At 34.5% G+C, this 70,205-nt stretch overlaps 8 protein-coding genes, 2 long non-coding RNA genes and 1 pseudogene across 13 annotated transcripts in view; 10 read left to right on the top strand and 1 right to left on the bottom strand.

Annotated features, from left to right (window-relative positions):
* The window catches only part of LOC131603468 (uncharacterized), a 4,317-nt gene extending 3,337 nt beyond the window's left edge, over positions 1-980 (top strand). Inside the window, exon 5 of the mRNA XM_058875781.1 lies at positions 25-980. Within this exon, the coding sequence (XP_058731764.1) occupies positions 25-689 (665 nt within the window). The 3' untranslated portion in view covers positions 690-980. The remainder of the gene's footprint in view (positions 1-24) is intronic.
* A 2,721-nt stretch (positions 981-3,701) lies between these two features.
* On the top strand, positions 3,702-6,184 carry LOC131607941 (uncharacterized). Its single transcript, XM_058879889.1, has 2 exons — positions 3,702-5,135; positions 5,639-6,184. Exons 1-2 carry the CDS (start codon positions 4,003-4,005, stop codon positions 5,649-5,651), a joined length of 1,146 nt encoding a protein of 381 aa, XP_058735872.1. The 5' UTR covers positions 3,702-4,002; the 3' UTR covers positions 5,652-6,184.
* A 3,760-nt stretch (positions 6,185-9,944) lies between these two features.
* LOC131607943 (70 kDa peptidyl-prolyl isomerase-like) lies at positions 9,945-13,078 on the top strand. The gene is made up of 12 exons (XM_058879890.1): positions 9,945-10,279; positions 10,372-10,458; positions 10,546-10,806; positions 10,906-10,980; positions 11,061-11,141; positions 11,230-11,424; positions 11,518-11,607; positions 11,701-11,876; positions 11,951-12,073; positions 12,185-12,331; positions 12,443-12,570; positions 12,714-13,078. The coding sequence occupies exons 1-12, from the start codon at positions 10,099-10,101 to the stop codon at positions 12,880-12,882; spliced, it is 1,713 nt and encodes a 570-aa protein (XP_058735873.1). The 5' UTR covers positions 9,945-10,098; the 3' UTR covers positions 12,883-13,078.
* Positions 13,079-13,319: 241 nt separating this feature from the next.
* Positions 13,320-19,655, bottom strand: LOC131603470 (pentatricopeptide repeat-containing protein At5g27270-like). 2 transcript variants are annotated; one of them, XR_009284402.1, is made up of 9 exons: positions 18,966-19,655; positions 16,510-17,923; positions 16,112-16,423; positions 15,709-15,813; positions 15,538-15,625; positions 15,323-15,444; positions 15,014-15,078; positions 13,787-14,796; positions 13,320-13,640 (listed from the first exon to the last, which is right to left on the bottom strand). XR_009284402.1 is itself a non-coding variant. In XM_058875782.1 (8 exons), the coding sequence occupies exons 1-8, from the start codon at positions 19,521-19,523 to the stop codon at positions 14,245-14,247; spliced, it is 3,216 nt and encodes a 1,071-aa protein (XP_058731765.1). In that variant the 5' UTR covers positions 19,524-19,655; the 3' UTR covers positions 13,775-14,244. The 2 variants fall into 2 exon arrangements, 1 of the variants encoding a protein (XP_058731765.1); XM_058875782.1 differs by lacking the exon at positions 13,320-13,640 and having other exon boundaries at positions 13,775-14,796.
* A 669-nt stretch (positions 19,656-20,324) lies between these two features.
* Positions 20,325-20,847, top strand: LOC131607944 (uncharacterized). Its single transcript, XR_009285453.1, has 3 exons — positions 20,325-20,492; positions 20,574-20,681; positions 20,797-20,847. It is a non-coding gene; the product is annotated as an uncharacterized LOC131607944 (long non-coding RNA).
* Positions 20,848-21,567: 720 nt separating this feature from the next.
* On the top strand, positions 21,568-22,715 carry LOC131607945 (uncharacterized). The gene is made up of 3 exons (XR_009285454.1): positions 21,568-22,188; positions 22,284-22,364; positions 22,588-22,715. It is a non-coding gene; the product is annotated as an uncharacterized LOC131607945 (long non-coding RNA).
* A 16,128-nt stretch (positions 22,716-38,843) lies between these two features.
* Positions 38,844-39,463, top strand: LOC131607946 (cysteine proteinase inhibitor 4-like). The gene has a single exon (XM_058879892.1). The coding sequence runs from the start codon at positions 38,930-38,932 to the stop codon at positions 39,329-39,331; it is 402 nt and encodes a 133-aa protein (XP_058735875.1). The 5' UTR covers positions 38,844-38,929; the 3' UTR covers positions 39,332-39,463.
* A 16,119-nt stretch (positions 39,464-55,582) lies between these two features.
* LOC131603472 (kinesin-like protein KIN-12B) lies at positions 55,583-62,695 on the top strand. Of its 3 annotated transcripts, none has more exons than XM_058875786.1 (16): positions 55,583-55,943; positions 56,020-56,157; positions 56,255-56,338; positions 56,430-56,558; positions 56,660-56,719; positions 56,813-56,866; positions 56,951-57,043; positions 58,070-58,165; positions 58,386-58,531; positions 59,030-59,179; positions 59,264-59,393; positions 59,484-60,290; positions 60,374-60,472; positions 60,555-60,713; positions 60,797-61,630; positions 62,027-62,695. In XM_058875786.1, the coding sequence occupies exons 1-16, from the start codon at positions 55,743-55,745 to the stop codon at positions 62,321-62,323; spliced, it is 3,477 nt and encodes a 1,158-aa protein (XP_058731769.1). In that variant the 5' UTR covers positions 55,583-55,742; the 3' UTR covers positions 62,324-62,695. The 3 variants fall into 3 exon arrangements, with proteins under 3 accessions (XP_058731769.1, XP_058731767.1, XP_058731770.1); XM_058875784.1 differs by having other exon boundaries at positions 60,555-60,707; positions 60,785-61,630; positions 62,027-62,692; XM_058875787.1 differs by having other exon boundaries at positions 60,555-60,707; positions 62,027-62,691.
* Positions 62,696-62,838: 143 nt separating this feature from the next.
* LOC131603473 (probable amidase At4g34880) lies at positions 62,839-65,089 on the top strand. The gene is made up of 5 exons (XM_058875788.1): positions 62,839-63,442; positions 63,575-63,786; positions 63,916-64,152; positions 64,240-64,432; positions 64,513-65,089. The coding sequence occupies exons 1-5, from the start codon at positions 62,897-62,899 to the stop codon at positions 64,864-64,866; spliced, it is 1,542 nt and encodes a 513-aa protein (XP_058731771.1). The 5' UTR covers positions 62,839-62,896; the 3' UTR covers positions 64,867-65,089.
* Positions 65,090-67,474: 2,385 nt separating this feature from the next.
* LOC131603474 (probable amidase At4g34880) lies at positions 67,475-69,663 on the top strand. Its single transcript, XM_058875789.1, has 5 exons — positions 67,475-68,100; positions 68,190-68,401; positions 68,484-68,720; positions 68,908-69,100; positions 69,179-69,663. The coding sequence occupies exons 1-5, from the start codon at positions 67,543-67,545 to the stop codon at positions 69,539-69,541; spliced, it is 1,563 nt and encodes a 520-aa protein (XP_058731772.1). The 5' UTR covers positions 67,475-67,542; the 3' UTR covers positions 69,542-69,663.
* A 107-nt stretch (positions 69,664-69,770) lies between these two features.
* The window catches only part of LOC131605840 (probable amidase At4g34880), a 3,177-nt pseudogene continuing 2,742 nt past the window's right edge, over positions 69,771-70,205 (top strand).

The raw sequence follows: 70,205 nt of genomic DNA on the forward strand, positions 1-70,205 counted from the left end.
TTTTTTTCACGGTTCTTTAAACAGTTATCTCAATGATATCTGATGCACCAACTGTTATTGAGGCCGAAACTTTACCTCCAATTGGTTCGCTGGCTGCATCAGAAGAAGGCAAATCTGACTTGAACACCTTACAGGCTGCACCTGCTGATAGACAGCTATCTGGAAAATCAGCAACATTTGAACTGCCATCTTTCACAACATTGGTTGAGCCTAACCATGCGGCTGCTAGTCCTGAAGGTGCTGCTTCTGAAATCCCGAATCCTCAACCGTTAAGTTCCACCTTGCCAGCCGGTTGGTTTCCAACTCTAAATCAGGTTATCAATGATTCTGAAGGGAGAAAGAAGAATGAAGAAACAATTGCCAAAATAACAAACCGGAGCAGCAGTAATAAAGAGCACACACCTCTGAAGAGTCTCTTGGACGAGGTTACTCATAGCAGCAAAAAGCCGAAATCGCCAAAAGTTGAAGAAACTAATAATGTGTCTGGATTGACAACTGTTAACTCAATTCTTGGTCCCGAGTCCCCTTCGGCGGCCCAAGTGGCGAAAGAAAAGGCTGCAGATGAATGGAACTCTCCAGCAAGATATCCTGCAAATATCAAGAGAGAGAAAAAGAAATTGAAGAGCAGACCATTGTGGTTACAGTTTGTTTGTTGCTCAACAGCAGTGGATCATCCTCAACGAAGGTAGAAGAAAAACTAGAAGATTGCTTTTAGCTCTATCCTCTCATTAGTCATTCTGGTTATTATTCGCCCTCTATTGTTTTTTTAGTTTATCTATCATAGATTTTAGATACATATTTTAACGTGTCCTATATTGTTCTTGCAAGTTTATTAGGAGTTGCGTTGTATATGTTGACCATCTTCAGCTTTTATTTTTATCAGAGATCTTACTACTCATACTGTGTAATGTGTACTTAGTTTGGTCTTAGGGAATAATTTGCTCCATACTCTCATCTCATGTGCTGATGTATTCTGGTTATTATTTGTTCTCTATTGCTTTTTAGTTTAATTATCACAGATTTTTCTTGCCTATTTTAATTTGTGGAAATAATGGACACTATGGTTATGGTTAGAGGGAAGATCAATTTCATTAGGGAAGATCAATTTCATGAGTCTGCAAGAAATTAATTGGATAGGTGAAAAGGCGAAAGAATTAGACAACTCGGAATTTAAACTTGGGTACACCAAAAAAGTTTGATCAAGAAATGGGGTGAGAATTATTGTAGACAAGAATGGAAGAAGGATATTGTGGATGTCAAAAGAATAGGAGATCAAATCTAGTTTTTAAATTTGTAGTGGAACAAGACAGTTTTAATGGAATTAGTGCTTACAACACCTTAGGCTGGGTTTTTAAAGTAAAATTTTGAGAGGATTTAGTAGGTTTACATCAGGATATATTTGAAGGAGAAAAGCTTTTTCTAGGAGGGGATCACAATATACATGTAAGGAGCGCAAGAAGAGGTTTTGAGAGTTTGCATTAGAGGTACGGTAAATGCATAGGATAAATCCATCTTAGAATTTTTGTTAAATATATAAGATAAATCCATCTTAGAATTTTTGTTGACTTTTGGTCTTACTATAGCTAATACTTGATTTAGGGTGTGTTTGGTTCGAAGTAGATGGAGGGGAGGGTAGGGGAAAATTTTAATTAAATATGTTTGGTTCAAATTTAAGGAGGGGAAGGGAGGGGAGGGGAGGGGAGGGGAGGGGAGCAAAATCCCTCCAAACTTCACTTTTTGCGTTCCTCCGAATTGGGGGGATTTGGAGGGGAGGGGAGGGAATCTGAATTTTAAAACGTAAAAAATTATTATATTTACTAAAATATCCTCAGTTTAATTTTAATATTTCAATTTTTTTTTCGTGTTAATACTTCTCTTCTATGTGAATTTTCTCGATTATTTCCATCAACTTATTATAACTATTATCCACCTTCAAATTTTTTTAACTTAATACAAATCATAATCATTACATTATTTTTATAATTTTTTAAATATTTATTTATGTTATTTTTTCTTCTAGTTTTGTTATTTATCCTATTACATTTTCTTTATATCAAATTTTAAATCATTTACTTTATTTTATTTTTTTGTTTATTCATTTTATTAGAAATTTAAATTATTAGTTTTAATAATAACTTATTTTATGTATTTGTTTTGTTAGATGATTCATCACTATTTAAAAATTATTATTAGCATATAGTTTCATTTGTGTCAGAGAGTTATAATATGAATCAAGTGTACTCAGTTTATTAACGTTATGGTAAATTATAACGTTTTAGTCCGTCAATATTAAAAAAAATATTACCAAAATAACATTTATGAAATTTTCATATTTGAATATTATATCACTTATATAAGATCATAAGGGTAAATATGTAATTTATTTATAAAACCCCTCCCCTCCTGAACCAAACATATTTTTAATTAAAACCCCTCCCTTCACCTCCCCTCTCTTATTTTGAACCAAACACTTATTTGATTAAAAAAAATCCCTCACCTCCCTTCCCCTCCCCTTCCCTCCTTTAAATCCCCTCCCCCTCATTTGAACCAAACACACCCTTAGGAAAAGAGATGAGCAATATTATCTCATATAAGAATGGAGTGACATGTTTTTAGATAAAGTATTGTAAAGTTGTTCGGAAGAGAGCTTCACTATCCAACATAGAGTATGATTATGGATGTAAGAATCAAGAGGATAGTAAAGAGAAAAAGTCACATGAGACTGTCACGAATCAAGTGGTGACATTTGAATGGTGAAAAACATGGAAGTTTCCAGCTAATGATCTTGGAGGGAGGATGTAGACAACTACAAAAAAGTGCTAATGCTATGTGGAATAAGATGGCCAAAGAGATTAGAAAAGTAGTTAAGAAGATGTTAGGGGAATAAAGAAGTTTAGTTTTGGACGGAATAAAAAATCATGGTGGTGGAATAAAAGTGTTCAGAATAAAATTAGCAACTAATTATTATTTTAAAGAATGGTCTAGGTATAAAAATGCAGAAATTTTTAAAAAAAAATACAAGAAACTAAGAACGAGACTAAGAGAAGACGGTGAGTGAATTAAGAACCTAGGTTTTGGACATACTATACCAATCTTTGGGATCACCAAAGAGGGAGAAAAATCTATACATATGTTTGCTAAGTGAAGATAAATGATAGGTGGAAGATGTATTTTTACAATTTATTTAATGAAAGATATGATATTTCACTGAACTCTAGCAGACTCCACATTTAAGACGAAAATCAAAACTATAATTACTACTACCGACTTTAGAAATAATAGGTAAAAGAAGTGTTGAAAAAGATCAATAACAATAATACATATTTAAATGAGAAGTTGGGGACTTGAATATGAATTTTAGAAATGCGTAACTTTCGCCTAAGCAGAAGTAAAACGGAGTATATCAGAAGTAAGACGGAGTATATAAGTGTTTGAATAAAAAACACAAGAATGTACATGTGTCATTAATTTAAGCTGGAAGAGATCCTTGCCATCTCACCCAAGTGCTCTTATTAATTTATCTAAATAATTAAAAAAATATAAATAATTAAAAAAATATAATAATGTGTAGGGTTTTGTAACATAATTCAGTTTTATTTACTTATTTTTGACAAAATAATTCAGTTTTATTTGATTTGATTAAACTTACAAAATACAAACCTCAGACTAAACTAAAACGGATCGTTTTATTATTAGAAAATAATTCAAACCTTGACATTGCAAATACTGTCCTTCCTTCAACCTTGACATTCCCTGGATTCATCCTTCTGTTATTGATTCAAAACCCACAGAATCTATTTTGTGTTCTATTCTATCACTCATTTTTTATTTTCATGGTTTTAAACCTAAAATAAATTAACCCTTATGTCATGTCTTACTATTCATGCACGCAACATGTTTGTTAAATTGCACAAACCAGTCCTAACACAAAACCTCTTGTTTTCATCTCTTATTTATCATCCATGCACGCAACGCGTTTGTTAAATTGAACACCCTAATGCAATGCAATCTCTCAAGTTACGCTCTCTTCTTTTTTATCCTCCTTTCTCTTCTAGCTTACTTCAATCCTTTCTCCTTTCATTTTCTACTGCTTCTTCGTCATCCCCAAAAACCCAATACTCAAAAGAAGCCACTTCTCTATTTGACTTCCTTAACTCCAGCTTCAAATTATCTAAATCTCAATCCATTTTTATCTCTAAACGACTTTCACGAACCACCCTCCCTCAAAACCCCATGTCTGTGATCAACTTTTTCAAACAAATTGGGTTTTCTCAAACTCAGATTCAAACCATCATTCGTCAGAGAAGTCAAGTACTGTTTTCAGATGTTGATAAAACTCTCAGACCTAAAGTTGATCTCTTTCAACAATTGGGTTTTCAGGGTTCTGATTTAAGCGGCTTTATTTCTATGTATCCAACCCTTTTGACTGCTAGTTTGAAAAAACAGTTGGTTCCCTCGGTGGAAGCTGTTAAGAAAATTGTACACAATGAGAAAGATCTTATTCAAGTTTTGTACAAATGTGGTCGGTTACTCCCAATGTACCAACTATTTGTTTCCAACATTGCTTTCTTAGAGAGCTGTGGCATTGTTGGGGACCAGGTTTTGATTCTACTCAAACGACAATCGAGACTTTTGAGTTTACCACAATCTGCTGTTAGAAACCATGTTTTGCAAGCTGTAGAATTGGGATTCCATCAAAATTCAAGAATGTTGATTCACGGGCTTCATACGATAAGCAGTTTGAGCCATAAAACATTTGAGAGAAAGTTGGATTTAATTCAGAGTTTTGGGTTTTCTAAAGATGAGACCTTGCAAATGTTCAAAAAGGCTCCAACTTTGCTTAGGGTATCGGACAAAAAATTAAAGGCTGGAATTGAATTCTTCTTACATACAGTTATGCTGCCAAAGTCCGTACTGGCTAACCGGCCCATGATTTTGATGTATAGCATTGAGGATCGAGTGTTTCCTCGATATAGAGTTTTTCAGCTTTTGAAATCACAAAATCTTTGTAAGGTTCCCAGTTTTGTTTATGTGTTATGCTTGCCCGAGGAGATGTTCTTGAACAAGTATATATCAAAGTTTAAAGAAAATACCGAGGCATTATTAATAGCTTACAAGGGGCATCATATAGCTGGGTAAAGATCTCTTGATGCTCTATTTTGCACTCATCTTTGCCTGAAGTTTAGGCAAATTAGCGATTACAACTTTGTTGGTGCTTATAGTTTACCTCCTTTCCAATTGATATGAGATATATAAATTATGATGATAGCATTTCCTTCCTACCTTGCTCTCTTCTATATATCCATGTTGTTCTATGCATCATCAGAGTCTGCAAACCATTAAGCCGTTATCAAATTTAGTTAAAAACTAGGTTACTTGTTTCTGCAACAAAAACATGTAGGAGGTGCATTTTAGAGTTTAGACACTACTTAAATCACCATTTTCTAATTGCACTTTTTCCACAAAAGGCAAAATTTAAGTACTTTTGAGTTGTCCTTATCATATTATATGTTGAAGCTGCTATGATCTAAATTCTATTGCATTCTGTTTCATTTACAAGCCACCCCATCCCGGTTTGTGAATATTCCTACACTCTCGCTGTGTATTTGAATCTAATTTGTGGTTATGTTTTTTACAGTGGCACGATGTAACGAAAGGAAGGATTGGGGTGCTCGGATTAGGACGAAGCATTGAGGCTGCATTTGAACAGTGTTGAAAGCTTTCATTAGCAGATTTTAACCAATTAATGTCTGTTGATTTTTAATAGTTCCATTGCTGCCTTCTGTATAATTTTGTTTATTTTGGGGATAACAGTGCTTTTAAGATGTTGGATGGAGTTTATAAGAGCAACAATTCTGCAGGCCCAAAAAGTATGTTTTTTTCGAATGTGTATTATATATGTTAATTTGAAAACGACATGGGTGCTGGAAATGTTCCACACTACTTTTTGCTAAAGACAGCTTCAAGAAACTAATAGTAGAGATTGTGTATTTAGAGGCTCTAAAAAAATTTCATCATTTGTTACATGCGAGAAAAAAAAGAAATGCAAAAAAAGACTTCCCCAGCAATCTGAAGTTGAATGATTTTTGGATGGGTCTTTTGAATGATAAAAATAAAATCTCTGGTCCTCGAGATCTAACTCGCCCGACTTAGTGATGTAGTGGTCGGTACTCTGGTCAAAATGGTCCTTAGTCTAGTGAAGATGAAATTTCGAAACCATCTCCATCTTCTCACTCTCATCTCATCCTCCTTGAGACACATGCGCCCCTCTTCATCTGTCTTAACCCTCAGTTCGAATATCGAGTCCTTGGCCGCTCGGCTCATAGTTTTTATCAAGTAGTAGCTGTCTTTGAAGGCACGAACTGAGTCAGTGAAAGCTTTAAACCACTTCTTTGGCTGCTTGAGAGAAACCTAGTTGTGGCGGCTGTTTGGGGATTGTTGCTGAAGATGGAAACAACGAAAGAACAATGGGATGGTGGCGCCAATCTCGAGGTAGCGACACACCATCTCATAAGCCCTTATAAAGGCAATCGAATTCGAATGCAGTTAGGAAAGCGCCAGAGCGCAATGCTCGAAGACCCCACTCTAGAAATCACTGAAGGAAAATCGAAGTTTCAACTCTTTGAAGACAAACTCATACATGGGAAAGCGATTCCCAGGAAAATATGAGCAGATTTGCTGTTCTTGCGTAGGCTGGTAAATTGCCCAATTTTCCCGAAAGCCCAACTCGCATGCGCCTATTTTGACGATTGAGTGCAAGTCATCCGTGCGATCAACAAAACACGAGGCTATTCCTCAGGGTTCCTCCCCAACCCAATCCAGACCGGAATCAGTGATGGTAACGACCAGATGAATACCCTTGGTACTGCAAGCCATTGAAACCTGAAAAGTAGAGGATAATAGTGAATTCGACGATCAAATCAAATCCACCTTTCCATCGCAAATTAAGTGAAAGAGCGAGAACAGGGAGGAGGACGCTGTCCCGACCAAGGTAGTCAAGCACGGGATCTTAAGTAAGATCGGACAACCGATGAAAGATCGTAAAAGTAGGATTGTAGCACGACACTTAAGATCTTACCAAAGGGCAAAATGGTAAATTCACATAGACAAAAACATGAAAATTATAATACATGAACAAGATACCCTATAAATCATAACATTCATGTAATTTAATTAATAATTCATAATCATCAATCCCTAATTTAATAAGCTCAAAAGATCAAGTTCAAAATAAGTAGCTCAAAATGGGGATGATAACAGAGGACAGTTGATGAAGCACTTTCAGCAGTTGATGAAGCGTTTTGTGATCCTTTATTTGAAGTCATTACAGAGGGCAGAATCGTGAGAGGAAGAAGATGAACACGAAATGGGGATGATAATAGAGGGAGAAGAACAAAGATGATAACAGGGGGAGAAGAATGGCGAAGATGATGGTGAAAAGTTTCTGTTTTTCGTGGAAGGGGGAAAGTATCGTATGAGGAAGATTTTGTTTTGCGTTTTTAATTTTAGGGTTAGTAAAGACAGAACTTAAGGAGGACAAAAAAACCGGGTTCACTTAAAAAATCCAACTCGGTTAGAAAGCCCAACAAAACAGGGCCCAGCACTATGGTTTTTACGATCTTACTTAAAAGATCTCGATCTTGACTACAAAAGCACACGAAAAAAGATTTCTGCAAGATCTTAGCACTAAGAGGCAATAAAAGATCGTAAGATCTTACGATCCTACGACCCAGATCTCGATCTTGACTACCTTGGTCCCAACCAAAGCCCTTACTCAATGACAAGCAAGGAACACGAAGAACTTATCCTCGACTAACAATTTCATCATAAGTTTATAAGTTTCACGGGTAAGACCCTCCCCGACCCATGAATTTCATCATAAATTCATTAGTTTCAAGGGGAGAATGCTCCCTGACACATGAGTTTCATCATAATTTTATGAGCTTCACGGGGAGAATGCTCTTTGACACATGAGTTTCATCACAAATTCATGAGTTTCACGGAGAGAATGCTCCCCGACACATGAACTTCACCATAAATCCATGAATTTTGCGGGGAGAAAGATCCTCAACGCATGAACTTAATCAAGAGCTGGATCAAAAACTCAAGAATTCCACCGGTGCAAAGTCTACTCAGTGTCGTAACGGCGACTCCGATTCAATATCACACAAATTTCTAAGGTCTCTACTCGAATTCCTAGTCGGCGTTTGAAAATGGAGAAACCACTGCCAAACACCAACATTCGCCGGAGTTCAACATGCAAAACTAGTCGATGCAGAAATAAAATGCAAAAGTCCAAAACCAAAGGCAAACTTACTTGTTTTGAAGGAAAATGAAGGAACGTAGACAAGTTAGCAACAAACAACAGGCAAAGGCAGGCTCAAATCTCAGAGGAAGTAGACGCGGTAGGAAAACGGAAAGGTGCAAATGACTAAATCCTTTCCTTATTTATAAGATGAGGACCTTGCACAAGAAAACGTGGCACCATTTGGGGTAACATATCGATGTTACGACTCATAATTACCCCTAGGCATAGAACCTAATGATGACGCATCGAAAAACCCACACACATGGCTCGAGGGGACGAATAGTTGTCTCTTCAAGTCACATCACTTCTCCATCTCTCTGAATCCCGAGCATACATAGTCGAACACAAACGAAAAACTCCCTCGTTCCTTCACGAGCATACCTCAAAGGATAGCTCAGTGCGAATGCACGATTAGAAAGATAACTCACGAGCAGACCCAGACGATCAGCTCAAGCATAAGCAGAGTTGTTCCCCGCAAAACTCTATCTCCTCGACGTGGTTTACAGCGCCTCCAACAATGAGCTTGTGCATATTTATGCCCTTGTAACACTGGAAACTTTTCTTGGCCAAGTGAAACTGTCAACCAGAATCCTGACAAAACACACTGTCCTACGCTCGTGTTATGCTCGCGTACTCACGGACAAAGGAACCCACGACGAGCAACGTCTGCGATAATGCGAGCTCACCATTACGGGCTCGAATGTAACTCGCTCCGCATTGTGTCCATCGACCCTCCTCGACGTACAAACTGACATTAAGTCATTACTCCTATGCCTACGAGCAACGACTCGGGGCTCCTATTCTGCCTTCCACGTCTTGTGCGACAAGCAAGACAATTTTGTCTCCCGTAATGGGCGGCTGCGCCCACGTCTTCGAAGATCACAGGCAGTTGATCCATATGGTGAGCACGTACTGCTCACCCCCACTAGTCGTCGAAAATCCTGGCAGTCATTCGTTATGAGCTTGGACTTCAGCCCATAACGGAGACCATTAGCCCAACGTCGGGGCTCGCCATACATACCCTCCTCTACAAAAGGGTCAGATATTCACTTTTCTACACTCTAACCTTGCTACCTCTACTACCAATTCTCATTTTGGCATCGATGTGTCTGCAGCTACACTCCCCTCCTCCTTCATTGATTGCATCAAGTCCGTGACGTCCACCGGCCGCACTTCCGTACAGATCGCGGTAAGATCAATTATAATTTGTTATAAATGAAAAAAGTTAATAATAAATTACTATAATATTAATTTATTAATCATATTAAAAAAATGTATCATAATTAAAATTCAATACAAAATAAATAAAAATTAATTTACAACAAAACAAAAGTTTAGTCATTTTTAAAATCTTGGTTGAATAAATAAATAAAGAATTTTACTTTTAATTATTATCAGTGGTATCAAAATAGGAAACGTTCAACAATCGGTTATATTCCCGCGGACAAATAACGAACAGTCCCTTTACAATTAGATCCAGCGATTTGAACAAGCTCTCGTTACCACATTTTCCATATTTATTTTCACTTATAATTAAATTAAATAAATATTTATATATACTACAACGACGATGAGAATAAAAAAAAACTGAAATTAGATGATTCTAGAACGATCACGATACACCTTTGAATCAAAGAACTCTCTAGACACTCATTTTACTCCTTTTCTTCTATATATATACACACACTCGCGATCGCGTAATGCATCATTCAACAATTTCATAAACACCAATTCTCGAAGCTCATAAATCATTCTCTGATTCTTTCAAAATCTCTTTTTGATTTTCATCAATGGAAGAGGATTTCGATTTTCCAGCATCAGGCGAAATGGAAATGCCGGAGGAAGAAGAGGTGGTGAGTCCGATCCACAAGGTCGGTGAAGAGAAGGAAATTGGGAGGAGCGGTTTGAAGAAGAAGCTTGTTAAGGAAGGAGAAGGATGGGAATCTCCGAGTGATGGAGATCAAGTTGAAGGTAATTCAAACGCTATTTGGCATAACGAATTGGATTGGTAAATAGTAATAATGTAATGTGATTATAATTGCGTTTGTTCTTGATTTTTGTAGTGCATTATACCGGAACGTTGCTTGATGGAACTAAGTTTGATTCGAGCCGCGATAGGGGTACTACTTTCAAGTTTAAGCTCGGTCAAGGTAATGGATGTTTATCGTTGTTGAGTTTGTGATTCATAGATCTTCATGATCCAATGATTGTAATCCCTTGGTTTCATCATTATGCAGGCCAAGTGATCAAGGGGTGGGATGAAGGTATCAAAACTATGAAGAAGGGTGAAAATGCTATATTCACAATACCTTCAGAGTTGGCTTATGGTGAGTCTGGGTCGCCTCCTACTATTCCTCCGAAGGCGACTCTTCGGTTTGATGTGGAGTTACTGTCTTGGACGAGTGTCAAGGACATTACTAAGGATGGTGGGATATTGAAGAACATAATAATTGAAGGAGAGAAATGGGAAAATCCTAAGGATCTTGATGAAGTATTCGGTACGAAACTTGAGCTATTATCCTCTTTGATACATCTATTCTGTAACATTGATTGATCATTATTATCTCACATTTGTGGTGCTTTCATTCTTTCTGTAGTTAAATATGAAGCTCGTCTTGAAGATGGGACGATTATTTCAAAATCTGATGGAGTGGAGTTTACTGTTCAAGAGGGTAAGTTTCATACCTCAAACCTATAAATTGTTTGGGTATAAAAGATAGTTTTTGATTGCTGGTAATTGACTATGATGCAGGTTATTTCTGTCCTGCTTTGGCAAAGGCTGTGAAAACAATGAAGAAGGGAGAGAAAGTTCTCTTGAATGTTAAGCCAGAATGTGAGTCAAACTTTTGTTATTATTAGAATTATGTAAATACATGTTTTGCTTGGTTGTGTAAGTTTATTGAGTTTTATAAATTTTGCAGATGCATTTGGGGAGAGTGGAAAACCTGCATCAGGAGATGATGGCGCTGTACCTCCAAATGCTTCACTTCAAATAGATTTAGAGTTAGTCTCGTGGAAGACCATATCTGACATTACTAAGGACGGGAAGGTCCTTAAGAAGATCTTGAAGGAAGGAGAGGGGTATGAAAGGCCAAATGATGGAGCTGTGGTTCAAGGTACAGTTTTGCTAAAGTTTGTGTTTTGTTTGCTTCCTTGTATTTTATATTGGATTGTAGTATTGAATAGAAGCATTATTTCCATTGATTCAGTGAAACTTATTGGCAAGCTACAAGATGGAACTATCTTTCTTAAGAAGGGTCATGATGATGATCAGCCATTTGAGTTCAAAATTGATGAAGGTACTTTTAAACAATGGTTTTAAGTTGAACTTTTTGACTCTTTATATAAGCTTCTACAATGATCCTAATTGGTATCTTCCATGTACCGTGTAGAGCAAGTAATTCTTGGACTTGATAGAGCTGTGAAGAATATGAAGCAAGGGGAAGTTGCATTGGTGGTCATACAGCCCGAGTATGCTTTTGGTTCATCTGCCTCCCCTCAGGAATTGGCTACTGTTCCTCCTAATTCCACCGTTTACTATGCAGTTGAGCTGGTTTCCTTTGTAAAGGTGAGAACTCATGCCTTAATTTTCTTCAGGTTTTCTAATTTTGGCTAAGTTACTGACTAAAAAGTGGGGTGCAGGAAAAGGAATCATGGGATATGACTACGCAAGAGAAGATTGAGGCAGCTGGAAAGAAAAAGGAAGAAGGTAATGCATTGTTCAAAGCTGGTAAACATGAAAGAGCATCAAAGAGATACGAAAAGGTACACTTACGGAAACAGAAAGACCCCAAGCTGCTATGTAAATTACAGACATGCTGTAGTAAAAAAGTGAGTTAATTATACATGATTTCTTATTCTTTTTCTGTGTGACAGGCCATGAAGTATATTGAGTACGATTCCACCTTTAGTGATGAGGAGAAACAGCAGACCAAAACATTGAAAATTACGTGCAATCTTAACAATGCAGCATGCAAGCTGAAACTCAAGGACTACAAACAGACAGAGAAGTTGTGCACAAAGGTTAGTTTATGAAATTTTCTGCTTTTTTGTTATCTTTGTTTAGTTGAATTCAAGAGGAAATGAAGTGAAATCCATTGATTGACCTTATGAGAGTTTTGTTTTACTGTGTAGGTGTTAGAGCTTGATAGTAGGAATGTAAAAGCACTATACCGTAGGGCACAAGCATATATTCATCTTGTAGACTTGGATTTGGCTGAAATGGATATTAAGAAAGCCCTTGAAATTGATCCAGATAACAGGTATGCATTTGGTTTCGTGTATGGTCCTCATGTTGTATATGCAAACATTAGGTACCTTGTTCTAAAGGGACAACTGAAGAAAGTGTCCTAATTCAAATTTTTGTTTAAATTAATCTTTGGTATGTGGTCTGTGGATGTTCCAGGGATGTGAAGATTGAGTACAAAAGATTGAAGGACAAAGTGAGAGAATACAACAAGAAGGATGCACAGTTTTATGGAAATATATTTGCAAAAATGAATAAAGTGGAACAAGCAAAAACTGCTGCAGCAAAGCAGGAATCTGTGGCTATGGCTGTGGATAGTAAAGCTTAAAGTAGAACTTAGAAGCTGACAATGTTATGTTTGTATCCATCTTTACAAAAATAGCACTAGCATGATATTGCAATTACTGAGTGGTCTTTCTTTAGTATCGGTCCTATAACTGTTTCTTGTTCATATCTGTGTGATGTGAATCAGTCTTGTAGACTGATGATTAATAAGAAATGAAGTAATCAAGATTTGGATTCAAGTGTCTCTTTTACTCTTAATTACTTTAAGGTTGCAATAATAATAATAATAATAATAATAATAATAATAATAATAGTAATAATAATAATAGTAATAATAATAATGATAATAATAATAATAATAGTAATAATAATAATAGTAATAATAATAGTAGTAATAATAATAGTAGTAGAATTTCTTTCAGTGAAAATGGACATTGAGTTTTGCAGTTTTCTATATTAATGATATATACAAGTATTTATGTTTATCAAAAGTAAATTCGATATAAAAAATTATAAAAAAAGTCATTAATGCATATGGAATTTTTAAAATGAATTTATATTAAAAAACGAGAAAATCTCAATAAGGCCTTTGCACTAGAGGAAATAAGCAGGACAAAGATTGCGGCGACATAGCCACTATGGAGGATGTCGCCACTATGGAGGATGCATGGAAGATTGTTGTTGCTAACACACCTCTGATACAAGTGGATGGATGAAAGAGCAGAGGTTCATCAACAAGTTTTATAAGACTTTAGAAAGAGAGGTCCTGCTAGAATATCAAAAAATGCTATCAACAAGTTCCTGAAATTGATGTACACCAGTTATTTTCTGTGACGTAGTAATAAGACTAAAAGGTTCATATAGTTTAGGATTGATATTCTTGTTACTTATTGAGTCGGATAAATATAAATATTAGGCTTTGGCAAGGAATGAAATTGATAACTGACCTTTTATGTGGTCAACGAATATGGAATTTCAATGAACATATAAATCTGTACACGTGTATAAATTTATGGGGCCAAAGAGTCACTTGTGAACCCCAAGTGTTCACAAGTATCCCCACTAAACACACTCTTATCATAATAGTTGCACAAGTTACTCCTTGGTTCAACTTCCTTTAATTGGGAGGTAGAATAAACACTTTCTTGGCATATACAGAATTTACGGATATGAAAGTGGCCCGGGTCCTCGTCGTTAACAGCAAAAGTACATTTTGAACTAAGAGTTCAAATTGTTCAATCATCCTTGCCAGCAGTAATGCAGAGCTATAGCCAGGGTTCCCTCAACACCATTGTCAATTAAGTAATATATACAAGCTCGATGATCATTGCCGGCTCTTCTCTGTTACCATATTGCTTCTCAAACATACATGCATTTTTTAAGTAGTTTATATCTCAAGGAACTTTCACTCTCTCCCCGATCCCACTTCAAGTTTTTTGAGGAAAGGAATCCTCATATTGTTCATTGAACTCAATATTTCATTAGCCTGGCTTTCCTTTCCTGCGGATTTATATAAATGTACAGCTACACTCATGATGAACCTGTCCCCTTTTGTTGATTTGCGTATACTTTCAAAAAAGTTGATTCCTTCTTCCACACGTCCATATTTCAGGTAACCTTTCAGAATTGTTCGGTTACATATGAGATCGGGAATTAAACCGAAAGTTGATATTCTTGCATATACCCTCTTGGCTTCATCAATCATCCCGGCTTTTATGAATGCTGAGAGCAAAATATTAAAATGGGCACAGGATGGTGAAATGCCCTTGCTCTGCATAGTATATATGGTTTCCTCAGCTTTGGAGTAATTTAGGCTTTCTGTATATGCTTGGACTAGTGAAAGATAGGTGGAAGAATCGGGCAAACAACCTTGTCTCTGCATGGCCTGGAAAAGTTTCTCTACTTCATGAAGAACTCCAGCATTTGCATATACATATATCATAATATTATAGCTGATCTGTAATCACCAGCAAAGGCAAAGAATTAGCTCTAATTCTCTATAACAGTCATTATTTAAAAAATCACAAATGTAAAATGTGCCTTGCAATTCAATGTAAAATATGTCATTATTTTGGACCTTAACATATCTCAAGCTTTTAAATAAAATTAATTCAACAAGAGTTGTAAAGTAATACTTGAGTCTTGAAAATATAGTAAGAAATTTTCAACTTTACCTTTCCAGGTCTAATTCCTTCTTCCTGCATTTTACTAAACAACTGTGAAGCTTCCTGTATCATACCTGCAAAATACATAATTATGAGCTTTCTTGGGACTAAGTAGAACACCAATCATGAAAAGTAAATGAACTAATCACCAATCATCATGTGCTAATCACATTATGTTTGCACTCTCCATTTCATGGAAATTATATTGGATACAAAAAAAATATTATGCACGAGAAAACAGGTAGAATGAAATTTTCAAGCGCAAAATTGCATCTAGAATTATCAAAATTTCATCTGTTATGTAAAATGGTCCATTACCAGCTTTCCCATAATAGCCTATCAAATTCATATATGCTTTATCATCCAAAGGGACGCCTAATGAGCTAGCTTTGTTGAACATCTCCACAGCTCTGTCCAACTTTTGATATTTTCCGTAGACACTGCATAGAGTTTAACATTGATCAAAAAATTAGCAACCAAAAGAATAGATACAAAACCTTTATCAGCGGAGGACAGCTTATAGAAACTATAACCTTATCATAGTGTTATATGTTTGAATTGATGGAGTGATGCCATTGGTACACATGAGCTCAAAAATACTAGATGCAAAATGCAATTTTCCTACAATGTGAAATAAACTGTATTAGCAAGCTTGCTGTTTTAACTTTATCTTTCTTATGTAAGCAGAAAGCTTGAGATCAAACCTGCTTCAAGCATGGATTTGATAAACGTATTATAAGCAACAGTATCAAGTTTTATGTTTTCTTCAAGGCTCCGGGAGATGATATTCTCAGCCTCCTGATGTTTTCCTGATTAATAAATACGTATAAAATCACCAGTTAAATGTTAAGTAACCACATGGTGAAAAGAGAAGCAAGAAAAAATAATTGATGTTCCTGAAACTTGCTAACTGTTGTACTGTACGACTCTTTTCAATCCAAAAAAACTTTAGATTTGCATATAAAAAAGCTATAGATAGTGAGAGATAATAACTCAAGAGTTGTTAATTGTTATAGCATATTCCAGTTCATTGGTAGAATTATCTGAGAGGACAAGGTGTTGCATTTCAGGTTGATACGAGTTTAGTTTAGTTAAGTGTGGCCATACCTTCATTTGTCAAAGCATTTACAGCAAGGGTAACACCAACAGCACCTAAATCATGTCCTTCCTCTGTTGCTTGCTTATATAACAAATATGCTTTTTCTTGTTTGCTGCATTTGGCATATGCATCAATCATAGAGTTATAAAATAGTTTACGATACGTTGGAGAATTTACATATTCTGCAAAAATATCCTCAGCTTGTTTGAGCATATGGTGTTTCCCATAATGGCTAATTAAAGAAGCTGCAGTGACTTCTTCCATTTTGCAGCCAAGGCTAATCAATTGATGGTTGAGTGATTCGGCTTTACTGATTTCTCCTGTGGAAAAAAAGAAGGTTGAAAATAGAAACATCAAAAAAGATATCACAGAAAGAGGTGCGATCAATTTCGAAGTAGAGATATACCATTTTTAGTCAAATTAATGATGATATGACAAACAATATTTGATCCCCCTGCACAACCCAGCAATAGTTTCAGTAACATTTTTGTCTTACTGAAGTTGTTATTTGTCAGATATGCACGGAGCATCATCCCAAGAGCTGTAGTATCGAGTTTGTCAGTGGACTTCATGGTGACTAGTTTATCATCAATTTGCACATCCTCCTTATGTTCACAAAGAATCCAATAAAATGTCTGGAGGAATTTAGAATTTTTGAGAGATTCATACTTAACCATTTCATTTGTCAACTGCTCAGCTTCCGGCAGCATTCCCTCCTTGCAATAAACCTTCATGACTGTCCTGTACAGCTCCTCGTCAAATTGTGTCCCGTCCTTCCTTATTCGAACGATAAATTCCTTCGCCTTGTTCATCAAATCAAGTCCTACATACAGACTAAGCATATCGTTACAAGAACCGGCATCGGGCAGCCCTGACTTGCATAGAGCTAAAAATGTTCCCTCAGCTGATACTACATTTTCTTTAGTCACGTAACACTGTAACAGGACAATATAAGCAAATCGAGAGAACCGTAGGTTTCTAGACTTCATGAGTCCAATAACTTCTAAAGCTTTGTCGACATTTCCTGAAGCAAGAAGGACTTGTGCCATTGCCAAATATGTCTTCTCATTGGTGAGTAGGCCTTGGTATTTTATCTTTTCAAATGTTTTGCAAGCATCCTCGTATAAACCAAGCTTTCCATAAACTCTTATAAGCAAACCATATATGACTTCATCAGCTGGGGTTTTGTTTCTTGCCATTTCAGAAAAGAGAGAGAGGACTTTAGGGTAATCCTCGTATTTGTAATACAAAGATATAAGTGTAGCACAAGTGTAATTACTAGGAGCTACTCCATGAAACCTCATTTCGTCATACAGTCTTTGCACTTGATCTCTGTTTCCATTTTTAGCATTTAAATTTATGAGTGAGTTATAAGTTGATTCCTCAGGGACAAATCCGCTATTCTTCATCTCATCAAAAGTCTCGAGAGCATCGACGTGCAGCCCTTCTTTGACAAGAGAACTAATGACTACCGTATAAGTAAAATAATTAGGTACTACCCCATTTCTTACCATATCCCTCCACACCAGAACAACCTCTCTATGGAGTGATTTCTTTTGCAATGATGATAGCATAAAGTTGAAGACAGCAACCGAGAGAATTATTCCCCTTTCTTTCACAGCTGAATAGAAAGATAACATGGACTTATGGCGCCCCCATCTTGCATAAGAACAGAGCATGGTACCACAAGCCACTTCATCTGGTTCACAACCTGCATCGAGCATCTCCAAGAAGATTTCTTCCGCCAGATTAAGCTTTCCAACTTGCCCATATAGGCGCAATATTATAGTATAGACAATAACACTCGGATGGTAGCTCAGCTGTTGAAGCATAGGACTATCAATACACGGGTTCAATTTCTATACAATTAGGCCAAATAACATAAATAAAACAAACTAGCAAGTAGCAATACAATATAGAGAGTAGGTCCCATCAAATAAAAAGTGGGTTCTGTATTATTTAGTTGGCAAAATTACATTTATTCTTTGCGGTCTTGAGTTTGACCTGTATTCGGATTGCTTCTTTAAGTTTCTTTTGTCTCGTATTGGTCTTTCATGTTACATTTTGTTTGCACCATTAGCATTTTCAACAATTTCGGTTTAAAAAGCACATGAGGCATTTTGATTTTGAGATAAGTCACATAGACATGTCAGATCCGTCCATTTCCCTTCTCCTTTCACTTTGTTTTTCATTTAAATTATGAAATCCGAAAACCTTAGAACCAAAGAAGCAAATATTTCACAACAATTTCTTTATTCAAGAGTAATGATTCAAATTCAAGAACCTAAAACAATGAGTCGTTCATTCCTAGTGTCGTGTGAGATGATTGGGCACATGAAGATCGCTCATCTCTAGCTATAGAACAAAAGTTGGGTTCACACAGTCACAAAATGTAAGATAAAGGAGAACAATGCAAGAAGAGCGTAATTTAAAGGATAGCGGTGTAAATAGATTCATAGAGTGTAACTTAAAAGACCAATACAGGACCCAAAAAAAACTTAAAGAACCAATCCAAAGTAAAGATCAAATTTAAAGGACTGCCGTCATAATTTTGCCTCTTAACTAAAGACCATCATGAATTTCATCATGTCTAAAAGATTGTAATGTTGCACTCCTCAAAATAAAATGAGTCATGCAAGTAACTTAACCCAGTATCTAAGAATTCTAGCTCCAAAACAGATTCTAGTTTGAGGCTTAGATTAGTATATTCAACTAAAAAAAGCAATTCTAGCCTCACATTAACATTGCGCGAATGTATTCAAACATAAATCACTTTACATATAAGTTACTTTTAATAAAAATCACTTCATTTATGCTACACACCAATTGATTAGGGGGAAATGAAGAGAGTGAGAGAGAGACCTGCATTTTCATCCAGCCAAAGAAATCCCTAACTTGTCTCCACCCCTTTTGCTCCTTAAGCACAACACACATCTCCTTAAAAGTAAGCTTCCCAACAAAAGAACCCATAACCACCCTCATATCATACACCCCATCCGCCATCTCCGAAAGAGCTCGAACCTTCTTAATAGCAGCAATCACGTGTTTCCCATACAACTGACCATTACGATCATCTTGCAAATACTGAACCATCTGTTCAGGAGTTCGCTTAATCCAACGAGGAGTTTGAGCTTTGGGACCTTGGTTCCTCCTCAGAGCGCTGAGATAGCGAGCTTTACCCTTGATTATGCGGCGGGCGTTGTTGTCGGAGAGAGGGGTTTTAGGTTTGAGGTGATTGGGTTTTGGTTTGGTTGGGTCGCCGGTGTGAGGGGACCATGGGTCACGGTGTACTTCGTGGGATGGGGTGTAACTGCGAATGGGGAGAATGGATTTGTTGTGGTTGTTTTTCTTGGTCTTCTTGGTGTGGTGTGGAGGTAAGAGTGGCGTAGAGGAGAGGAACGAGGATTTCAGAGACTCCATCTCCGAGTTTGAATTTGAGTACTAGCTGTTTGAGAAAATGTGGATATCAGAAGAACTATGCACAAGTAACATAACAACCGCGAGATAGTGCTCTGTGTTTTTGCCTATTGATAACGACTAGCGATAAAATAGGAATGAATAAAAATAGATGTTCGAATCTATAATATAAGAAAGAAAACTGTGCTGGATTATACAACTTAACCCTTGCTTTATTAAGTGACAAATCTCACTTATGGGGGCAAATTAGGTCCAAAGTAATCATTTGTCAGGCAATTAGATGGTATTAGTTACATAATTGGGACCTTTTTGTGCCATTCCTTTGCTGTCTCCATTATTTTATATTATTCAACCCATTAACCGGTTGCATATGGACGAGAAAAAGTAGAAAAGTTTCCTCTGCAAAACAGCAACAGCAGTCATGGTCTTCCCAATGAATACACTGTTTGCAGGTATCATTCTTTCTTTCCTGCTCTTTCTTTCTTTTCTCTTCTCTTTCTTCACTTTTCCCATCTACCTGGCTTGTCCGGATCAAACCTAACACAAAAAAACCAAAAACAAGTATCAATCTTTCTTTCCTCTTCTCTTTCTTTCTTTCCTCTTTTCTTTCATCAGTTTTCACTTTTCCCATTTACTGGTTTTGTAGATTTTCATGGCTTAGTAAAGTAGCTGAAGATGCTGTCTCAGGTATGGTTCTTCAATATTTTTTAGATTTTGAATCATGAGATTTCTTTGTTTTGTTATATTCATTAGGAAAAATGTAATCTTTTTGGATTTTGAATCATGGGTTATTCGTAGGTTTTTGCAGAGAGGATGTTCGAGGAAGAAATTGGTGGTTTGAAAGTGAAGAAATTGGGTCCCTCTATATGGTTCTCAAGATGCAACAACTTCTCCAAAACTACGACATCCGTAACGAAACCCTAAAAGATGTCGCTTCGTACATGCTAAAAGCAATGGTTTTAGATCTTGAAGGTAAAACATGTAATCTTCGGAACATCGTCTCTGTTTTGTTTGGAAGTTTTTTCAATTTATGTGGTTGTTAATGAGTTACAGGTTTAGGTTGGCTATTCCAAAGCTTAGCGTACATGGTATGGTTTCTGCTGTGAAAGATATTTTAGAGCAGCTTAAACTTTGTGTTGCACATCATTACCCAAAATACAGGTGAAGTAAGCTCAAGAGATAACATTTTTGAAGTTGTAAATATGCTTAAAATGTCGATTCCTCTTTATAAAGAAACAATTATGTGATGTTTATTTATTTTACTCTTTGGTTGCAGTTTGTTGAAAGTATGGCGAAGTCTTAGTTATAATCTGAAAACAACTCTCGGTAGCATGGTTTCTCACTTAGCTTCCCTGTTTGCTTTTGAAGATTATGTGTTTCAGCTTCTTAATTTTCAATATTACATTGCTTTAGTATGTATTTTTGTGCATAGCAGATCTGATGTATGTGTGAACATGTGCAGGTGCAAGTCACGACGTAGAAATGCTTAATCGTGCCTTAATATCGGTCTGCAGTAGCATGTTTGATGTCCAGTCGTGGCCAGATTTCAGAATATGACTCAACAAGGTCATCACATGGTGGAGTTATGGCTTTTCTACTCCTTCATGTATTGCTGCCATTGGCTTTTCTGCTTCTTCATGTATTGCTGCCATTGGCTTTTCTGCTCCTTCATGTAATGAATTAGTATCCTTTTTGTGAATTTTGTCTAACTGTTTTGAATCTCCAGGATAGGACCTTGGTTATGGTTATGATGACCTTGAAATGTACTTGGGCTGCAATGGTCCTTATAATACTACCTCTGCCTTATGTTATCTTGGTCTGAACTGATAATTTTAAATGCCTTTTATGAACTGACATGTTAGAATAGCTTGCTAATTAGATAATAACAGAGGAAAAGTTCAAGCATTGTAGTGCAGCTTATAATAATTCATCACCACTTCTTTGAAATGTTGTTTATTTCTTTGTATTCATAAGACAATCACCAACGATCAGGGCGGTAACTACAAAACGGCAAATTTAGAGTAACTACAAAACAAGACCGCTTTTATTTGTTAAAGTTTGGTTTGCTCTTTTGTCTTAAAGTTTGGTTTGCTCATTTGTCTTAAAGTTTGGTTTGCCCTTTTGTCTTAAAGTTTGGTTTGCTCGTGTCAAACGAGGTTTCAAAGTGTATTTTGTATTTTGTATTTTGTGGTACTTACGATGATTTCTCTTGTGCAAAACCATAGAGCCTGATGTCTCATAATGAGAAATGTGATTTTGGAGAATTTTTGGTTTATTTTGAAGAAAATGTATTGAAGAATAAAAAATTTACAATCTCAATATGGGTAATGGGTTCAATGTCACCGAAATTTCATCTATCTTATTGATGAATTGTGTTTTTTAAATCTAAATATTAAAATCCTATGGTTGGAGGAATTTTATTTTTGATAGAATTTACTTGGTGAAAAGGACATGCATCAAAGTGAATAGAGGATCAGTTGCTGTGAGTATCGATGGAGTGTGTTAATTTTCTTATACCCAAATACAGGTGATTCCTTGTGCTGTGCTGTCTTTGTTCGTTCATCCCACAACCCAGCATCATACTATTAACCAGATTTTCTGGGCTTTTTGTGTTTATCTTGAAGCTGTATCAGTTCTACCTCAATTGCGAGTCATGCAGAACACAAAGGTCTCTTAAAAATATATTTCAGTCTGTTCCTTTTACTTTACTATGGTTTAATTGTTTGAAACTGTTTGTAGTTAATTCTGAAATTGAACTTTCAGATTGTTGAACCATTCACAGCACACTATGTTTTTGCCCTTGGAATTGCAAGGTTCTTGAGTTGTGCACATTGGGTCCTCCAGGTTTGTTGGGATTTTGACTTCTAAGATGTTTTTATCATCCAATTCTGAAAATATTTAAAACTATTTTATCATAATATCCTCTAATTGAGTATCATCAATAATTTTCATATTTATACCTTGGCTTTATTATAAACCTTGGCTCGCGTTGTTGTGTATCACATTTCTACTTCAATGAAGTTTTTGGATTTAGCACTTTGATCCGAAACCGTGTATTTTTTTACAGGGTTTTGGAAATGTAGGTTCTTGGGCTGCACAATTGATTGATGAGAAACCTGCTGTTGGGTTACTTCTCTATATGAAGTGATCCAGTCGTCGTCATCAATATCAGTTTTTGCCTGTTGTGAATGAGGTCGATAAATCCTTTCTATTTGTTGTTACTATTCTATAATTATTCTGTTTCTATTATGTATTCTCATCTATGTGTTGTTTTGTTTCAATTTAACAATATATTTTTGGCAGAACCATATAGCAAGAATTGGAAAGATGAATGAGATTTTTAACAATATATTTTTGTTTTCCATTGTTTTCAGGATTTTCATACATCAATCAATTGGTTCCAGATTTTAACAACAATTACAGTAATTAAAGAGTTTAACATGTATCAGTTTCCTTCATTCTTCTCCAATGTTATCAACATGCCGCCATTGAGGTGCTAAGATGCTTTTGCACGGCAGATTCTCTGGCAGCAATCATAGGCTACAACGTGATGTTTATCTGGTGGACTTTTGGTTTGCCACCATATTATGCCATCTGCCTTTGCTAAGTGTTTCACTTTTGCTAACCAGTCATTCATTTTTCTGTTTTTAGCAGGAGATAACAATTACGGTGATGACAAGATTCTGTACGCTCATGAGTTCCTAAGTGAAACAGATTGTGTTGCTGATAATTGTAGGGGTCTAACTGTAAGAATTATTACCAACATTCAATTGCCACTGCAGAGGCCCTATAACTAACTACTTATTTTGCAGGTCCAAGCTAACTCATAACCGAATTCGTAACCAAATTTTGACAGAATGGAAGGGGAGAGAATTGCGGGATTTAAGATGGTTCAAGGACCGATTGAGAATGGTGTTGAAGGAGGCAAATTTGTTGTGCATGAACATGAGAATGGAAAGCTGGAACAAGATATGGGAGCTGGTGAGGCCATCAAATTTGGCTCACATGGAGATGAATCTGCTAAAGGGGAAGCTAACTAAGTTACTGATTCCAATACCCCGAAGAGCACTGCTGAAGACTGGCCTGCACCTAAGCAGATTCTGATGGAGGAGATACAGGGAGATCGGTTCCTTATTCTCCTGTCTGATGCACTTCACAAGGCCTTTCAACTTTAGAGATTACCAAGAGATTACCAAGAGATTGCATATCAAATTAAATGTGGTATTATTACAAATTAAATACATGTTTAATATACCATTTAATTTAAATTAAATACACTTTCATACTATTTTACTATTAATTTTTAAATTTTCTTGCTAAATAAAAGTGTAACAACAATATTTTGTAATTAAAGTGATATAAATAGTATCATAAAAAACAAAATTTTTTAAGCATTCGTATTATTTTTGTAGCGTTTATTTATGTTTACATTTATTTTGATTTTAATATGTTTTTTATTTCTCTCTCTATTATGTTAACATTATTTATATTTATTTTATTGAATGTGTATTTATATGCATAATTAGATAACATGACTGATTTTTCTCTCTCTAATATGCTGTATAAATGATTTTAACAATATTTAATTATAGTATATTTATAAATATTTTAGTCCATATTCTTTAATAAAGAATATTTATGTATATATATTTTTAAAATAACATATGACATATAATTATAAAAACTATAACAAATATTTTCTTGATCCATTTTTTTTATATAGATAAAAAAAGTATTTTTAATCCAAATTTTTTATGAATGATGCTATTTTTATAAGCGAGAAAAGTTTATTATTGAATCAAATATTTTTATATATAATGACAATGTTATTTATTATATTATTTCTGGTATGCTGAAATGCATTTAATGCATAGTGACTAATATCCCCAAATATTTTTATATATAATGACAATGTTATTTATTATATTATTTCTGGTATGCTGAAATGCATTTAATGCATAGTGACTAATATCCTCGAGATGTGCATTATCATAATCTTACCATATCTCCATTCTTTGTATCTCTCGTCATTGCTTTTGATTTTATTCCAACCCACTTTTTTCAACAAACCAAACCCATTTTCTGAAACAAACATATCTTCTCTCAACAATTTAATTAATTAATATTATTAATTAAAATTTATGCAATTAAAATAAAAATTTATTTCTTTTCTAAGTGATTTTTGTTTTTGTTTTAAAAATTGAAAAAATTTAATTTTAATATTTTTTGTTACATATATTTTTATAAATGTAAAAAAATAAATTGTTGATATAAATATTTTTTATAAACGGGAAACAGTTTACTATTGGTACAATTATTTTTATAAATGAAAAAAAATGTATTGTTGATATAAATTTTTTTATAAACGAAAAATGTGCATTATAGAACAAATATTTATTAACACAGGAAAAAGCGTATTGTTGATATAAATATTTTTATAATCGAAAAAAGATAGATTGTTAATATAAATATTTTTTAAATGAAAAACAGTTTATTGTTGATACGAATATAAATGGAAAGTGTATTGTTAATACAATATTTTTATAAACGGAAAAAAAATGATTTGTTGATAAAAATATTTTTATAAATTGGAAAAAATTATTGTTGATACAAATATTTTTGACATCGGATATCAAAATATTTGAAAGCAGTGATATAATATTTAATGCTATATTCACTTTTTTTTCTTCACTTTTTACACATTGAATACCAACTCTCTTTTATGTGACATCAATAAAAAGAAATAACTTACTAATCCAACTTTATTACGGGAAAAATGAAACCACTGATCAAAACATGTAGTGAGTCAATAAAATTTTATTGTTTGTTTTCTTATATCGTAAAAATTATATAAAACGGGAAAAATGAAACAACTGATCCAAATATTGATATCATTTACATTTTATCTTTTAAATAAATAAACAATAAATAAATTTTTTTATTTAACAATTTAATTTTTCTTTCATTTCATTTTTATTATATATTAAAAACAATGCGCGTACCATACCAGTACCCGTGCGTACGCACGGGTATCCCGCTAGTTTTAAGTCAAAACAATCTCTATGATATTTCATGTTTTCTTTTGTAGTAGAGAAAAAAAGTGTATATGTCAATAGTAATTTTAAAATATTAATATAACATAGTTGAATATTATAATTTTATTATATGATGGTATAATTCTTAGTGTTTTAAAAATCGGATCGGATATTAAATCGGTGAGGATATTAGGTCACTGGTTTATTGGTCAAACCACTGATTCACTAGTCGAACTGCGTGACTAAATCGGATAACTTTGTTGAATAGACCGGTTTTATGACTTGACATGATACATGGTAGTAATTTGTTGACAGTATAAAATAGTGTCAGTGCATATATTTTTTTTCCAAATTTAAAAGTAAAATTTGTTCGAATGGAATAGCATTGAATTGATCTTTAGAACATATTGTTAAGTAAGTATATACTTTTCGCAATAATGAGGGCCTAAAACTAGTATGACAGATGTCAAAATTAATCAAGTAAGGCTTGATTTAGGAATGACAAAGGGACGGACGGTTACTACCTCCTCAAATCCAAATCCGAGTCCCCAAACAATTTTCGTTCCACGTCCCAAACTCAAACGAGGATGGAGAATTAAAACTCAAACCCGACGCAAATAGGTTCGGGTATCCCCGACTCGTCACCATTTATTTAGTGAAATCAATTTTTTTTAATAAAAATACTTATTTTTTTTCAAAATAAAATTATATTATAAATAATAAAATAAAACAATTTCATACATACATTTAAAATATTTTAAATAATACAGATTAAAATATTAAAATATTGACCACTTATTTTATATTTTAAATTATCAAAAATAAATAATAATAATAATAATAATATACATAATGAAATAAATAATTATTATTAATGGCTTAATTGCAATTTTAGTCCCCCTATTATCCATTTTTTGTGTGTTTTGATCTCTCTATTTTAAAATCCAGAATTTTAGTCCCTATATTTTAGTTTTTTGAGGATTTTGGTCCCCCTGCAAATTCGAAGGCAATTTTAAATGAAATGACGCTCACAGTGATGATGTGTTAGTGTCATTTCAACAATGAACTGTTCAAAAAAACTAATTTTATTTAAGATTTATGTTGAATATGTCATCAATTTGAGTTTCATTTTATTAAAAATTGCCTTCAGATTTGCAAGGGGACCAAAATCCTCAAAAAACTAAAATAAAGGGACTAAAATTCCGAATTTTAAAATAGGGTGACCAAAATCCAAAAAAAACAGATAGTAGGGGGACCAAAATTGCAATTAAGCCTTAATAATAATAATAATAATAATAATAATAATAATAATAATAATAATAATAATAATAATAATAATAATAATAATAATAATAATAATAATAATAATAATATAGGGGTCAGGTTGATGTGCATAAGGTATATCCTTATGCACGGTGCATAAGTCTCGTACGAGTAATATTTAAATTGTTCCGAGTAACATTTTAGTCGTACGAGTAATATTTAAATTGTTCCGAGTAACATTTTAGTTAGAAACGAGTAATAATATCATAATCCATGAATAATATATGCATTATTTGTACACATCTATTAATTATGAGTAATTAGTAATTGTGAGTAATGTGTACACTATTCTAAGTAATATTTACATCATTCTCAGTAATATCGAATTTTAACTATTTTGAGTAATATATTCATTGTTCTGAGTAATATTTATACTATTTTGAGTAATGTATATATTATTTTGAGTAATAAATATAATCCTTTGAGTAATATAAACAATATTTGAGTATTTATGCATCGTGCATAAGGATATACCTTATGCACATCAACACATTCCATAATATAGCATTTCATCTCACTGGTTTCTTTCTGGTTTGATCTTAGGAAAATTTCCATGTATCATCTTAATAAGAGTGTCTCATAATACAATTAAGGGTTAATAGTAGTTTACCCTCCTGTAATATGAGCGTGTTTCGGTTTATCCCCCACCGTTGTCAAAGGCAGGTTTTAGCAACAGTTTTTTTTTGAAAAACCGTTGCCAAAAAGTAGGAAGGAGGAAAAGCAAAATTCGCTAACATTACAAGGGGGTGAATTACTATTAACTCTACAATTAAAAATAGAAAATATCTCCTTAGTGTTTAACACACTCATCAACAAATATTTAACTTTAAAATCGAGTTGAAATCTCGTTTTGCTTTCTTCGGTCCAATGAAAATTCAAGTTTATTTACTATTTTATTATCAACACAATAAGGAGTAATAAATTGACCATTAATTACAATGTTTCATAATTCAAGCTATTAGCTTCCATGAATATTTTAATTCTAGTTGTCCATATATAAAATCTTTCACTATCAAAAGGTGCAGAATTTTTTAGAAAATACTTCAAATTAAAAAGAACTTTTTGAATTCATCATTATATCTCCTCAGACGATACGTCTTATAATAGGATTTAAGATATGCTTCTATTTGCTGGACAAATGACTCATAACACAAAAGAGGAGATTGAATTGTCGAGATTTAAAAAAGAGAGTCTATAATAGACTATAGGCCAAACCTTACAAATTTAGTGTAGGTCATATCCCTTTGTGATGGAGGCTATGATTTTCATTTCCCCCCTCAAATTTCCTTTTCAACGTCATTGTTATCCTTCCTTGGTCTTCTCGACGACTTTGATCGTCTTTTTTAATGATGATTTATCCTGACGATGGGTTCGTTTCTTACGTGGTGAGCTGTCCTATATATAGGATTTCCTAAGGGAAGCTTGCTCTCCTCTCACAAACGTCATTCTTTCCTTCTTATTGGGTATACCTGCTTAATCTTCTTTTCTTTATCGATTATTCAATGACGTCTTTCAGATTGACTAATTCGTCCATGTTATGCTTGTGTCTTTTATGGAGTGGAAAAACGTTGACTTGTCTATATTGGTTTATTCTTTGTGAAAATGGGGGTATCTTACTATGGCCTCTTTGAAGTCAGTATCTGAGCACTCTTGTAAAATCCTCTCTCTCAATATCGAGAAGAGTGTAAGATAAAAACCTGACATGTGGCCCTTTATGAGCGTCCAAGTCTACATTGTAACAGCCCGAATTTTATTATTTGACTAATTAAATTAAATAAGGATTTATTTACTTAATTTGGACGAAGTTTGATAATTAATTGGATCGTCGGTGTTATTGAGAAACGTGTTCGGATTATTAAGTGAAGTTGGAATTTATTCGGTTAATCGAAGAATTAATAAAGTGGAATATGTAGAGAAATAATATTAGAAATAATATTATTATTGAATTTTATTTATTTGAGATAAAGTCGGATTTAATTGGATTAATCAGAAAATAATATTAAGGGTAGTAATATTATTTGTTGGAGCATAATTATTTATTTGACTACTCTATTTTATCATTTGGGCCTAATTAGTTAGGAAGAGGAATTATATGGGTTAAGCCCAATAGGAATAATATAGTAAAGGGTAGAATGAGGGAGAGAAGTATCATTTTCATTTTTGCTGAGTTTTTTTCAAAAGAAGGAAAAGAGGAGAAGAGGAGCAAAAAGAGGAAGAACAACAAGGGGCAAAAGCTAGGGTTTTGGAGGAGAAATCAAGAGGTAAGGGGGAGAATCCTTATTATTATGGGTTAGTATGATTGGGTCAATGGGTAGATTAACATGATTTAGGGATTCTTGTTCTTCAACTTTTAGGTTTTTAACATGTTAGGTTTTGTTGAGAATTCATAAAATTGAGATTAAAAACTTGCTTTGATGTTAGTAATTGGTACATTGATGAAATTGAGAGATAATTGAGAATCACAAATTGACATATAAATATATTCTGTGTGGTAATTTTGGTACTGAAGCGACATATATCAAGTGATAATTTGACAGCTGCTATGTTTTCTTGGATAAATATAATAATTGAGATTGAATGAATCATGCTTCATGACATTATGTTTTGCTACTTACTGTAGCGTAAAACTATAATATGGTGCTTAAAGTGTGTTGGTGGTGTTATCTATGATATATAATGAATATCCAAATTACATGTTTTGCTAGGTGAAATAAATCGGTACTGTAGCGTAGATTTTTTTTGTATTTCATTCACATTGCAAGTATATATATATAAGTCACTAGTTTGGTATAATAATAGTGAAATACTAAATAAAATATAGGTCCATGAAGTTAAGAATAACAAAAATAATAGCCACCTAAACTAACTTAGCACCTGTATAATTTATACAATTGCAGCGATACTGTAGCAGTGCTATGTGTAAAATTGAGAAAAATACTGTAGCGGAATAAGTCCATTCCAATTGTTTCAATTCAAGGTTACTGATATATATTTCAATTATAATAATTTAGTATTATTAATAATAATCTAGTATTATTAATAATAATTTTTTTTAGAGTTTTGAAATTAGAGATAAATAATTAGATTAACGAGTTAATTTAAGTTATTTTTTAATTTCGTTAAAGTTGTCAATAGAGTTGTTAGAGTTGTCAATAAAGTTGTCAGAGTTGTTTTGAATCATTAAGAGTCATAATTTAAATTGTTTGCGTAATTCTGACATGTTTAGAGTTGTCAATAGAGTTGTCAGTGTTTCTTTTGAGTTGTTTAGAGTCAATTTGATAAAACAAAAATTAAAATTGAAGGTACTTGACTCTTTAGAATTGTTTTATTATTACTTGAGTCAGGCCGTTAGCCAATTAAATTTATAAGAGTTATTCTTGTATATTTAGAGTTGTTAGTTTACGATGTCGGTGTTTACATTTTCGATGAAACTTTACAAATTTATAACTTTTGAACCGTATCTCTGTTTGAGTCCCCGTTCGAAGCGTTAGTAAGCTAACGCCATATTCTTTTCAATAAAAATGGTCTTGTTAGAAATAAGTGCATAGAAATTAATATGGTGTGATTGTTAATTGGATGATTAAATTAATAGTTGAATTAATTTCAATGAGTTCAATTGATTAAATAAATTTGGAATTAGATCAATTATTCGATTTGTCGGTAAATTACGGTATTTTGAGGATTTGTCCGTAATTGTGTTTTGTCTTGAATATGTATGTTGAGAAATATATATTTTCATGCCAATGATGTTGTGCTAATATTGATTCTCAATGAGTAGTTGGTTAATATTAATTCTAATGATTAATTGCTTGATGTTGAAAGTGTGTGTTCATATATAATTGGCAAAATGAGAATTAACATGAGATAGTATGGTTACTAGTGTTAATTGGATTGTGTGAATCGTAGTTGATTAATTGGTCTCTTATATGTTAATGATGTGTGTGTGTTGTGAATGTTTTGTACAATTGGTGGATAATTCATAGAGTTGAATTATTGTGATATGCGGACAGTTAAGATGGTAGAGATGATCTTAATTGCATATATTTGTGATATTGTACATACATTCATATCATAGTGTGCCTTGAAACACAGGTGGATTTGCTTTGAAACACAAGCGGGCTTGGATTCTAGAGTGAATCGGAAGCCGTAAACTATATGTTTACAATTGGTGGACTTTGGTCTTGTCCGGATCGGAAGTGTGGCTTAGATTCTAGAGATATGAATCGGAGGCCGGTGAAACTTAGAATTTCACATTGGTACCACATGCATAGTGTCACATGTTTCATTGAGTCACGTTAGAGTTATGTGATAGTTTATTATGTGCATTATGTTATCGTGATATGTGCATGATTGTGATAATTGATTATGTGCATTATGTTGTTGTGATAAGTGTACGAGTGAACAATTGATTATGTGCATCGATGTTGTAATTCTATGAGTATGAGTTTGATAATTGATTACGTACACTTGGTGTTGTGGTGATATTGTATTAGTTGATAATTGAGAATGAGTGATGTTTGAATACGTAATTGGTTAAATGCGGGAATATGTGATAATTATGGCTATGTGCATAATTGAGAATATAGTATTGAGATATTATACTCTTATACTTGTTGTACGTTTAATGTATGTGATTATATTGATTAGTATTAATTTACATGATTAGGCAAGGTGTAATGTATTCCTATAATTGTTGATTTAGCCATTGTATCTCATTATACTCTCTTCATAATGGTTCGTATTCTCACCCTTCTGTTTTAATGTTGCCCTCGTTTGGCGACATACAGGTTTTGACGATTAGTAGCTGGCGTGTGATCTAGTCGGAGTTCTTCCGAGTTGCTTGGTAATTAAGTAGCGAGTCAATGCTCTGGTCATGTAACACTGGGTAGCTTAGACGTTGAACTCATGTTCTATTTGTTTATGTATTTTGTTATAACTTGTGAACACGTTTAATTGGTTATCTTATGAGTTGTTTATGGAGATATGATCATGGTATGGGACATGTATCATTTATATGAAACACATGAGTATTACTTTCCGCTGTTAATGCATATTCTAGATGAATTATGATTATATGTTAGGTGTTATTTGAAATGACCAGGTGTATTGTATTTTGTGGATAAATGCTGTCGGTTTTTTTTAAAGCTTTTAGTTTTTTGAAAACATCGATGTGACGCCCTTTTGAGTTCTATGCATGCTTATTCTCTGATTATATGCTTATTATTTATGGGGTAAAAAGGGGTGTTACATACATCATCTCTACACCGTTGTGCATTTCTATTATGAGATTGGTGCAATGAGGAAATCTTAGCGTGGTGATCCTCGAGAGATGTAAGGTTGTCATCTCCTCCTCTAGAACTTTAAGGAAAAAATTGACGAGCCCATAAATGACAATGTTCTATAAGCTCTATGGTGTTGTGTAGCGACACCGCAGATAATTTCATGAGGCGTGGCTCCAAGGTTATCATGTTGCACTACCTTGTGTAGTGTGTGACCTTGCGACATAGCTATTTGTTAATTTTCTTCCACTCACAAGAACTTCTCCACTAAAAGATGTACATTCTGATGATGCACTAAATCGTATATGCTTGTGGAGAGTTCGTTTACTGCTTACATTTTTTATATGGTTTGAAGTTGTTAAAGACTCTGAAATCTCTTTGCTTTGGATGTTTGCGCTTGTAGTTGAGATTGCTTAGAAGTTTGACTTTGAAGTAGATGGTGAAAATGTTGGAATGACGAGCTAATCTAAAAAAATGTCTTGAGCAGTCGGTGGAGCAATTAAAGTGGTGGAGCAATTAAAGTCCGAGGGAGATGACACGAAAATAGAACTTCTAGTGCATAAACAAAGATCAGCGTGACATCTTCGGTCTTAAGACTAGTGTTGGCGTTGCAATGAACAACTATTCAAACTGATTTAAAAGCCGTCATTATTAATTGAGAAAACTAATGTCGATTTGATCCGTTTATAAAAGTGGTTGAGAAAAATATAAGTTAGTCTAATAATAAAAATAATTTTTATTCGTCTATAAAAATAAAATAAAATATCATATTTATATGAACTCAAAAAATATTTAACTTAAAAAATCATTAGTAATAATTTTTGTTGGGAGAAATTCATATAATATTGAAATCTTTTCCATTAAATTAATATAAATAAATACACACAGTATTAGATGATTTCATAGTGAATATCGACACAGCTGAAAATCTATAATATAAGAAAGAAAACTGTGCTGGATTATACAAGTTAACCCTTGCTTTGTTAGGTGACAAATCTCATTTATGGGGGCAAATTAGGTCCAAAGTAACCATTTGTCAGACAATTAGATGGTATTAGTTGCATAATTGGTACCTTTTGTGCCATTCATTGGCTGCTCACATTATTTAATATTTTTCTGCAACGTTCCAGTTGCACACGAACCAGAAAAACTTTCCAAGTTCTCTCTGCAAAACAACTGCTCACTCATGGTCTTCCCAATGAGATGCACTATTTGCAGGTTCTCTTTCTTTCTTTCCTTGTCTTTCTTTCTTTCCTCTTCTCTTTCTTTCTTTCCTTCACACGCCACCTCTCTTCTCTCATCTTGAAACTCAGCCCTCTTCAGATTCCTCATTGTTCATCTCAACCTTTAACTTTCATCTTCTTCCACCATTAACTTTTGAATCTTAAAAAAAATCCACAATATTTCAAAGAAACTTTTCTATTGCTTTTGGTTTTTCGTTTCGATTTCAAGCGAAGGAGATGGAGATCTGTTTGTGGTTTTGGTTTTGTTTCAATTGAAGAGTTGATGACGACGGATTTAATATTTTGGACAATTTTGCGGTGGTATATCATTTGCATATATTTTGTGTATATATTAATTGGTATTTTATACGTGCAAATTTTAGGGATTTCTTCTCCATACATATATGTACGGATTTTAGGGTTCCATACACCAGAAACGATGATGGTAAAAAAATCTGTGTTTGATGTGGTAAGAAGTTTCTGTTGTTGTTGTGTTCATGAGTTTTTTTATATGATAGGCTTAACTTTTTGTGCTTCCAAGTTTTTAGTTGATTTACTGGTTTATGTTGTGTTGCGTCGATGTATTGGTTTCCGTTGATGAGTTTTTTATATGATAGGGTTAACTTTTGACGCTTTAAAGTTTTGATTGTTGTATTTTGTATCTTCTAAATCATTTTAGGTTTCTATTGTGCAGATTAGTTTTTAGTTTTTGTTATGCAAATTTCAGAGTTGATGAGAAAAGGAACCTTCTTGGCCTACACTATGTTTAGCTTAGTTGTTGCTGTGCATAAAATTTGTGGTGCATATTTCAGAGTGCTAACAAACTTCCCAATAAAATGCCACTGATACACATCTCTTAGTATTTACATGAATGCAGTCCCTTTTACAAGTTTGAACTTTTAACGAATTTTATATACTCATACACTAATATTTGCATTTCAGGGATCTGATATACATTGTAGAGTTCCTACTGTGTATATACAAGCTTTTGATTCAGTGTTTACCGTCAATATCACATATAAAAAATCAAACAGAAGGATCTTATGAGTGTACTTCTGAAACAGGTTGGGCATCCTTCTTTTGTTTGGTCCAAAACATTCATAGTATTGTTACACTTAATTTTTTATTATAAACAAATCAATATTTATGTGTTTGTTGCAGCAGGAAGGCATTGTACAAGGTGATAGTGAGTTTAACGTTGACGAGTATTCTCTAGAAAACATTCCCGTCTAGAAGTGACTCTCAGTCGGTTCTTTGGGTCGACTACTAAACTCGACTTCATATGTCGGGTTGGTTAATATGTCGGGTTGGTTAATATGTCGTGTCGGTTAATATGTTTTTATGATTATTCCTTTTTTCCTTCTGTCCTCTTTTTCTCCTTTAAATTTGCACGTGTTCATCGTTGTTATTGTGTTGTGCTTTAATTTGGATTGACTTTTTAAGATTTAATTTTGAGAGATTGTTGCTCATCAAGCCTTTTAGCTGATTTATTTTATTTTATGAGGCAACTTTTGAGTGGTTCCAAAATATGTTGGACCGTGTTAATTTATGATAATATTTTGTGTTGCAGGAATGTATAATGCTTAAACATCTTGCAAAGTATGACAAACCAAGGTATACTTGGTGTTCTCTATTTCTTAAGAACGGTCTAATATGTATAGTTGCAGTAAACCGTTTAACTATTTGAAGTTTATAGGGAATCGACACCGGATGAGATAGGCATTTATGTTTATGTTTGCCTGTTTCAAGTTTGGAGGTAGGCGAGCCCTTAGATCTAAAATTCTAAATTTCTTGCTTTTTATACCCTTTAGTATTGACCAAGGAGTTAAAAAAACAATTAAACAATGCCATATATTTGCTTTTATTCTTGTCATTATGATGAATGTTTCATATTTTGTATTGTTGGTTGTTGGTGAGCTTCACAACTGCGAAAGTAATGCTTCTGAGTTGGAATTATGATGCTCTCATCTCACTATGGGATTCTCGAATTATGTTTTACTGGTATGAAGAGGTTTTGTTATTTGATTGTCATCAAATGTTAGTTAATGTTGGTAGTGTTCTTGAAGTTACTAAATGCTTCCCTTTTCCAGTATGATATCAAATTTTTGTTTTTTTCTTCTTTCTTTTCTTTCTCTATTTTCACACTATCTAACTTTGACTCCTCATGTTTCATCATATCTATTTCTAAAATTTGCAGATGAGAAAGGAGGATGGGGAAATTGAAGCCGATGGTGCAAATTATCAGCTTGAAATGATGAGGTGCTTGAGGGAGGTTAATGTGGACAATAATACCTTTGAATGGTATGTACTTTACACATGCAGGAGTGTTTCTAACTTCAGTAGTTTGGTAAACACACAGTTGGATTTAGTTTGAACTTCAACGTGTTATTTGTAATCATTTATCTAACACTTGGAATAATATTTCTTGAAACTTTACCATCACTATTATTAGTTTACTATGACACTGGTACTTTGTCAACAGTTTGAACTAAAGTCGGAGATTGGAGCAGCATGTATCCAGGTCCTATTGACATTGGCCATTGTTGTTCATACTTTACTCTTACGATATTCTCGATGTGCGTCTTTATGGTCCCTTTCTGCAAAATATTGTGAATTTGTAAATGGTTCAATCTATATCAGTATTTGTCTTTATGTATCCTGACCGACAATTGGAAAAGGGATGTCTTGATAGGTATCACACATATCCCCTAATTTACACTCTATACTAACTACCACAACATATTAACTTTACCTTCTATTCATTTTTTGGTATAGATGTATTAGGAATGGTTGTGGAGATTGGATACACACAGATTCACAATTCTAGCAAAAGGCAGCAGATCAATATGGTCCTCAAGGATTTGGGGTGCACACCATTTCAAAATGCTTCATTTTTTTAACTATTGTTTCTTACAACTGTTTCTTACATGTTCCTGAATGTTACTGATACATGAGAAGTTAGATAGAGATGAGTGAGAATATATTTCTGTTATGTTTTTGTTTAATTTAGTAACTATGCTCCATGCCATGTAATGAACTTCTCTGGGGTTAATCTTAGGAGGGGTGGATCTTAATCTTTCAAAATAAAATATAGAAATTTAATAGTTCAAGAATGTTTCAACTGATGAGACTAATGTCTCTCGTGCAATTAATACTGCTACTGAAGAGCTTGCTGGGACAGCCAAAGGTATTTTTAACACACCACTGACTTTGATTGTGAAGAAGAATGGTGTTCTTTTCAGATATTCTACTCACATTCTTCATCTCTTTTACTCATTACAACTGTTTACCAGGTCATTCGTATTCACGACTTCAAGAAAATTCACCATGCGCCGAAGGTATCAATTCTCTCTGTTTAATTGATTTTAAATGATATAAGAGTTGTAATACTCATCACCAATCTTAGTTTAGCATCTCTGTATAATTGAACGGTGTTGCTGTTGCTATGTGAATCTTCGATGAATAGTTTCGTTTTAAGAAATTTGCACGGTGTTTTGAAATTCTGTGTTTTTTGCATCTTTTTTTTCTTCTCATTATACTTTTATAAGTAATAGTAGTAACTATATTTCAGGATGCTTGTAGAGATGACAGGAGGAAGACCAAACAGAACAACATCTTGTGGATACTAGAAAGCTACCGGTTCTCCAAGCTATGTTTACAGTTCAAACAACAAAGTGATTGGGATAAAGAAAACCATGGTGTTTTACAAAGGGAAAGCTCCTTATGGTAGAAAAACTAAATGGAAGATGCATGAATATAAGTAAATTGAACACTTTTATTCATCTAACACAAATCCTCCTAAGGTATATTCATCATTAACTTGATCATGATATTATAAAACTTTGGTTTTAAATTTATATGCTCTCATAAAATATATTTTGAATTGATCATTGCTTAATTTTTGTATGTTTGTATCTATGTGTATATATAGTTACGACACGAATTCAGCTTGTGTTGCATTTATGTGATATTGGAAAGTTTTAGTTCATTCTATCGTTGATCATTAGAGAGACCAAAAGTGGAGTTACAATTTGAACACAGTGCTTCAACAAGTGCTCAACAAGTTGTATCAGAGATTGATGAATCAAATCTGCATGCAACCTTCCATTCAGAAGGAATAGGAAGAGATCATGATGGTGTTGTTATGGGAGGGTCAAGTGGTACAAATTGGAATGATGTAGCAAATAATGGGGTTGATGAATTTGAACCTCTTTGGGAGTGGGAACATTTAAATTGGATCTAACCTTATAAGTCAAACCATGCATGCACAGACCTATTCTCTGTGGTTGGAAAACAAGACCAACAGAGTCATGTAACATACTATAACACAATCATTATATTTGTTGTTTGTGATAGTGAAATGCAATACTTTGTCAATTTAATAGCAGTCCTACTTTTAATAGCATTGTTTATAAAAAAAATAGCAGTCCTACACTCATACTTTTATTTCTAAAAAGGCTTAGAAAACAATGTTTTCTTTATCAACTGACAATGGTAAGGTTTGGGATTTTTATGGACTGTAATCTTTTGACCATTATATATAAGTATCATAAACACGCACCTATATGAAGGGGGTGTAACTTATTTTAATTAATACACAAGTCTTGGAAACTTAACAGAAGGTGAGTTGAAACTTTAACTTTGCAACGTTTTTCAGAACTTCAACTCACTTTATCAAAGAATATTCAAACTATTCCATCTAAAAGTTCAGCCTTGCATAAAAATCTGGATTCTTAATTAATTTTAAATTTAATGAATATTTAATAAATTTAAGTAAAACATTAGTAAACATTAAGAATATTTAGTGAGATTTGTCAAAATAAAATAAAATTTTATTGACCAATGGTATAGGCATTGTATTCACATGACAGTAATATATTCTTATCTAGAGATGGATAAGGATACACAAGTATTTGAGTCTCATCATTCTATATTTTTTTGTGATAACATCATTTAAATTCAAATTTCTATATAGGATTAATTATATGGTTATTTAGATTGGAGTTAATGCAACTCATGAATTTGTTTCAAATATGTGAAAACATTAAGGGAAAAAATAATACTATTGTACATAAAAAAACAACTTTACTACTAATCTAACTTTAATATATGACAAAAATTATTATTGTAATAAACACTAACAACTTTGCTACTAATTTACCTTCTAAATAAAAAATAAATTAATCAATATTTTTTTTTTTTACAATTTCATTTTTCTTTCATTTCATTTTTATTATGTATTCAAAACAAATTCGCGTACCGTACCAGTACCCGTGCGTACGCACGGGTATCCCGCTAGTTTTACATACCATCTCCATCGTTAAAAACAGCAAAACTGAATGCGTGGCAGTCTCACACGAGCGTAGGTGCTTATGTGTCAGTTTCCAATAAAAGCAGCAAACCACGTTGCTCTCGTTCCTGCATAGACCCATACCGTGATGATACAATATATCATCTATCATCTATCTGCAACATGCATAACAAACATCCAAAGAAAATCACAACAACTCAACCTCATCCTTCAGTGGAAGATAATTGATTATTGATCCATGGCGGCGGCGGCAGCAACATTAACAATGATACTAATGGCAGCATGCGTAGTGTATAGTACAGCTTCCTCCAGGTCTCGCATGGTGGGTGGCAAAACAGAGATCAGAAACGTGAGGACAAACGAGGAGGTACAGGAGCTGGGAAGATTCGCGGTGGAGGAGTTTAACCGGAGTGTGAAAGTACGGAAAGAAGGGGAAGGGGAGTTGAGGTTCGTGGAAGTGGTGGAGGCGCAGCAACAGGTGGTGGCTGGAATTAAGTACTATATGAAGATATGGGTTACGCAGACGAAGAATGATGGTGCTGAGAGTGAGGATCACGCGATGGTGGAGTCAGTGGTGCTGGTTAAGCCATGGCTTTCTTACAAACATCTTCTACACTTTGCACCTTCTTCTTCTCAATGATGATTAGTGATGATGAACCTATCTTGATTATTAGTAGTAGAATAATGTTATGGCATGTGATGTACATTAGCACTAGAAGTTCTACCATCTATCATGTACTAAATTAATTTTCAAGTATGTTATTACGATCCACATCAATCATTCTAATCAAGTAAGTATTTCAAATAATAAACATTGTTTTCATATTAAACATTGTTTCCATATTTTTAATCAAATAAAAAACAAAAATTTGTTATGATACCTAATTTCTTTTTAATCTCATGCTAAATTGTGATTAATTTGTTAATCTCATACTAAATTTTGGTTAATTTAGTTAACTTTCAAAAACTTTAAAAGAATTGTCTTAGAACATCTCCAACGGTGAGAGATTGTTGTTTATATTTTTAACCATTGGAGTGTGCTGACAATATTGGTCATTTAAATATCTATGGCAAAATTGATTTTTTAAATTTAAGAGATAAAACTTTCTGAAGCAATATCTTAAAAACAACTAAATTGTTTTTTTAATATTAGAGTTTGACTATAAAATCAGTTGGCAAGAAGGGGAATGTTATTTTATGGTGATTGATTCGAATCAGTAGGTTCTGATATCATATTAGAGTTTGAGCTAATTCATCCTTACAAAATGAATTGGTAAGATGAGGAGTGTCACTTTATATAAATTCTTTGTGAGCACTATTTTTAACGAATGTGAGACTTGAGTTTTTTTTAATATTGAAAAGAAAGAAAAAATTGATCAGAAGAGTCGAAGGATATTAGTCGAGAATTTTAGAGGATTTATTTTTATTTATAATATATATTTAAAATTTGTATTGAAGGATATTAGTCGAGAATTTTAGAGGATTTATTTTTATTTATAATATATATTTAAAATTTGTATTGAAGGAAGGTTTTGAATGACTCACAAAAATATTTAAAAAATATTTTATATTTGTTATAATATTATAAAAAGTAAAAATTTAATGATAATAATTATTTTTTTGATTATTTTATATAAAATCATTCTTTTAAAAAATTGTAAAATATTTTATTTGTATTTTTTAAAAAATTTATTTTCAGAAGTATTTCTCTTCTTTTCAAACTCTTAAACAAAATTGTAATGTTGCAAGAGTGAATAAAATTGTACCTGTTATGGTGCGTGTGATGCGTAGGTAAATTTATATATAGTGGACGATTAAAATTGTATGATAAATACAACGTAAATTGCATCAGATTGTAAGTGCAACGTAAGTTGCAGTATACTGTTATATTGTATCTAATGTTTGATGAAGAGCAGGTCGCTCAAATTTGGTGTGCGACTTTTTGGCAGAGTTTCATTGTCTATCATTTTGAGTCTCTAGTGTTGAATTAGTTATCCTAAATTGCTTGACCAATCAAGAATAATTTTTTCCAAGTTTTTGCTAGTGATTATAAAGTTAGGAATGTGATAGAGATATCGTGATCGACCTTCATATTATCCTTTGTCTTTTTAGAGTGGAATCTTGGGGATGAGGCTGAACGTGCGTTGAGTGGGAATAGATAACCATGAGAACACAAACATATATTAAATGTGTGTCTTGTAATTAGAAATTTTTTTTGGTTTGAATCCTCCACTTGGTCATAGATTTCAAGGATAAAGGTGACATCTATAAGGGGTCCTAGATTTCAGGGATAAAGGTGATATCTATAAGGGCATTAGAGCGTTGTAGCAAGATCGAGGTCATATCTAAGCCATTAATTGTGCTTTAGTTCTTTCTTCAATCTTTGATCATGGATTACTGGTCACCTACTATTTATATATACGTTACATGTTCCTGAAAGTAATAATCTTGATTTTTTCGGTTTAGTGCTTTGTTTGTCCTTTTGCTAGAGTTCTTTGTGTGTTGTTATAGAAAACCCAAAAGTCAATATTTTTGTGTAAGAAAATGATGTTTTTAGTGGCATTTATCTTAAAGAAGTTGATAGGCTTTTTTTTAGCTTTGCATTTAACCAACCCAAACATTTGTGAGTGACTTTAGGCGAGAGTAGAAGGTGCAAACTTATATTAGGATATACTAATATGATTTTGACTGCGACCCTAATAATAGTGAAATTAAGGGATGGATAGAATTGAATCACACTTATACTTATGGTCGTAATTTTTCATCTTTTAGAAGTGAAGTGCTAATGGATTTAGATAACCTCTAGAACGATATAACGTTGATAGACACATTGCCACGTTGTGCCTTTAAGATTAACATAAGAGGTGTAATGTTGTAAGAGTGAATAAAATTGTATCTATTATGGTGCTTAGGCATGTTTATATATGGTGGAGGTTAAATTTGTCTAATAAGTGCATCGTAAATTGCGGTAGACAGTTAGATTGTATCTAATGGTTGACGAAGAATAAATGGCTCAGATTTGGTGTGTGACTTTGGGGTAGAGTTTACTTGTCTATCATTTTGAGTCTCTAGTGTTAGACCGGTTATCCTAAATTGTTTGACCTATCAAGATTAATTTTTTCTAAGTCCTTGCTAGTGATATAGAGTTAGGAATGTAATAAAGATATCGTGATCGACCTTCATATTGCTCATTTGTCTTTTTAGAATGGAATCTTGGGGAAGGGTCTGAATGTGCGTTGAAAGGGAATAGGTAACCACGAGAACACAGTCGCATATTAAATGTGTGTCTTGTAACTAGAACATTTTTGTGGTTTGAATCCTCCACTTGGTCATAGATTTCAAGGATAAATGTGACATCTATAAGGGATCCTTGATTTCAGGGATAAAGGTGACATTTATAAGGGCATTCGAGTGTTGTAGCAAGACTGAGGTCAGATATAAACCATTAATTATGTCCACGGCTATGAAGTTTCTCCTGGTCTAAAGGTGATCAAGCATGAATACAAGAATCTTCTTGTTTGCCTAAGGATGAGAGTAATCCTAAAACATCCTTGAGGGTATCTAGTGAAGGTTTTCAAAAGAGGGGGTGTTGAAGGTGATTATGTCCCTAGTGACCCTGTATTCAAGAAACCTCTAGATGAAAGGGGGATTCAAGGAGGTTGGGTCATGACAGAAGCCAATTATCGTTCTTGGTGAACTTGTCTTCATCATTTCTTATCCGACCCGAACTCAAGATGACTAGAAATTTTAACTGTTTTGTTTTTGAAGAATACTTTATGTATTTTGCGAGTAAAGATGAAACACTAAGTTATGGAGAGATGGCATAAATGTGATATTATATGTGCAAAGTTGGTCTTGTGATGGCTTTTGGAGTCGTAGTGAAGGGGGGAGTTTTGGCGCCCATGTGTTTTTGAAAGGAAAATGAAAGGCTTAAATAATGTCTTAGTGCATTTCTTATTGAAAGGGATAAGCTTCTTCATGAACTTTCTGGATCGAATAATAATGGTTGACAAAATGCAAGTGTTCGAGTCCCCACTTTGTTAGTTGACAAGGTACAGGAATTGGCTATGGGAATAAATGAGAGATATATCATATTAATATCAGAACAAAAGGAATTTTTTGACAGAAACTACTTTAGCCATTGTTAACGGGATTTTAGATTCTATGTACAAGAAGGTAGAGGAACTGGATAGATCATTGAGTGAAGCTTGAAGTGGTTTGAAAGCAACTCATGACAAGTTGTATGATATGTAGTCTAACAAGGTTCACCTGATCAAAGACTATGCAAAAAAATCTCATAATGCATGTGACCATTGAGAATTTCTTGAAGCATGTAGGATTCTTCCATTTATGAGAAAAAATTCTCATGGGAGCAAATTCATCATAAGCAGGAAATAATGAACATAAATGTGGTTATTCTTGGTGAGAAACTGGCCTGGTAGGTCGTGTATTTTTGTTGTTGTTATGTTGTTAGAACATTTCTCCACTCAGACTGTCATTGTAAGAATATTGTCAACGATGGAAATGTTCTCGTTGTTTACTCTCATTTGTACTGCCTTTCGTTATTTTATGATTTCCATATTTCTTTTGAAAAATTATGTTGTGTTTAAAACCCAATATTGATCTTTTAAATTTAACGCTTTTGATTTGTGGTCAGTGTTCTTAATCTCCGGTAGCCATCACTAGATTATGCTTGAAAGTTTTATTGGAAACCTCCGAGGAGCGTGCCCGACCAAGGGTTTTCTCCTCTTTCCTGCCCCAAGTGAAAACTTAGTTTGTAGATGACGTAAAAAGGATTCACCTCCTGCGTTATATAGTAACTAGCTACCAAGAGAGGGTGAGCTCGAATCACAGCTTTTGCGTTTGAGGTTTTGGTGTCCTTAATCGAATGACTTCTCATAGTTGGAGTTTCATCGCTTTAGTTGTACACTTGCGATGTTGATGACACCACACTTTGGTGGTCTTTGATTTAGGCTTTGCGCAGGTTGATAACAGACTTGTCTTTTGTATGACGATAAAGCAAATATTTTTTTTGTAAATAACTTATTTATTTGCTTGAGAATCAAAGGTAAAAACACTTAACGAAATCAACTTAACTATAATTTTATTTGTATGAGGGTAATACTTCCTCAATGGGGGTATGACTGAGCCTCACGACGTCAAATTGGTTAGGGATATTTATGTTCCTACATCCCTTTGCTAATCCCCACTTCTTCATCTTGCATGAAATCTTGGGCAGAGTTTTCATCTTTCCTGCCATGCCTTGCGCCCTAATGGGATGGTCAGTTTGATGTTGTTCTCCCATAGTATATGTGAAGGCATTTACTAAATTAAGAGGTATCACTTTATACCTACCTACTCATGGATCATCTTTAGGTCTCTGTTTAGGTGGACGACATATCTTTCCAACGAGTCCTTCTTTGGCTTGACATATGTCGTATCTTAGTCGCGTTATATAATTTTATGTATGCGTCAAGCTCTTGATTGGTCGACACATATTGTAATTGGTTCATCATAGATATTATGGTACTTCATCTTTAAGTGAACACGAGAAACTATGATGAGAATTTATAGGACATAATTCTATTGCCAATGGAGTAGTTTTCTATATAAATAACACAATTTATAAATCATTTTAGACATCCAATAACACTATTTTACAAATTTTATATCATTTACTCTACCTTACTCTATTTTTTCTCTAAAGATAATTACACAACAACAAAAATTCCATACCACCGAGTTTCAACAACAAAATCTTTATACCACAACCTCTTAAACAAACTACCAGTCTACCATTACCACCCACCGCAATAATAAACCTAATTTCGGCCACCCCTTCAATATATTTCAGTCCATCGACCAGACATCGATCACTCAAACTCCCAACAATACAATCTTATCCCTTCATTATATCAACTAGTCAGAGACCCGTGCTGTCGCACGGATGCATTATTTATGGTGTAGTATTTTTTAAATGATATGAAAAAAATATGAAATAAAAAGTTTGACCAAATTGTATATATAAAATGGAAATTAATCATTAGAAAAAAAATGTATTAATAAGATTTTCATAGTCAATTTCACAATGCCTTTGCAATTTCAACAACATATATTTTGAGGATGGGTAATTTAATTATGATATTGTGTAAATAACTAAAAAAGTATGTAGTAATTTAGAATCTTCAAATAATAATCATGAATATATTTGGGGGCGACCGTTGTTGAACTGTCGCAAATTTCTTTTAAGGGCAGTTGCGCCTACAACCGTCGTAAAATGTTTCATATTTTTAAAAAATTATGTCGCAACCTATATGTTGCAAAACTTTTTTTTTCTTGTAGTGTGAGATGGAGAAAAAAATAATATTTAAAAATAAAGATTTTGTCTCTTGAATTAAAATAATGATTGATTAACTAAAATAAATATTGTCTTGTTAGTGACCCGTGAGATAAATACTTTGAATTTTTTTTTTGAATAACCATTTTTTTAAAAAAAATTTCAAAAATAACAAACTTTTCAAAAAAATTACAAAAATGTCATTTTTTTTTTAAAAAACACACGTTGTCGCCAGGGGGGGTGGCGACAACACTGGGCCTGCAATGCAGTCGCCAGTGGGCCTGGCGCCCATGTGTTAATTTTAGGTGTTGTCGCCACCCCCCCCTGGCGACAACACCCCCCCTTATTTTTTTTTTTCTTTTTTTTTTTTGTAATTTTTTTTCTTTAACATTAATTTCACTTAAATTTTTTCAGTATTTTTTTTTTTAATAACTACAATTTTGTAATAATTTTGTGTAGTAATTTTCAATATTTTTCAATCTTAGTTTCATTATTTCCACCTAATTTTTTTAATTATTTCCTCTTAATTTTATTCATTGTTTCCTCATAATTATTTCTTTCAATATTAATGTAATTTTTTTCATTATTTCCTCTTAATTTTTTTTCAATATTAATGTAATTTTTTTCATTATTTCCTCTTAATTTTTTTATGGTATTATATTTTAGGTAATTTTTTAGTTTCAAAATTAATGTTTTCGGTACTATTTTCTCTTAAATCTTTGTAAATTTTGTTGGTTCCAAATATGTTCTCCATGGTAATATTTGGTAATTTCTTTCAATATGTACCATGATCTTTTTTTTATTTAGTAATTTTTTTTTTGTGTTGTAACCCATAAAATTTAAAAAAAAAAAAAAGTTCATTTCATTGAAAAAGTAAATTACATACATCAAGGAAACTAATAACTATGTTGTGGAACTAGATCCACGATTGGGACATTTGGTCCTATTATGTCCTACCTCACGACATATACTACACTTCCTCTGCATTTTTTCAGTTACGTCCATCTCGGTTCTAATACGCCTGCTGTTTGGTCGACCGCTTTTATTCCGACGCATTAAATCGTTATGCCAAACTGTTTCCCCCTCGTACACAGGCCAATATGCTTCCATTGCTACCACCGGGAAGTAATTGTCGTATACGTTGAGCAACGTTGAAACCTTGTAAATTTCTGATACCAAAGATAATGCATCAAAGTGAGTATGTGAACATGCTGCAAGGACATGGGAGCAAGGCATGCGAAATGCTTGAAATTGGCCACAGTCGCACCAACGATCTGGGATATTGACGCGATACTGTTGTCGTGGAAGTCCCTGATTGTGGTCAATTGTTTCCTTTACACTGAAGGTGTGGCCATGACGGTCGAACTCGGTCACCCGATGAGTGTTACCCTTGGCAGATTCCTGTTGTATATATTTCATGCAGACGTCACTATATACCTGTTGTGTTTGTAACACTGAATTCCACCTCTTGCCTCGTGTGGCGAACAAAGTTGCCATCCGAAAATACGTAGCACTAACAATGGCAGTTACAGGTAGGTTTCGTATGCCTTTGAAAACCCCGTTCATCGATTCCACAAGATTTGTAGTCATGTGGCCCCACCTAGCCCCATCGTCGTATGACCTAGTCCATCTTGCTCTATCAATGCTGTCAATCCACCTCCCTGCATCTGGATTTGTCAACGCTATTTCTCGGCGGTAGTATTGAAATCCAGGTTGGTTTAAGGCATACCCCGCGTTCACCAAGTGGTTCTTCAAAAATTTATCCTTGATCTCTCTCATAAAATTCTGTGCTATGTGCCTAATACAGTAGACATGCTTAGACGGAGGGTTGTGCCAACCATTTGCCGGATTGTTGTATGCGCTTTCAATAGAAGCGTGCCTGTCAGAAATCAAACAAAGATTAGGTTGTGGAGCGACTCTAGCTCGGAGATTCTTCAGAAAGAAACCCCAAGCAGCAGCTGTTTCGCCTTCTACCAAAGCAAATGCTATTGGAAAAATGTTGCTATTTCCATCCTGCGCGACCGCCATCAACAAAGTTCCCTTGTATTTCCCATACAGCCACGTTCCATCAATTTGAATAATCGGCTTGCAAAAACCAAAACCGACGATGCATGGTTGAAACGCCCAGAATAGTCTATGGAAGATTCCATTACCTTCGAGAGGGGTTCCGTCCTGGGACTGTGCCGGCAGTGTCTCCAATATACTAACAGTCCCAGGTGAATACAATTGCAGTGCAGCCAGGTAGCGAGGAAGTTGTTGGTACGATTCCTCCCAGTTGCCGTAGACTCTTTCAATTGCTTTCTGTTTCGCCAACCAAGCCTTTCTGTACGAAGGTCTGTATTTGAACACAGAAACGCAATGAGAAATAATTGTCTTCACCTTCAGGGATGGGTCAGTTTCGACCAGAGGAATGATGGTATGGCATATCATGTCATGACTGAGTTTTCGATGATCTTGCGCCATGTTAGTGGTGACGCAGGTGTGGGCTTGAGATATCGAACGTATCACCCACGCTTTAAACTTCTTTCTGAATGATGCCTTCAGCATGTATCCACATTCCGGGTTTTTGCATGCAATAGTGACTCTCTCTGGATTTGATCGATCGGCTTTAAAATCAACACAATTTGCTAAGTGCCAATTTTTTATAGCCAACAGACAATCATCCTTCGAACGAAACGTGTCACCCTCTTTCAACTCCTCGCTTGACCTCATGTATGGATTGTAGAACATATCGGACGATGGCTCGTCCTCTCCTAAATTAAGCGTTGTGAAATGTGCCGGAGGTGAATATGCATGTGTATCCGGTACTGGATCCGGTACTGGAACTTCTTCGTCACCTTCATCTTCGGATTCACGATTCACCAACTCATCAACAACATCTTCTATATCAGTTTCTTCGTCAATGACATGCTCGGGTTGTTGTTCGTCATCAACAACAGGATCAATAACTTGTGACTGAATATTTTGCGAAGGAGCATTTTGTTCAACCACTACGTACAGTTCCAGATAATCATAACCAAAATACTCATGGGTGAGGAGCATGTTTTGGACCTCTAAGTCAGTTGTTATCTCTGATTGACAAAACATGACTGAGTTGTTAGGTTGAAGAAGGGGTTGTCGGTAAAATATCTGAGACACTGGTTCTCTTATTTTGGATTCGATTTTCCTTTTTAGATAAGAGAAATCTGATTGTCTATTTAGAGCAAAACGTGTTGAGTTTGTGTTTCTAAATAGAAAACCGTTTGTGTCGCAGTGGTATGTCTCACCATTCATATGAACACGAACTTTGAACTGCGAGGTGGATGCCATAATTTTGAAATGTGTTTGTGAAAGAAGAAATGTGAGAATTGTGTTGTGTTGCAAAAGGAAGAAATGTTTGGGAAAGTTGTGATGGTTGTAAAAAATAGTATGTGAAGTAGTTCCTATATATCATGCAAGAAATCTTACACAAGGGTAATGCATGCAAGAAATGAAGCAATAATTCTGCAGAAGATAGTAACTTTGACATGACTAATGCATGTCACAAGAGATTCTCGTGCCCACCTCTTACACAAGAGTCATGCATGCAATAAATGAGGCAATAATTCTGCAGAAGATAGTAACTTTGACATGACTAATGCATGCCACAAGAGATTCTCGTCCCCACCTCTTACACAAGGGTAATGCATGCAAGAAATGAAGCAATAATTCTGCAGAAGATAGTAACTTTGACATGACTAATGCATGTCACAAGAGATTCTCGTGCCCACCTCTTACACAAGAGTCATGCATGCAATAAATGAGGCAATAATTATGCAGAAGATAGTAACTTTGACATGACTAATGCATGCCACAAGAGATTCTCGTCCCCACCTCTTACACAGGGGTCATGCATGCAATGAATGAGGCAATAATTCTGCACAAGATAGTAACTTTGACATGACTAATGCATGCCACAAAAGATAGGGCTGCATGCATGAAGATAGGGGGAATCGTTGCAGGAATCTATCAGGAATCGTTTCAGGAATCATTACAGGCGCATGCTAGTGTACAGGAACTCGTTTCGGACGCATGCGAAGGACAGAAAACAGATGGGGACCATGTGGGGCCCTGAATTTTATTCTACAAAATTATTGTTTATGTTTTTCCCTTGTAAATGAAACCCTAATTGTCCCTCTATAAATTAGGGTTTCTTGTGTGCATCAGTACAGACACGAAAAAATGAGATCTCGAATAAGGCCAGATGGCACGCACCGGACTACTGATCCTCCGCCACCTGTAAGGCGTTTGGACTATCAACCTCCCATTGTCCGAAGGAACGGTTACGTTATTTTTTCTGCCGTCAAACCTCCCATGCAGGTAATGTTTTGGAACATTCATTCCATGGATCAGCTTAAGAGAACTCTTCTCAGGTTTTTGGAGGGAGAGTGGAGTCCAGGCGAACAAATCAGATCTATCAAGAGACTTAGAACAAGGGGAGGTGTTTTTCTTGAAAGACAGCGTTGGTGGGAGACAATGGAGGACGACATTCAATGCACTCGAATGATGGAGGACAGAGAAGACATTGTCCTAACCGTTGTAATATCCTAGACGTTACAGTTTCTTTATTATTTCAGCTACTTCTGTACCGTCCAATTAAATGCTCTGAGCATATATTAATGAAATGTTTTTTTAAGATTACAAAGTTTCCAATTAGTATTTAAGTTATTAAAAATTAGTATTTAAGTTATTAAAAATTAGCAAAATAAAGGTGTTTCACCGATTATAAATAAAGGTGTGTGTGTGTGTGTGGAGTTGAAGTACCAACTCTTTCTTCATTCTTACTGCAAACACTGAAAATGAACTCAGTTTGGGCTGTCGTTTTTTTTGAGGAAGGTAGTCACATGCGTGTCTGCCTTAACCCCCATTGGAATTTCCAGAGAATTGTTAGAGCCATCAACACCGGGTTTCGTCAACTAGATGGTCCGACCAGAAAAGTTAAACAGATAGATTACCGTTGTCCATACATTACGTTGACGGATAATAATCCAGAAGGCACCTACATGTATTATTGGGACCGCGTGAAAGACGATGTGGACGTGGATCTAATGTTTTGGACACATAGTGGAGAGGTTAACCGAGGCGTTGAAGATCCACTTGTTCTTGCAGTGATACTCGAGTAGTTTAGATTAAGTGTTGTTGTGTTTGTTGCAATGATCGAGCGTGTACTACAAGTTGTTATGTGTTATTTTCTTAGATGTTTTTAGTTTCTGTGCTGGTTATTGTCAATGTACCTTTTTAATTAATGAATGAATTAATGTTTTCCATAACATATATATATCTGCGCTATTTTAATATAAAAGTCTCAAAAGCTATTATAGTTGTATGTTTTAAATGAATTCACACTAATGATAATGCATGTCACAAATTATGATATGGAATTAAAATCTATTATAACATAACATTTTCAAAATGTAACATAAATATGAAGAGACCAGACTAATGCACGCCATAAGAGAACCTCGTCCCCACCTATTACACAAGGCTAATGCATGCAAGAAATGAACCAATAATTCTGCACAAGTCACTGTATATGACGTGACAAGACTCTGCAGGGAATCTCGTCCCCACCACCGACATGAAGTGACAAGACTCTGCAGGGAATCTGGTCCCCACCACAGACTTGACGGGACAAGGCTCTGCAGGGAATCTCGTCCCCACCACAGACATAAAGTGACAAGACTCTGCAGGGAATCTCGTCCCCACCACCGACATGAAGTGACAAGACTCTGCAGGGAATCTCGTAATAACCTATGCATTTTGGCTATAAATATGTTCCCAAACTTGTTCATTTTCTTCATCACCTCTTATACTATCATCAGAGCAACTTAGCATCAGAGCAACTTTGTGTTTCATCATCAACAAACATGTCTCTCCTAACTATGGGTCAAGAGCACCGAGGCACCATTGCAAACATTGCGACCTATGTAAGTTTTAGTAAACACTTAATTTTTTTTACTTAAATTTACTAATTTCAAATACTTATGGGAGGTGTTTTTTTTATAGGATGTCACGAGATTTAGGACCCGTGCTGGTAAGATGATTGCTCCTGACCCTTTGATTGTGGACTACGTTAAACGTGCGGGATTTGGTGAGGTAATGAACTTAACACATACCTCAGTTGATATGAAGTTTATATTAGCATTGTGTGAGCGTTGGAGGCCTGAGACTCATACTTTTCACCTTCCAATGGGTGAATGTACCGTCACTCTAGAGGACGTGTACATGTTGTTGGGTCTCAGAACAAATGGAAAGGCAGTGTATGGAAATGTCCAACAACCAAACGCCCTATGCGTCGAATTGTTGGGTGTGGATTTAATAGAGGGTGAGGGGCAACAAAGGGGTAAGGGACAAGGTATAAAGCTTGCTGGCCTTCAGGAAGCTTATGTTGGGATTCAATTGGATCAGTTTTCTGACGAAGAAACTATACTGCGGAAAACTAGGATGTATATTATGTTGTTGTTTGGTAGGTTTCTATTTCCCGAAGGCACGGGAAATAGTGTTAATTTTATGTACTTGTGTTTACTTGGGGACATTGATGCAATAAAGACATATAGCTGGGGTTCGGCTGTGTTGGCATACCTATATAGTTCCTTATGCAAATGTGCAAAAAAGGATGTTTGTACATTTAGTGGATGTGCATTCTTGCTACAAACATGGGCATGGTGGAGGATGCCGATATTGGCCCCTGCAAATCCAAACAGTTACGCCTTCCCTTACGCTTCAAGGTAACGTTTGGATCTTATTTTAATTATTGCTTTTTATTCCATCATCATTGTAACTATATTGATTTATATCTTTTAATGTGTTTAGGTTCAATGCACTCGGAATGGATTGGTCCAAAACGCCTGATTCCAAAATCATTTTCTACCGCCAGCTATTAGATCGACTAGGACCCCAAGAAGTAATACCTCTAAAAATGTCCATTTTCTAAATATATTTTTAAAAATAACTATCTTCTATATTCTGAAATTAATATTATTTGCTTTGCAGTTTATTTGGCGTCCTTACTTGGAATTGGACCACGTACCCGACCTTGACGAGGCGGCTATTTGGACAGCAAAATCACCCATCATACGGTTCACCACTGTGGAGATGCACCCGAGTGACCGTGTGAAGCTCCAATTCGGCATGCATCAAGGTATCCCTGACCCACCTGAGCCTGACTGTTTGGGACGTTGGCATCTTGCGAAGGTTAGCGAACAGTGGTACGTACAAAATTACAAGTCCTTTGCCATAGAGCAGCGTAAAATATGGGCTCGTCGATCAAAAACGGTTCTAGAATTTCCTGTGGCGCCGGGAGAAATGAAGCCAACTGTTGAGTATGTAAACTGGTACAGGACCGTCACAAATCCAGAAATGATTGTGTCTGCCCCTTTCTATTTAGCTGACCCGCGAGCACAACCTCCATATTTTGGAGGACAACAACAACCACCACCAAATTACCACCAACAACAACAACACCCACCGCCACCAAATTACCAACAACAACAACAACCACCACCAAATTACCAACAACAACATTACCCACAACAACACCAACAACAACAACAACAACAAAGTTACCACCAACAACCAATGCAACCACAAACACCTTTTTACCAACAACATTCCCAACAACTCCACCCGTTTTTTTCATCCCAAACTCAACCACAAAATCAACAATTCCATGCAGGGAGCTCTTCTAGATCACATTTTCAGGAATTCCATGCGGGGGGCTCTTCAAGATCACCACCAATGACCCCCGACATGGGCATAGAAGAAGAATACCCGCAATACACCACATTCGACCAACACACATCACAGTACCCCAGCCAACAATTTGACTTCAACACACCGCCACAACCATTGTATTTTAACCAAACCGGATCCACCACCGACTTCCAAAACTTCCAGGCTGCACCCACTAGGAGAAATTTTAACCCGCCTAGACACAGCTTCGACAGCGCCGCGGGCACCCGCCTATCATATGGAGGGAATTCTATAGGTCAAGATGTTGAAGACCCAGGTTTCATTCAGGGACCGTCGACTATGGCACAAGACGTACCAAATAGAGGGGGGCGTCGTCGCGGGAATAGGGGGGCATTACCAACTCGTGACCCATCTACACGACCCATTCGACAACCTCAGTGTGGATCGTACCATGGTCCACATGGCGCGCAATAAGATTTTTATTTGTATCTTGAATGTATTTTGTAATGTTTTTAATTATAATGTATTTGTATCGTTAATGTTTTTTGAAATGTCTTTAATTTTAATGTATTTCTATCGTCAATGTATCGTTATTGTATCTTAATATATAATTATTTTAACGAATGTCCAACTTATATTTTAATGTATTTAATATTTTTTAAAATAATATTATTTTTTTTCAATATTATATAATCTTAAAATTTATTTTATAATATAAATATAACATTGTTTTACTAACCAACTTCACAACTATATTAACCACAAAAATATAAGTTATTGATTAATTATTTTACTTATAATTCATTAACTACTTCCACTACTTCATTGACCAATAAAATATATATTATTAACCATGTTCAGAAACTAAATTATAAATAAGTTAATTAACATTTATATTCCAAAAATAATTTTAACAAGATAGATAAAAAAAACAATATAAAAAATTTATTGAAAAATTGTTGTTAAAAAAAAAACTAAAAAAAATAACTAACAAAAATTATTAAAACGTTGTAGTTATTAAAAAAAAAATACTGAAAAAAATTAGGAGGACAATATGTTAAAGAAAAAAAATTACAAAAAAAAAAAAGAAAAAAAAAATAAGGGGGGGTGTTGTCGCCAGGGGGGGTGGCGACAACACCTAAAATTAACACATGGGCGCCAGGCCCACTGGCGACTGCATTGCAGGCCCAGTGTTGTCGCCACCCCCCCTGGCGACAACGTGTGTTTTTTAAAAAAAAAATGACATTTTTGTAATTTTTTTGAAAAGTTTGTTATTTTTGAAATTTTTTTTAAAAAAATGGTTATTCAAAAAAAAAATTCAAATACTTTTTTCATCATGCTAATTAAATTAAAAAAATACATTATACAAATAAATCTAAAATGAATTACTTAATTATTAAATAATTATACAAAGAAAAAATTGATCCATGAGACGGAAAGAGAATAAAAAGAATTTTAACATTTGAAGAAATAAATAAAATATGTATTATGTTGATAGTGACCCGTAAACTACAACATAATATCATGTAAATTTATTTAATATTGTATCATAAATATTTAAAAACATATAAATTTAAAATGAATGATTCAATTATAAATGAATAATAATCATAAATATGCAACTATATTATATTTTCAATTGAAATTGTACTTTATAAAGAGAAAGAGAATGAGGTAGTATATTATGTTTTTAAAATAAAAAAAAATACATTATACAAATAAATTTAAAATGAATTACTTAATTATTAAATAATTAAGCAAAGAAAAAAATTGATCCATGAGTCGGAAAATGAATAAACAAAATTTTAACATTTGAAAAAAATAAATAAAATATGTATTATGTTAATAGTGACCCGTAAACTACAACCTAATATCATGTAAATTTATTTAATATTGTATAAAATATATTTAAAAATATGTAAATTTAAAATGAATGATTCAATTATAAATGAATAATAATCATAAATATGCAACTATATTATATTTTCAATTGAAATTGTACTTTATAAGGAGAGAGAAAATGATGTAGTGTATTATGTTGTAGAAAGTTGGTGGACCAATAAGAGTGGAACACTTGGTGCAAAAGATAAAAAGGTGAAGGGTTATTTTGTTAGTTACCAAAATATCCATTTTGTAGTGTAAATTTATTTTGAGGAAAAGATAATTTAAGGAGTTTGGTCAATCTTTTAATATATTTTAGATAGTAGATACCTATCACCTTTATTGAATAATAAATCTGAGTAAAAAAAATTTAAAAAATAGGATAAATTGAAATTATATTTCCATTGTAGGACATATAGAAAATAACTTTTCAAATATGAGGACCCTTGGATTTGGAGTCAATTGAATATGCTTTATAATTTTTATTAAGATAAAAATATTTCTTTGATTTTATTTTTTGGATTTCTTTGAAAATTTAATATTTTTGAACTCTTCTTTTTAAGAAAATTATTATTATTATTTTTTAAAAAAATTACTTTATATTATGCTTTCCAAAACCCTCTCCTCCAGCAGACAAAACTTATACGATGTGGGTAGGACAAATTAATTAAATTATTTAATTTATTTTAAAATAAAATAATTTAAAAGATGACGTAAGAAAAAATAACCTTATTTTATTGAATGAGGGTTTCGGTATCCAATTAAATTCAAGGGTACCGGAGTGTTCACCTTCAATTATTTAGGTGCCAAAAATATAAAACCAAACCAATCAATTTAAAAAAATGTACAAAACAAACCAATCAATTAAAAAAAAATGTACATAGCCAACCATACATCCCAAAAAAATGCTTATGTAAGAAAAACGAAAAAAAAAAGAAAAACTACTGTATTTCCAAATTTCAAATTCAAACTCACTCACACAACGGCTGGTTCCGCTTCCCGTCTCTCACAGTCTCTCCCTGTTCCATTTCTCTCTCATCTCAAACCCTATTTTCTCTCTCTAGAATCCACTCCCCAAACCCAACTCTCTTCTCTTCTCTTCCCGTACCAAAATTCAACTCCGATGAAGAAATTCTCGCTCAGAAACGCAATCTCGCGGAACAATCCTTCATCCGCCAAACCCAAATCCACGCAAAAGCACAAACTCACGCCATCCAAGGACAAAGAAAACAATCCTCCTTCCAAACCCCCTAACTCTCTCAAACGCAAGCTCCCTCCCCTTCCCGAAGACACACTCTCCACCTCTTCCGATTCCGGCGTCAAGGTTTACCATCACTCTTTTCATCTTCAACAATTACATTTTAATTAGTTTCTAATTTTATGTTATATACTAATTATAGGTTATTGTGAGGTTGAAACCACTGAGCAATGTCAAGGATGAAGGAGATTCCGTGATTCAGAAGATTTCCAACAGTTCATTGTCAATCAACTCTCATAGTTTCGCATTTGACTCCATTCTTCACGCGGATGCTAATCAGGCACGGTTTATTTGTTGTGTCTATATTCTGATTCCATTGCTATTACTTGATTCATGGGTTGTTTAATATTGTTTAATGTTGTTTTTTCGATTTACAGCTAGATGTTTTTGAGCTTGTTGGTGTGCCACTAGTAGAGAATTGTTTAGCAGGGTTTAATAGTTCAGTTTTCGCTTATGGCCAGGTTTATTTCCATTTTTTTCATGACGTTGTTTGTTGCTTTTTGTTATTCTTGATTCTTGAGGATTATTAATTTTCATTTTTTTTCCATATAGACCGGGAGCGGTAAGACTTACACAATGTGGGGTCCTCCCAATGCTTTGGCGGTTGAAAACTCAACTATTGATCAGCAAGGAGGTCTTGCCCCTCGCGTTTTTGAAAGACTCTTTGCCCGCTTAAATGAAGTTAGCGACAATTTTTTCATGTTTTGTTCCTTGTTAAATCCTTTGATAGCTCTATGAATGTGTTTGTATGGTGCTGATTAATTTTTGTGTTTCCTGTGCAGGAGCAAACTAAGCATACTGATAACCAACTCATGTACCAGTGCCACTGTTCTTTTCTTGAGGTTGAATTGAATGACTGTTGATTATTTCTTTCTTTCTGTGTTTTTGTTCAGCTTGACTGTTGTCTAGTATATCTGAAGCACGGATTTTTGCAGATATATAATGAGCATATAACCGATCTGTTAGATCCAAATAAAAGAAACCTACAGGTTAAATCCAAACCTTTGTAGTTTTCCCTTTTTCATATTTGACTTGTGTTTATACTGGAACTGGTTTATTTGTTGTTTATTCAGATTAGAGAAGATGTCAAATCTGGTATATATGTTGAAAATCTTACGGAGGAGCATGTATGTACAGTGAAAGATGTCAATCAGCTTTTGATAAAGGTATGCTTTATCATATATATAACTCAATGCTGCTTTGGATTAACCATCGTCGAACTAGTCATAGACTGCTATTCTTTAGCACTTGTTTGATGCTCTGAAAGCACATACAATTCAATGCTGAATATTTATCTGGTGTATGGAATGGATGACTAATTAGACAATGTTGTGTCATGCATCTATACTGAATGCGTTTATATTTAAATGACATTTTTTTTTCTCATGTTAAATTTCTTGAGTGTAATTATCTTTAAGAATTCATATGAAATGCTTATTTTAACTTTATTTCAATAATATAGTTTTGTAATACTGTGTTGATTCTATAGGATGTATTTTCTTTTCATTTCTTTCACATACTACATACTAGAAGTTGCCATAGTTCGTGTCAGAATGTCAGATATCTGAATACGCATAAGGCACAACAAAACAATCAACTCATGTCATTGTCAGATATATGGGTATTTATGATTTATGTATGGTTCATTTTTAAGCAGCGCTTCTATTGGTATTAAAACAGCAGTTAATTACTTTTTTCTTCATTTAGAGCATTTATGATTCAATCTCCATCAAGCAGATTTGGTTAAAACTGATTTTGTCACCAAGAGAAATGAAAAGCTTAGTTGTTTTACAGTCTTACTAAACTTGAATACAACAACAACAACCAAGCCTTATTCCACAAGTGGGATCGGCTACATGGATCAAATTAAGCCATAATATTCTATCAAAGATCATGTTTCTATCCAACTCGTTTACCTCAAGATCTTTTTTAATAGTTTATCTTCTTTTAGCTTTGGATATATCTTCTTTTTTACTTTTAAAGTTTCACCTTGATTTTATGCTAGTAAATACTTTTAGCTTTCCAGTTAATTTATATACTTTTTGTTTGTTTTAATACTTTTGGGTTCACATTTCATAACTGCCATGGCACTTCATACTTTTTGATATATTTCTATTTTAGGAAATCTTCCAATTCTTTGATTATTATGTCTTTTATGCATTTTTTACTATCATGTACCTTTCACTATGCAGGGATTGCTAAACAGAACAGTAGGTGCGACCAGTGTAAATTCTGAGAGCTCCCGTTCACATACAGTTTTTACTTGTGTTGTTGAGTCTCGATGCAAGGTGATATACTCTTATCTTGTGGCCTGGAGATTGTTGAAATAATTATTTTAAACAGTTAGTAATCTTTAACTAGATAATTTTTTTTAGAAACATTATGCTATCCTGAACCTTTGCTTTTATTATGTCCTGTTGGCTAAAACAACTGTTCAGATGACATTCTGCATCACAAGATAACTGACAATAGAAGAGTTATTGATGCAAGCTCAATTTTCATTTGCAGAGTATTGCAGATCGTTTAAGCAGATTTAAAACAAGTAAAATCAATCTCGTTGATTTAGCTGGGTCAGAACGACAGAAATTAACAGGTGCAGCAGGATACCGTCTGAAGGAAGCTGGCAACATTAATAGATCACTTTCACAGCTTGGGTATGACTTAACATGCTTGTGTATTCCATTGTTATTGCTATTGTTGGCACTCCAAACACTAGCCGTTGCTCCATTGTTGATATCTATTATAGTTTGAATATTTGCAACATAAAGTTCCTTTTTTTACAAGGCCTTCCATAAGACTTTGTGGTACACCGTGAGACTTTCTTTCTAAATCAATGAGAAGTATGTTTATTTCCTTCCGTATCTTCCTCTTAAACCCTGCTATTGGTACAGCCTCAATAAACATGTACCTGAAACAATTTACAATACATGCTATAAATCTTTCTGTCATTTTATACCAAAATGCTTGCCTACTGATTTAGTTGTTGGCGTGCCACTTACTTTGCTCTAACAATTGTTTGGATAAAAGTTCAAGCTGAAAATTTCTACTCCTTAGTTTTATAACCTGTTCATCCTATTTATACCTTGGCTACCAAATCCTACAATCACTTTTCCTTCATTCCAAGAGCTTACTGAGGTTAAATCCGTCTGCAGGAATCTGATTAACATTCTTGCTGAAGTTTCTCAGACAGGAAAGCAGCGGCATATACCTTATAGAGACTCCAAATTGACTTTTTTATTGCAGGAGTCTCTTGGTGGAAATGCAAAATTAACATTACTTTGCGCTATTTCCCCTGCACAAAGGTATATATGCAAACAACTGGTGATTTTTTATTTTTCTCTTTATGTCTTACGGAATATAAATATTTACACGACTTAGCATTGCAGTTGTAAGAGTGAAACTTTTAGTACGTTGAGATTTGCACAATGTGCCAAAGCTATCAAGAACAAAGCTGTTGTAAATGAAGTAATGCACGATGATGTGAACCAATTGCGAGAAGTAATACGCGAACTCAAGGTATATTTCTCCCACCATGATCAACCTTCTCTTTTCCTTGTCAGTATATGGAATTTGATTTATATAACTTATATCTGTAAAATCAACCAGGATGAGCTGCATCGAGTTAAAACAAATGGTAACAATCTTAGTGATGGCAGAGGAGGCCATTCAGCAGCTTTGATCCGAAGAAGTTTGAATTTATTGCAGCCTAGACTCCAATACCCGTTATCACTACCTCACATTGATGAAGATAGTGACGAGGAGATGGAGATTGACGAGGAAGGTGTTGAGGATCATGCTAGAGTTCTTTGCAATTCGAGTAAAGATTCTGCTGATAATCCTGCTAGCCTCGGTGTAGTTAATTGTGATACTGGCCCCGTCTTCAAATCCCCAAATCTCAGTGTTTCCCCAACAATCAGCAGCAGCAGAAAAAGTTTGAAGACCTTATCAAAGCTCTCTCCATCTCAGAATAATCTTCATAGCGAAAATGACATAGGCATAAAGAATGACTTTGGCACAAATACTGTTAATCAGAAAAGCATGCCTAATGCCTTGTCTAGTCTGATGGCTCCAAATTTCCGTACTAAAACTGAAAATTTAACAGCTAGCATCCGACATGGTCTTGAAACTATTGATAATCACCTTTGCGCAGAAGCTATTCGGCGATCACCGTTGAGGCTCTCATCGAGACCTAAAGATCCTAAGCAAATTTTTCCAGTGGACAAAGTTAATGTGGGAGTACAGGCTTTCGTCGATGATAAGGCTGGAGAAGAAGATTCTATTATGATGACCTGTAATAACTGTAAAAGTAGAATGCAGCTTGATGTCAGTAAGGTTGACGATAACTCAAACATGCAGTTAGTAGCTGTTGATTGCCCTGAGTTTGCTGATAAACAAAAGAAGCAAGTTCTCAAAGTGAGTGTAAAAATTTCAAATGTATTTTCCGGTATACCTGAGTTTCAATCTGTTAATTATAGTCTCTTTCTCATGTGATATAGGCTGCAGAGAAGGTTTTGGCAGGATCCATAAGGAGGGAAATGGCACTGGAAGAGTTATGTGCAAAGCAGGCTTCTGAGATAACGCAGCTCAATTGCTTAGTAAGTTTATGTTTGTTTCATAACAATAATCCGCGACCATTTTATCATCATCTGTTGTGACTATTGTCAATCATACTTGTAGTTGGAACAGTACAAGCACGAGAGAGAATGCAATGCAATAACAGGACAGGCAAGGGAAGGTAAAATTCAGCGCCTTCAGAGCCATATGGATGGTGTTTTACCCACCGACAAATTCATGAACGAAGATCTAGTGTCCCTCGCACATGAATCCGAGGTAAGAGTAAGTAATTTTTAAAGTTTCTCTTTTATGATTACTATATTGGATGCTTAAGACTTGATATAAACATTCAGCAACTTTTGAAGGAGAACTATGAGCATCATCATCCAGAAGTTCTGAAGATGCAGATAGAGTTAAAAAGAGTACAAGATAAGCTACAGGAATATCAGAATTTCTATGAATTTGGAGAGAGGGAAGTGCTGGTGGAAGAGATATGTAATTTAAGAAATCAACTTCATTTTTATTTAGACTATCCATCCGCAGCTGCAAGAAAAGAATATCCACCTTTGCAATTGCCTCGCTCATCTGAACCTAGTTTGGAAACAAACCTCAATGCCATTCCTGATTCAACAGAAGCTAGCACTGAGGCAAATGCAAATCCAGAATCAACTGAAGACAGTGCCGAAGTAAAACTTGAACAGGAAAGAAGTCGGTGGATTGAGGCCGAAAACAGGTGGATTTCTCTGACTGAAGAACTCAGAGCTGAAGGTGAAGCTAACAGGTCGTTAGCTGAAAAGAGGAAGCGTGAATTAGATGCTGAGAGGAAGTGCTCCAAGGAACTGAAGGATGCAATGCAAATAGCTATAGAAGGTCATGCACGGGTTTTAGAACAGTATGCAGATTTGGAAGAGAAACATGTCCAGTTGCTCGAAAGGCATAGAAAGATTCATGATGGAATTGATGATATAAAAAAAGCAAATTCCAGAGCAGAAGTAAGAAGTGCGGAGTCTAAACTCATAAATACCCTTGCAGCAGAAATTTCAGCATTAAAAGCAGAAAAAGAAAAAGAGAGGAGAATCCTAATAGATGAAAATAAAGGACTTCAGGATCAACTAAAGGATACTTCTGAAGCAGTGAAAGCTGCCGGTGAGCTTCTTGTGCGGCTTAAAGAAGCAGAAGAAGGTGTCATTACCGCACAGGTGAGAAAATCAACATGCATCTTTAATGAATATTATCAACTGAAAAGTACTTGTTGCTTTTGTCATTCTCTCCCCTTTTTTACAACTTGATTAAACCATCAATCATTATCACAAGTATTCTCCTTGTATGTTCCATTGACATTGTTGCGTGTTCCTTATAAAACAAACACATTTGTTTCTTCTATTATCATTCTATGTAGAGAGTAAAAAAAAGATAGTTGCTTTCATTCAATATTGGCCATCAGTATGAATTTGGTTCACACCTAATAATAAACTGAACTTTGATGAGTTTGGTTGTTTTATCGCATGAAACAGTACCTGAAGCATCAATTACCAGCATCTTTCTTACTCAAAAATAAAAAGCGAGTTGTTAATATTGCTCTTTTTAATTTGCAGAACCGTGCAATGGACGCCGAACAGGAAGCTGCAAAGGCCTTCAAACAAATTGATAAATTGAAGAAGAAACACGAGATTGAGATTAGCACACTTAATGAGCTCATTGCCAAATCACGAATGCCTATGAAAGCAATACAACCTACTTGTAATGATGATGCCATCCCTATTGATGAGGACACCCTGGAACCACCCAATAGTGTTAATAGGTTTGAACCAGTTTGTATTGAAGAGGAATGCGAGGTTGCTAAATCAAAAGAACAATCATGGTTCTCTGGTTATGACAAATGCAACATATAGTAAAATCACGCTTGTAAATGCTGTAGCAACCTTCTATTGCTCATAATCATATGAATTTGATTTCTTCCACGAAATAATTGGCATTCTTTCATTCGTATAGCTTTTCATATTATTAGGGTGAGTGTATATTGGCATTCTTTGAAAACACATCACATGTTTTATGTATATGGTACACTCTGTTTTAAAATCAGTATGTCTTTAGTAAATACAATTTGTTTTAAAATGAACATCATTCTTACTTTTTAATATAGAAATTATTATTATTTTTCAATGTTTAATCTAACTGGTCGATTAGGTCAGAAATTAGAGGATAGAGTTGACTACAAAGCTCAAAAGACCAGAAATACAAATTATCCTGGGAATCTTAAAGTACTCAATTATTTAGATGCCATGGGGCAGCATGTGAGACAAGATGAAGTGGTATTAGATATTTTTTATTTGGTGGATAGTGGTGCCATTAGATATTTTATCCACTATAATGATTCAGAAGCATATTTTATAGTATATATATCATAAAGAATAAAACATACTGCTGTATAGATATTGGGCGATTTCAACTTTCTAGCCTCACTTATGGACTTAACACGTGCAAGCTCTTTCTTCCAATTCCTTCCTATAATACTTCTACTAGTTGCATTCCCTTATATACTTCCAACAACCTTGGCCACTGGATTCTCAATCAAGGAAGCAACAGTTCAAGATCTCCAACTAGCTTTCCAAAGAAACCAATTAACATCAAGACAGCTTGTTGAGTTCTATCTCAATCAAATCAAAGTCCAAAACCCAGTTCTCAAAGCGGTCTTGGAAGTGAATCCAGATGCACTAACACAAGCAGATGCAGCTGACAGAGAGAGAAGGGAAAAGGCACCAGGTTCTCTATCAAGGTTGCATGGAATACCTATTTTGGTTAAGGATAACATTGCAACTAAGGATAAGCTGAACACTACTGCTGGCTCTTATGCACTACTTGGATCAGTGGTGCCAAGAGATGCAGGTGTAGTTACCAAGTTAAGGAAAGCTGGGGCTATCATATTAGGGAAGGCCACTCTGAGTGAGTGGTCTCATCAGAGGTCTAGTAATGCTCCTAGTGGTTGGAATGCTAGAGGTGGACAAGGAAAGGTAATTTTCTACTTCTTCTTTTCTTCTTACTTAATGTGAGCTTGGTCTAGCTTTTGAATTCAAATCTAACTCAATTCTAATAAAACAATGCTTATCAAGAGAGGTTAGACATATGTTCTTTGAATTGTGCAGAATCCATACACATTGGATGATCCCTGTGGATCAAGTAGTGGATCAGCAATATCAGCAGCAGCAAATTTGGTGACTGTGACACTTGGTACTGAAACCGATGGCTCCATTTTATGCCCTTCAAGTATGAACTCAGTAGTAGGCATTAAACCAACACTTGGTCTCACTAGTAGAGCAGCTGTAGTTCCAATTAGCCCAAGGCAAGATTCTGTTGGGTAAGCCTATATATATATCGAAAATTTGTAATTCCAACAATTTCTTTATATCAATATGACACAACTTTCCCTATCAAAAGACATTTTGTTATAATGAATATGTTACATTGATTGTGTGGTTTTGTATAGGCCAATTTGCAGGACTGTTTCAGATGCTGCCTATGTTCTTGAAACGATAGCAGGAATTGACACTTTTGATAAAGAAACAATTGAAGCATCAAAGTATATCCCAAGAGGTGGCTATGCTCAATTTCTAAAGAAAGACGGACTACGAGGAAAGAGATTAGGAATAGTGAGACTATACTACGATTTTGGAAATGACACTTTTCTGCATGAAACTTTCAAGCTACACTTAAAAACGTTAAGGTAACTAAAGTCTAAAACTGTAATTTGTCAAGAATTTATACTTCTAATGAAGCATTAATAAGTTTTGTATTGTTCCTTCAAAATCAGGAAAAGAGGTGCAGTTTTGGTTGACAATTTGCAGATAGATAACATTGCTGAAATTCTCAGCACTCCAAGTGAAAATATTGCTTTGAATTTTGAATTCAAATTATCACTAAATGCATACCTGAAAGACTTAGTGGCTTCACCAGTGAAAAGCTTGGCAGATGTGATAGCCTTCAACAAGAAACATCCAAAATTGGTGAGTATATATATGTGAGATGACGAATTTTTGTTTATGGATATGAATTAATATTGATCAGGATAGCATCTTAATTGTAGGAGAAACTTGATGAGTATGGCCAAGATCTCATGTTGGAAGCTGAAAAGACAAACGGAATTGGGAAAGCAGAGAAACATGCATTGTTAAATATGACAAGATGGTCACGAAATGGGTTTGAGAAAGTGATGAAAAGAAATAAACTTGATGCTGTGGTAACACCTTTTGCAGACTTTAGTGGCATACTTGCTATTGGAGGCTATCCTGGAGTGATTGTTCCAGCAGGATATGAAAAGGGTATGCCATTTGGAATTTGCTTTGGAGGTTTGAAAGGCTCAGAGCCAAAGTTGATTGAAATTGCTTATTCATTTGAGCAAGCAACTTTGATCAGAAAGCCTCCTCCCCTTCGAAAATAAGACATTTGAAGTATAATGCGTTATGGCAAGAAAAAGTTAAAATGAAAGCTGGAACTTTGTACGAAACATAATGTGTTTTTTATATGAAAATACTAGTATGTGATTGAAATAAGAAAAGCTTTTAGGCTTTCTTACCGTTGATTAATGGTTTAAAATGTTGTCAATCATGTTGTTTTACCCAATTAATGATTTCATAAACTCGATATCTGTTTATGTGTGTTTACTGAGAGTCTAAATATTCACTTGCAAGTTGCAACAATTACTAGTGCATTTAGGAGTATGTCTTGATGTCAGTAACTAGTGCATTATAACCTGAACAATTGTAAATTATCTAGAGAGTGCATCTTGATGTCAGTAACATCCATGATTGATCTGAAAAACCAACAGTACAATATGGATGCTACATGTTTGGTGATCTTTGAGAGAAACTAATGCAAGAAATATCTCTGATTTCATCATGAGAATGTAGCATGGTCAGAAGCTTATTAGTATTGGGATAACTTCCTCCACAAGCAAAGAATCCTGCATCACAAAATCAGAATTGAACAAATTTTTAAAGTGGAGAACAACATGACCAGCAATCTCTTTTGGGTTGTCTTGATTTTTACCATTTTGTGGAAAAAACTAGCGTATGTGTCTCCTTTCACATGCCATTTTAATCTTGCGTTTTCTTGGTAAAAGCATTATTGTCTCCTAAGAGCTTCATCAAGATCGAGATGAGCCATCTTCTCCTGGTCTAATAAACTGTCATTGTTTTCATCAACCTGAAGCTGAGCTTGAATTAACTAAAGCTTTTTCTCTAATTTTTAATAAGCTGTGAACATTGCCAAAATCTTCTAAGTTCAAGATCTTCAAATGGTTCTTTAAGAGCATGAGTTTCTTGTTTAAAATGTATATAGGACAACCAATGACTCTATTATTCCAACAAGATGCAATAACATCTCTACAACCATTCTGGAGGGACTACATCTTGAGAAATTTGAATTGGGGGATATGAGAACCGTTGCTTAATTTATGATCCAGATTGATAAGGAAGTGGTCAGATGTGTGTCTTGAGAGAGTGGTGCAAAAAATAATAGAGCAAAAGTTTACCATGTAGGATTGCACAAAGCTCGGTCTAGTCTTCTCTCAATGTGGCTAGTAAAACTGGAGAGGGTTGAAGAATCATAACTTGAAGATTGTAACACTGATCGTAAGATTATACTATTGGTAGAAAAATATATTTATATATTTTATAGTTACATGCATATGTTCAAAAATATCATATATAAAAAAAATAAGTTCAATGACCATAAGTTTAAAGTTCAAAATAATAGCCATAAACTCATAAACAAAAGGAAGAGGCCTTTATTTTTAGGATAGAGGTTTGAAATTGTTTTTAATACATTTTAAGACTTGTTAATCGATTATCGCATATTGCCAATCGATTAGATACCCTAAAATAATCGATTATTAAGTTCAAAAGAGAAAGAAAAGATATTTAGTTGTTGCACATCATTAAGATGATGTCCTAACCGCTTAGGGCGCAATTTTGAAATGAGCCAATCGATTAGGTTAACGTGTCCAATTGATTGGCAAATACCAAACGTTGCCGAGAGCTATTCTGACAGCTCCTAACTCATTTGGCATGACTTCAAAGTATTTTCGAAAATATTTTCTTGAGAAAAATCAATTTAAAAAGTGTTTTCGCGTTTGTGTGATTTAGCCAAGCACTTTTACGACAACGCCCTTATGCTTTACAAATATTCACTCAAACTAATCAAGGTAGGACTTTCTTGTACTTCAAGACTTTGTCAGATGCTTTCTTTCTTGTACACACTTGCTTGATTTTACTTGAGATGAGGCTTGTGTTTATACTCCATTTGATTACCATCATCGGATAATCAAGTCCATCAAACTCTAATATTTGCATATTTATCCGCTTAACCTCTTATACTTGACTTGTCAAAAGACATTAGTTGTCATCATCAAAAGTTGTTGTCCTTGTTAAAAGCATATCACCTGCAAAACAAAATTCCACGGTGGTTACGACGGATCAAAGCTTCAGGTGCGGCGGAGAGGGAGCTTACCTGTTAGGTTAACACTCCAACATTCAAGTCATTATGTGAAGGAGAAGGGTGAGTTAAAATTAGATTTGAAACCGAGTATCTGAATTTGGCGTCTTCTCTATATATAGCAAAGAGGAAATAACAAACTCACAGGAGTAATTTGTGGAGAGTCGTTGGCTGTCCACGCAGTTGAAATCTTTTGTGATCATCAGAAAGAAAGTTCTCGAATGCTGAGAAGATTATGGAAGACTTGCAATTCTTTTAAAATAGTCGGTCGGGGGTGCTATGGCCGGTCCATAAAAGTTAGCAAATATATGAAAAGAGATTGAATGATAGTAAGGTATATAAATCTTAACTTATACAACACTTTCTTCATAAAGAGACAAAATAAGAAAAGAAGCAAAAACATATAGAAAGACAAGTTTCTGGGTCCCCGGACCGCTGTCATCATCCAATAAAAATAAACCTGTCCAAAAATAAGTTGTCACCTTATTGATACATTTTGGTAGATTAAAACAAAACGCAAAAAATATTCTATTGACAAAGACTGAAAACAAATAAACATTTATAATTTGCATAGAATGAAAGTATAGTGAAACTTTTGAAATATCATTCACAAGTATAGTCAATGGGTGGTTTAAGGCTGAGGATGAATTTAGCATATGCTTCCTCTTTCTTCCATTTCCTTCTACTATTTACATTCCTTTCTATGCTACTATCATCAACTTTGGCCAGTGATTTCTCAATCAAGGAAGCAACAGTGCAAGAACTCCAACATGCTTTTCAAAGAAACCAACTAACATCAAGACAGCTTGTTGAGTTCTACCTCAACCAAATCACTATCCAAAATCCAATTCTCAAAGGAGTCTTGGAAGTGAATCCAGATGCATTAGCACAGGCAGATGCAGCTGACAAAGAAAGAAGGGAAAAGGCACCAGGTTCTCTATCAAGGTTGCATGGAATACCTATTTTGGTTAAGGATAACATTGCAACTAAGGATAAGCTGAACACTACTGCAGGCTCTTATGCACTACTTGGATCAGTGGTGCCAAGAGATGCAGGTGTAGTTACCAAGTTAAGGAAAGCTGGGGCTATCATATTAGGGAAGGCCACATTGAGTGAGTGGTCACATTACAGGTCTGTTGATGCTCCTAGTGGTTGGAGTGCTAGAGGTGGACAAGGAAAGGTATATAATTTACTACTACTTCTTAGTTAATTGTATGAAAGATTCTAGAAAATAAAGAGGATTTCACAAATGTTCTTTGTGTTGGGCAGAATCCATATACATTGGGTGATCCCTGTGGCTCAAGTAGTGGATCAGCAATATCTGTGGCTGCAAATTTGGTGACTGTATCACTTGGTACCGAAACCGATGGCTCCATTTTATGTCCTTCAAATTTTAACTCAGTAGTAGGGATCAAACCCACAGTTGGTCTCACTAGTAGAGCAGGTGTAGTTCCAATTAGTCCAAGGCAAGACACGGTTGGGTAAGCCTATATACCGTTTATCTGAATTTCTATTGCGTTTTGCATGACGATTTTGTGACATCAATTATGTGGTTTTGTATAGGCCAATTTGCAGGACTGTATCAGATGCTGCTTATGTTCTTGACACCATAGCTGGCATAGACACTCTTGATAAAACAACAATTGAAGCATCAAAGTATATACCAAAAGGTGGCTATGCTCAGTTTCTAAAAAAAGATGGACTAAGAGGAAAGAGATTAGGAGTAGTGAGACTATTCTACAATTTTGGAAATGACACTTCTCTGCATGAAACTTTCAAGCTACACCTAAGAACATTAAGGTAACCAAAGTCTAAAATTATTAATCTTCAAGTTCTGATTAACTCTTGTTTGTAAGTTATTTTGTATTTGTATTCATTGTCTATTATTTTCTTTGTCCACAATCATATCGAAGGAATCATGTTCATGCATCGGACCTATTTAACTATGTTAGAATTTGAAGATTGATAACATTGATGAAATTATCAGGGAAAGAGGTGCAGTTTTGGTCGACAATTTGAAGATTGATGACATTGATGAAATTATCAATGCTCAAAGTGAAATTACTGCTTTCAATTTTGAATTCAAATTGTCCTTGAATGCATATCTGAAAGACTTAATTGCTTCACCAGTGAAAAGTTTGAGAGATGTGATAAACTTCAACAAGAAACACTCAGAATTGGTGAGTATATATGTGATTTTGTTGGATAATTGGATATTAATTAACATTTATAACGATACCGTCTTATAATTTTTGTAGGAGAAACTTGATGAGTATGGCCAAGATCTCATGTTGGAAGCTGAAAAGACAAAGGGAATTGGGAGACTAGAGAAACAGGCATTGTTGAATATGACAAGATTGTCAGAAAATGGATTTGAGAAAGTGATGAAAAGAAATAAACTTGATGCTGTGGTAATACCTTTCTCGTACTTTAGTAACGTACTTGGTATTGGAGGTTATCCTGGAGTGAATGTTCCAGCAGGATATGAAAAGGGTATGCCATTTGGAATTTGCTTTGGAGGTTTGAAAGGTTCAGAGCCAAAGTTGATAGAAATTGCTTATTCATTTGAGCAAGCAACTTTGATCAGAAGGCCACCACCCCTTCGAAAGTTAGACGCTTGAAGTAGTGATGTTTTATGGCTAAAAAATTAAAATAAAAGGTGGAATTTTGACAGAATACTGGAGTGAGTTTTGTATGAAACATAATGTGTTTTGTTAAGAAAAGTTTTTTGATAAGTTGGGTTTTCATACCATGATAACAGAATGTATAAATAATGTTGAGATATTCACCAAATAAGATGGCTTCAACATAAATTAATTCCCTTGACAGATTTTAATTCAAACAACTATTATGGTTATGGCTATATTGGTGGTTAAAGTAGTGCTGAATCATTCAACTTTGGAGGTGAGGGTTAAAATAAATCTCTTCAAGTTAAAGTTCAGAAACTAAATGGCTCAAACTACATAGATTGGTCCCAAACAGTCCGACTTATCTTAGACGACAAAGGGAAAATATAGTTTTCGCATCGATGATGTTCCTGAACCTGTAGCAGCAAACTCTAATTATAGGTTCTGGAAATCAGAAAATTCAACCATTATTGCATGGTTGGGTTCGTGAGAATCGGAATTGCGAAGCCATTTAGGTTCTTACCTATAGCAAAACATGTGTGGGATGTTGTAAAGGATACTTAATCTGATGTCATAACTCTTCTCCAATATCTGGTTTGAAATCAAAGTTGTGGAGATTAAGGCATTGTGGAAAGAGTGTAACATTCTAATATAATTT

This window comes from Vicia villosa, linkage group LG5 (genome assembly GCF_029867415.1).
Source record: "Vicia villosa cultivar HV-30 ecotype Madison, WI linkage group LG5, Vvil1.0, whole genome shotgun sequence".
In the NCBI taxonomy this organism is placed as follows: domain Eukaryota; kingdom Viridiplantae; phylum Streptophyta; class Magnoliopsida; order Fabales; family Fabaceae; genus Vicia; species Vicia villosa.

Excerpts from the sequence above, each read along its gene's own strand:
- LOC131607941 (XM_058879889.1), top strand. The coding sequence starts at position 4,003 with ATGCAATCTCTCAAGTTACGCTCTCTTCTTTTTTATCCTCCTTTCTCT.
- LOC131607943 (XM_058879890.1), top strand. The coding sequence starts at position 10,099 with ATGGAAGAGGATTTCGATTTTCCAGCATCAGGCGAAATGGAAATGCCG. Across the intron at positions 11,425-11,517 it reads TGATGGAGCTGTGGTTCAAG|TGAAACTTATTGGCAAGCTA; the intron begins GTACAGTTTTGC and ends CCATTGATTCAG. Across the intron at positions 11,608-11,700 it reads TGAGTTCAAAATTGATGAAG|AGCAAGTAATTCTTGGACTT; the intron begins GTACTTTTAAAC and ends TGTACCGTGTAG.
- LOC131603470 (XM_058875782.1), bottom strand. The coding sequence starts at position 19,523 with ATGGAGTCTCTGAAATCCTCGTTCCTCTCCTCTACGCCACTCTTACCT. Across the intron at positions 15,626-15,708 it reads CAAATCCATGCTTGAAGCAG|GAAAATTGCATTTTGCATCT; the intron begins GTTTGATCTCAA and ends TTCACATTGTAG. Across the intron at positions 15,445-15,537 it reads ACATATAACACTATGATAAG|TGTCTACGGAAAATATCAAA; the intron begins GTTATAGTTTCT and ends AACTCTATGCAG.
- LOC131607946 (XM_058879892.1), top strand. The coding sequence starts at position 38,930 with ATGGCGGCGGCGGCAGCAACATTAACAATGATACTAATGGCAGCATGC.
- LOC131603472 (XM_058875784.1), top strand. The coding sequence starts at position 55,743 with ATGAAGAAATTCTCGCTCAGAAACGCAATCTCGCGGAACAATCCTTCA. Across the intron at positions 58,532-59,029 it reads AGATCACTTTCACAGCTTGG|GAATCTGATTAACATTCTTG; the intron begins GTATGACTTAAC and ends ATCCGTCTGCAG. Across the intron at positions 60,291-60,373 it reads AAAAGAAGCAAGTTCTCAAA|GCTGCAGAGAAGGTTTTGGC; the intron begins GTGAGTGTAAAA and ends CATGTGATATAG.
- LOC131603473 (XM_058875788.1), top strand. The coding sequence starts at position 62,897 with ATGGACTTAACACGTGCAAGCTCTTTCTTCCAATTCCTTCCTATAATA. Across the intron at positions 63,443-63,574 it reads CTAGAGGTGGACAAGGAAAG|AATCCATACACATTGGATGA; the intron begins GTAATTTTCTAC and ends TGAATTGTGCAG. Across the intron at positions 63,787-63,915 it reads CCAAGGCAAGATTCTGTTGG|GCCAATTTGCAGGACTGTTT; the intron begins GTAAGCCTATAT and ends GGTTTTGTATAG.
- LOC131603474 (XM_058875789.1), top strand. The coding sequence starts at position 67,543 with ATGGGTGGTTTAAGGCTGAGGATGAATTTAGCATATGCTTCCTCTTTC. Across the intron at positions 68,402-68,483 it reads CCAAGGCAAGACACGGTTGG|GCCAATTTGCAGGACTGTAT; the intron begins GTAAGCCTATAT and ends GGTTTTGTATAG. Across the intron at positions 68,721-68,907 it reads CTACACCTAAGAACATTAAG|GGAAAGAGGTGCAGTTTTGG; the intron begins GTAACCAAAGTC and ends TGAAATTATCAG.